This window comes from Macaca nemestrina, chromosome 18 (genome assembly GCF_043159975.1).
Source record: "Macaca nemestrina isolate mMacNem1 chromosome 18, mMacNem.hap1, whole genome shotgun sequence".
NCBI classification, from domain to species: Eukaryota; Metazoa; Chordata; class Mammalia; order Primates; family Cercopithecidae; genus Macaca; species Macaca nemestrina.
In genome coordinates this window covers 28,507,067-28,570,983 of record NC_092142.1, presented here as the reverse complement: position 1 = coordinate 28,570,983, position 63,917 = coordinate 28,507,067, and the positions used below count along the sequence as shown (strand labels likewise).

The 63,917-nt window shown below is 51.3% G+C and overlaps 2 protein-coding genes, 1 long non-coding RNA gene and 1 pseudogene across 8 annotated transcripts; 2 read left to right on the top strand and 2 right to left on the bottom strand.

Annotated features, from left to right (window-relative positions):
• Positions 1 to 18,862: 18,862 nt before the first annotated feature.
• LOC105482926 (uncharacterized) lies at positions 18,863 to 23,069 on the top strand. Its single transcript, XR_987937.2, has 3 exons — positions 18,863 to 19,232; positions 21,548 to 21,669; positions 22,938 to 23,069. It is a non-coding gene; the product is annotated as an uncharacterized lncRNA (long non-coding RNA).
• LOC112426917 (U6 spliceosomal RNA) lies at positions 20,237 to 20,329 on the top strand (annotated as a pseudogene).
• A 1,456-nt stretch (positions 23,070 to 24,525) lies between the features above and the next one.
• LOC105482925 (fibrosin) lies at positions 24,526 to 36,874 on the bottom strand. Of its 4 annotated transcripts, XM_011743401.3 has the most exons (18): positions 35,318 to 36,874; positions 34,853 to 35,032; positions 34,125 to 34,160; positions 34,007 to 34,036; positions 32,883 to 32,931; positions 32,491 to 32,791; positions 30,824 to 31,125; positions 30,420 to 30,625; positions 30,261 to 30,305; positions 29,946 to 30,041; positions 29,646 to 29,714; positions 28,809 to 28,838; positions 28,360 to 28,431; positions 27,916 to 28,033; positions 27,731 to 27,811; positions 26,706 to 26,789; positions 26,367 to 26,574; positions 24,526 to 26,265 (listed from the first exon to the last, which is right to left on the bottom strand). In XM_011743401.3, the coding sequence occupies exons 1-18, from the start codon at positions 35,771 to 35,773 to the stop codon at positions 25,686 to 25,688; spliced, it is 2,943 nt and encodes a 980-aa protein (XP_011741703.2). In that variant the 5' UTR covers positions 35,774 to 36,874; the 3' UTR covers positions 24,526 to 25,685. The 4 variants fall into 4 exon arrangements, with proteins under 4 accessions (XP_011741703.2, XP_070940510.1, XP_011741705.2 ...); XM_071084409.1 differs by lacking the exon at positions 28,809 to 28,838; XM_011743403.3 differs by lacking the exon at positions 34,007 to 34,036.
• A 1,992-nt stretch (positions 36,875 to 38,866) lies between these two features.
• Positions 38,867 to 45,057, bottom strand: LOC105482924 (proline rich 14). 3 transcript variants are annotated; one of them, XM_011743399.3, is made up of 12 exons: positions 44,501 to 45,057; positions 43,653 to 43,724; positions 43,361 to 43,529; positions 42,468 to 42,586; positions 42,207 to 42,396; positions 41,898 to 41,941; positions 40,952 to 41,061; positions 40,059 to 40,647; positions 39,852 to 39,921; positions 39,679 to 39,770; positions 39,333 to 39,404; positions 38,867 to 39,242 (listed from the first exon to the last, which is right to left on the bottom strand). In XM_011743399.3, exons 2-12 carry the CDS (start codon positions 43,673 to 43,675, stop codon positions 38,963 to 38,965), a joined length of 1,758 nt encoding a protein of 585 aa, XP_011741701.2. In that variant the 5' UTR covers positions 43,676 to 43,724; positions 44,501 to 45,057; the 3' UTR covers positions 38,867 to 38,962. The 3 variants fall into 3 exon arrangements, with proteins under 3 accessions (XP_011741701.2, XP_011741700.2, XP_070940512.1); XM_011743398.3 differs by lacking the exon at positions 44,501 to 45,057 and adding an exon at positions 44,183 to 44,350; XM_071084411.1 differs by lacking the exons at positions 43,653 to 43,724; positions 44,501 to 45,057 and adding an exon at positions 42,893 to 43,055 and having other exon boundaries at positions 43,361 to 43,624.
• Positions 45,058 to 63,917: the final 18,860 nt, after the last annotated feature.

Genomic DNA, 63,917 nt, shown 5'->3' with positions numbered 1-63,917 from the left:
GAGGTCAAGAGATTGAAACCATCCTGGCCAACATGGTGAAATCCCGTCTGCTAAAAATACAAGAATTAGCCGGGTGTGGTGGCAGGCACTTGTAGTCCCAGCTACTCGGGAGGCTGAGGCAGGAGAATTGCTTGAACCTGGGAGGCGGAGGTTGCAGTGAGCCAAGATCGCATCGCTGCACTCCAGCCTGGTGACAGAGCGAGACTCCGTTTCCAAAAAAAGGTGAACTCACCATCTGAACCACAAAACTTGCTCCTCCTCCCTCTGCTCTGAGGAGATGGCACCATCCATTCAGTTGCTCAAGCTAGAAATGTAGGCATCACTTTTCCTTTTCCTCATGCCCCACATCCAGACACCAAGTCCTGTGCATTATATCTTAAACATTTCTCCATTCCTTCTGTTTCTCTTCACTCCTGTGAGAGATCCTAAGCCCTTGATGATTTATAACCTGAAGAATGGCTGGTTTGAAACTTCAGCAACACCACCGTGGTCTCCAATAGCTTCCCCGCCCCATTCTTTGACATGGATAGTTGATGTTTCTCAGTCTTATGTAAAGTGCTATGCAAATGAAGCTTCCAGATGAACTTCGTCCTCCAACCTCCTGCTTTCTTCCATCCCAACAGCTGCTCCTAACCCCCCTGGCAAGTCAAAAATCTGGATCTGAAGCAGTCTGTACCACCCTCCTAATGAATCTTTGTGTGGCCAGTCTCTCCTGCCCCACCCTAGTTCCCATGTAGTATCCATTGCAGTGGGAGAATCGGAACAAGCATTTGAGAGCGTGACATAATGTTAGGGACGGGCGAGAGCAATTACATAATAAAGCAGGTAGAGAGGGGCAGGGGAGGGGCTCTTTTAAACCAGGGGATCTCTGGTGAGGTGGCAGTTGGATGGAGACCTGAAGAAGACATCTCCACACAGCAGCCAGAGGAAACTTGTCTCACCGCAGATCAGACAGAGTCGCTCTGCTCCTCCAGGTCCTTTCATGGCTCCCGTGAAACCCCTTTCCGAGGCCCCTGGGCCCTGCGTGATGAGCCCTTGGCAGATTCTCCAGCCTCATCTCTCCCAGTACCCTGCACTCCAGCCACTGCTGTCTCTCTACAGGTTCTTTTCTCTGTTCTGGACTTTCTCACACTTGCTTCTCTCTTTCCTTCCACGCAGTTACAACCTACACATCCTTAGTCCTAGGACAATGTCACTGCCTCCAGAAGCCCTCCCTGCCCTCAGACTACACTGTATCTCCTGTAACAGTCTGTGCTTTTCCTTCCTTCCTTCCTTCCTTCCTTCCTTCCTTCCTTCCTTCCCTTCTTTCTTTTTGCTTCTCTGCACTCTACAAATAATTCCTTGGGTTTAGCTCTGTCTTGCTCACTTCAGTGCATGCCCATCTATGTCCATTGTCTGGGGGAGTGCCACGCACCTCATAAATACCAACACTTTGGGCTTGGTTGATGCCTGCATGTTGCATGATGGCAATAAATCACATGTGCTTTTTTTTTTTTTTTTTTTTTTTTTGAGACAGAGTCTCTCTCCCTCACCCAGTCTGGAGTGCAGTGGTGCGATCTCGGCTTACTACAATCTCCACCTCCCGGGTTTAAGCAATTCCCCTGCCTCAGCCTCCAGGGTAGCTGGGATTACAGGCACACACCACCATGTCCAGCTAATTTGTTTGTTTGTTTGTTTGTATTTTTAGTAGACACAGGGTTTCGCCATCTTGGTCAGGCTGGTCTCAAACTCCCAACCTCAGGTGATCCACTCGCCTCGGCGTCCCAAAGTGCTGGGATTACAGGCGTGAGCCACTGTGCCTGGCTACTATGTGTTAAATTCACTCAAGAAGTATAGTAATGACAAGCACTAAGCACCAACCTGTGTATTTACATGAATGAACTCACTTAATTCTCACAATTATCATATTAAATAGATTGTCGGCCGGGCGTGGTGGCTCACACCTGTAATTCCAGCACTTTGGGAGGCCGAGGTGGGTAGATGACCTGAGGTCCGGAGTTCGAGACCAGCTTGACCAACATGGAGAAACCCCATCTCTACTGATAATACAAAATTAGCTGGGCATGGTGGCACATGCCTGTAATCCCAGCTACTCAGGAGGCTGAGGCAGGAGAATCGCTTGAACATGGGAGGCAGAGGTTGCGGTGGGCCGAGATTGCACCATTGCACTCCAGCCTGGGCAACAAGAGTGAAACTCTGCTTCAAGAAAAAAAAAAAAAGATTACCATCCTCCTTTTATAGATGATAAAAAGGATGGTTAAGTAACGTGTCGCAAGTTACAAGCTGATAAAGAACAGCACAGGGACTGCTGTCAACCCAGAGGGGCTTCACTCATATTTGTGCTTTTTTTTTTTCCCCCCAAGAGATGGTCTCACTCTTTGCCCAGGCTGGAGCTGGAGGGCAGTGGTGGGCATCATAGCTCACTTTAGCATCAAATTCATGGCTCAAGTGATCCTCCTGCCTCAGCCTCCTGAGTAGCTGAGACCATAGGTGCCAGCCACCATGGCTGGCTAACTTGTCTTAAGAGATGAGGTCTCGCCATGCACAGTGGCTCATGCCTGTAATCCCAGCACTTTGGGAGGCCGAGGCAGGTGGAATCACCTGAGGTCAGGAGTTGGAGACCAGCCTGGCCAACATGGTGAAACCCCGCCTCTACTAAAAATACAATAAAATGGCAGACGTGGTGGTTTGTGCCTATAATCCCAGCTACTTGGGAGTCTGAGGCAGGAGAGTCACTTGAACCCAGGAGGCGGAGGTTGCAGTGAGCCAAGATTGCGCCATTGCACTCCAGCCTGGGTGACGAGCAAAACTCCATCTAAAAAAATACATAAATAAAAATAAAAAATACATATAGAGAGAGATGAGGTCTTGCTATGTTGCCCAGGCTAGCCTCAACTCCTGGCCTCAAGCAATCCTCTTGCCTTGGCCTCTTTCAAAGTGTGGGGATTCTAGGCATGAGCCACTGTGCCCAGCTACATTTGTGCTGTTAACTGCTGTGCAGTACAGCTTGTCAAATCCAGGTCTACCATCTGAGTCCATCTACCATGTGCCAGGGATTATTCTCGGCACTGGGGAGATAATGTTGGGAAAACAAACAAGTAAAACACTCAAGGTTTCAGTTTTTATCAAGCTTACATTCTTGGCGGGATAAGACAAAGAACAAACATATAAATAAGTACGAATATAAAATAATGATGGCTGGCTGGGCGTGGTGGCTTACACCTGTAATCCCAGTACTTTGGGAGGCTGAGGTGGGCAGATCACAAGGTCAGGAGTTCGACACCAGCCTGGTGAGTATGATGAAACCCCGTCTCTACTAAAAATACAAAAATTAGCCAGGCATGGTGGCAGGCACCTGTACTCCCAGCTACTCGGGAGGCTGAGGCAGAAGAATCGCTTGAACCCGGGAGGCGGAGGTTGCAGTGAGGCAAGATCATGCCACCTCCACTGCACTGCAGCCTGGGCAACAGAACAAGACTCTGTCTCAAAAAAAAAAAAAAAATTAGGCAGGCATGGTGGCCCCCGCCCGTAGTCCCAGCTACTTGGGAGGCTGAGGCAGGAAAATTGCTTGAATCTGGGGGGTAGAGGTTGCAGTGAGCCCAGATTGTGCCACTGCACTCCAGCCTGGGCGACAGAGCAAGACTCCATCTCAATAAATACATAAAATACATAAAATAAAATAATAATGGCTGATATGTGTTACGAAAAAATAACGTGGGGTGGATGAGCTTGGGTGAGGGGCAGAAGAGGTGCTATTTTAGACAAGATTGTCTGGGAGGGCCTCTCTAGTGTGGTGACATTTAAACAGAGATGCTTTGGGGAAGAGCATCCTAAGCAGAGGTAAATAAGTACAAAGGGGCCAGGCACAGTGGCTCATGCCTGTAATCTCAGCACTTTGGGAGGCTGAAGCAGGTAGATCCCCTGAGATCAGGAGTTCAAGACCAGCCTGGCTAACACGGTAAAAACCCATCTCTACTAAAAATGCAAAAATTTTCTGGGCCTGGTGGCGAGCACCTGTACTCCCAGTTACTAGGGAGGCTGAGGCAGGAGAATCACTTGAACCCAGAAAGCGGAGGTTGCAGTGAGCCATGATCATGCCATTGCACTCCAGCCTGGGTGACAAGAGCAAAACTCTGTCTCATAAAATAATAATAATAATAATAATTGCCAAGTCCCTGAGGCTAGACCCAGCTTATCCTGCCAGGAACCCACCAGGAGACTTCAGGGGAAGGGGAGCACTGGGAGATGCAGTCTGAGAAGAGGATCGGGCCTCTGTCTGGCAGGGCTTTGAAGGCCAAGTTAAGGAGCTTAGATGGAATGTAAAGTGTAGCAGGAAGGCTTTGAGCAGAGGCCGGATACAATGTGCTGACAACGGACTGTTGGGATAAGAGCCTAAGGTGACTGCTGTAGTCTAGATGAAAGGTGATGGAGATTGAAATCTTTAAGTAGAAAGGACATGTGGTGGTAGGGTTGACAAATTTAGCAAATAACTCTTCTGGGGAACCTCTTCGAGGAAACTCCAGAGGGCAGTTGTGGGTGGCTAAGGTCCCAGGAGGGAAGGAGAGGGTAGGGAGATGCTAGAATACCTCTCCCCTCCACAAAGACTGGGAACTTCTCAGAACACAGCCGAGCACTGAGCCTTCATGGATTGAACCCAGCACATCTTAAGCAAACACACAAATCCAAAACACCCCAACCCTACAAGAAGGAAACTGTAACTGTGACACCCAATTCTAGGAAGGGTACTGGCAGCTAGGTGCGCACACTGCTGTTGGAGGGACTGTAAGCGTGCCCAAACTTTTTTATTTGAATTTAAAAATTCAGGCCGGGCGCGGTGGCTCAAGCTTGTAATCCCAGCACTTTGGGAGGCCCAGACGGGCGGATCACGGGGTCAGGAGATCGAGACCATCCTGGCTAACACGGTGAAACCTCGTCTCTACTAAAAAATACAAAAAACTAGCCGGGCGAGGTGTCTGGCGCCTGTAGTCCCAGCTATTCGGGAGGCTGAGGCAGGAGAATGGCGTAAACCCGGGAGGCGGAGCTTGCAGTGACTGCACTCCAGCCTGGGAGACAGAGCAAGACTCCGTCTCAAAAAAAAAATTCTTCGGCCGGGCATGGTGGCTCATGACTGTAATCCCAGCACTTTGGGAGGCCGAGGCGGGTGGATCACGAGATCCAGAGATTGAGACCATCTTGATCAACAAGGTGAAACCCCGTCTCTACTAAAAATACAAAAATTAGCTGGGTGTAGTGGCCTGCGCCTGTAGTCCCAGCTACTCAGGAGGCTGAGGCAGAGAATTGCTTGAACCCTGGAGGCAGAGGCTGCAGTGAGCTGAGATCACGCCACTGCACTACAGTCTGGGCGACAGAGCGAGAGTTCATCTCAAAAAAAAAAAAAAAAAAATTATTGAACCCAGGAAGCTGAGTTTGCAGTGAGCCGAGATTACGCCACTACATTCCATCCTTGGGCAACAGTGAGACTCCACCTCAAAACAAACAAAAAACAAAAACAACAACAACAAAAAAAGGAGAGTATTGGTTGAGGTCACATGACATACAATAAATAAGAAAAGCCTTGATCCATTAAATGACTCACAAAAGAGTGACCATTAAGTACTGTATTCTAAAAGAAAAATTTAAATTTAAATTTAAAAAAAAGGTGTATAGAATAAAGTACTTTCTGTTTTGTGGTCTTGTTAGAAAAAAAAGGAAACAAAAAAAAATTAGCAGAATATGTTTGTTAATTCCTGGAGAGTTTTTGTGTGTTTTGTGTGTTTTGAGTGTTTTGGTGTGTTTTTGTTGTTGTTTGAGACGGAGTTTTGCTGTGTTGCCAGGCTGGAGTGTAGTGGTGCAATCTCAGCTCACTGCAACCTCTGTCTCCTGGATTCAAATGATTCTCCTGCCTCAGCCTCCTGAGTAGCTGGGACTACAGGCACAGGCCACTACACCCAGCTAATTTTTGTATTTTTAGTAGAGATGGGGTTTCACCTTATTGATCAGGATGGTCTCAATCTCTGGACCTCGTGATCCACCCGCCTCAGCCTCCCAAAGTGCTGGGATTACAGGCGTGAGCCACCACACCCAGCCTTGTTTTTTTTGTTGTTTTGTTTTGTTTTGTTTGTTTGTTTGTTTTGTTTCTTTTTGAGACAGAGTCTCACACTGTTGCCCAGGCTGGAGTGCAGTGGCGTGATCTTGGCTCACTGCAACCTCCACCTCCTGGGTTCAAGTGATTCTCCTGCCTCAGCCTCCCGAGTAGCTGAGATTACAGCACCCACCACCACACCCAGCTAATTTTGTATTGTTAGTAGAGATGGAGTTTCACTATGTTGGACACGCTGGTCTTGAATTCCTGACCTCAGGTGATCTGCCTGCCTCAGCCTCCCACAGTGCTGGGATTATAGGCGTGAGCCACTGCGCCCTGCCACAGGCCTGTTTGTTATACTTATTTATTTATTTATTTGAGATGGAGTCTCACTCAGTTGCCCAGGCTGAAGTGCAGTGGCGCCAACTCGGCTCACTGCAAGCTCCGCCTGCCGGGTTCACGCCAGTCTCCTATCTCAGCCTCCCGAGTACCTGGGACTACAGGAGACTGCCGCAATGCCCGGCTAATTTTTGTATTTTTAGTAGAGACGGGGTTCACCGTGTTAGCCAGGATGGGCTCGATCTCCTGACCCCGTGATCCGCCCTCCTCGGCCTCCCAAAGTGCTGGGATTACAGGCGTGAGCCACCGCGCCGGGCCTGTTATACTTTTTTTTTTAACTTAAAAACAACTGGCTGGGAGCAGTGGCTCATGCCTATAATCTCAACACTTTGGGAGGCTGAGGAAAGAGGATTCCTTGAGCCCAGGAGTTCTAGACCAGCAGGTAAAACATAGTGAGACCCTGCCTTTACAAAACAATTAAAAACGTTTTTAAGGTAGAGGTAACACAAATGTTTGCTTTATAGTTACTATTTATTTATTTTTGAGACAGAGTCTCCCTCTGTCCCCCAGGCTAGAGTGCAGTGGCATGACCTTGGCTCACTGCAACTTCTTCCTCCTAGGTTCAAGCGATTCTCCTGCCTCAACTTCCCGAGTAGCTGGGATTACAGGCATGAGCCACCATGCCCGGCTAAATTTTTTTTGTATTTTTAGTAGAGACAGAGTTTCACCATGTTGTCCAGGATGGTGTCGGAACTCGTGACCTCAGGTGATCCGCCTGCCTCAGCCTCCCAAAGCGTTGGCACTATAGGCATGAGCCACAGCACTTGGCTTATAGTTACTTTTTTTTTTTTTTTGAGACAGAGTCTCGCTCTGTTGCCCAGGCTGGAGTGCAGTGGCGCGATCTTCACTCACTGCAAGCTCCGCCTCCCGGGTTCACACCATTCTCCTGCCTCAGCCTCCCAAGTAGCTGGGACTACAGGTGCTCACCACTGCGCCCGGCTAATTTTTGTATTTTTAGTAGAGACGGGGTTTCACCGTGTTAGCCAGGGTCGTCTCGATCTCCTGACATCGTGATCCGCCCATCTCGGCCTCCCAAAGTGCTGGGATTACAGATGTGAGCCACCGCACCCGGACTTTTTTTTTTTTTTTTTTTGAGACGGAGTTTCACTCTTGTTGCCAGGCTGGAATGCAGTGGCGCGATCTCGGCTCACTGCAACCTCTGTCTCCTGGGTTCAAGCAATTCTCCTGCCTCAGCCTTTCAAGTAGCTGGTATTACATGTGCCCACCACAATGACCAGCTAATTTTTTGTATTTTTAGTAGGGACGGGATTTCACCATGTTGGCCAGGCTGGTCTTGAACTCCCAACCTCAGGTGATCCACCCACTTTGGCCTCCCAAAATGCTGGGATTACAGACGTGGGCCACCGCGCCCGGCCATCTGGTTACTTTTTTTAAAAAATGCATGTATTTTATACACTCTGCTGGTGTGTTATAGTTTACAGTTTTTTTCAGTGTGTGTGTGTGACGGAGTTTCGCTGTTATCGCCCAGGCTGGAGTTCAGTAGCATGATCTTGGCTCACTGCAACTGCCGCATCCTGGGATCAAGCAATTATCCTGCCTCAGCCTCCCGAGTAGCTGGGATTATAGGAGTGGGCCACCACTCCCAGCTAATTTTTGTATTTTTAGTAGAGACGGGGTTTCGTTATTTTGGCCAGGCTGGTCTCGAACTCCTGATCTCAAGTGATCTGCCTGCCTGGGCCTCCCAAAGTGCTGGGATTACAGGTGTGAGTCACTGCGCCCGAACCAGGGATATATTTTATAATTAAAAGCTTTTTTTTTTTTTAACAGGATTATAGGTAGAGGGGGAAGAAAGGACAAAAAAAGAACTTAAAAAGTAAACTGTCCAGGCACGGTGAGGTACACCTGTAATCCCAGCATTTTGGGAGGCCTGAGGCGGGTAGATCATCTGAGGTCAGAAGTTTGAGACCAGCCTGACCAACATGGAGTAACCCCATCTCTACTAAAAATACAAAATTGGCCAGGCGTGGTGGCACATGCCTGTAATCCCAGATACTCAGGAGGCTGAGGCAGGAGAATCGCTTGAACCCGGGAGATGGAGGTTGCGGTGAGCCAAGAACAGCCACTGTACTGCAGCCTGGGCAACAAGAGCAAAACTCTGTCTCAATAAACAAACAAACAAACAAACTGGGCCAGATGCGTTGGCTCACGCCTGTAATCCAACACTTTGGGAGGTTGAGGCAGGCGGATCACGAGGTCAGAAGTTCCAGACCAGCCTGGACAAATGGTGAAACCCCGCCTCTACTGAAAATACAAAAAATTCGCCAGGCATGATGGCATGCGCCTGTAGTCCCAGCTACTCAGGAGGCTGAGGCAGGATAATTGCTCGAACCTAGGAGGTGGAGGTTGCAGTGAGCCAAGATGGCACCACTGCACTCTAACCTGGGCGACAGAGCGAGACTTCGTCTCAAACAAAAACAAAAACAAAAAACTGCAATAGTTAGGGATTGTTTGATTCAGTTGTGCTGTAACTGTAAATGGCATATGTGCAACCTTTAGAAAGAAAGGATGATGAGCCAGGCCCAGTGGCTCATGTCTGTAATCCCAGCACTTTGGGAGGCTGAGGCGGGCAGATCACCTGAGGTCAGGAGTTCGAGACCAGTCTGGCCAACATAGTGAAACCCCTTCTCTACTAAAAATACCAAAAAATTAGTCAGGTATGATGGTGTGTGCCTGTATTCCCAGCTGCTCCGGAGGCTGAGGTGGGAGAATCACTTGAACCTGGGAGGTGGAGGTTGCAGTGAGGCGGGATTGCGCCACTGCACTCCTGCCTGGGCGACAGAGCAAGACTCCATCTCAAAGTAAATAAATAAATAAATAAATAAATAAATAAATAAATAAATAAAATGTAAAAAAATAAAATAAAAGATATAATGGTGTATGTAATCCTCTAGCTGTTTCTTTTTTACACTCAATATTGTATTGACAAAAGTCATTCATACTTTTATGTGTGCCTGTGGTTCATTGAAATTTCACTCTTTTATAATATTTTATTTTGTCATGGTACCCCATTGTATTTATCCATTCTCCTGTTGAAGGGCATTTTGGTTTCTTTATGGGTGTTTCTGCCATATGTTGACTGCAGTCATGAATATTCACGTACATGTCTCCTGGGACACTTGAGCAAGACTTGCTCCTGGATATTTGCCCAAACATGGAACTGCTGGGTTTTAAGGCATGTAAATGTTCAATTTGACAAGAGAATGATAATTTTTGGCTGGACGTGGTGGCTCAGGCCTGTAATCCCAGCATTTGGGAAGCTGAGGTGGATCACTTGAGGCCAAGAGTTCAAGACTAGTCTGGGCAACATGGTGAAATCCCGTCTCCACCAAAAAATACAAAAGTTAGCCAGGTGTGGTGGCATGCGCCTTTAGTCCCCAGCTACTTGGGAGGCTGAGGCAGAGGTTGCAGTGAACCGAAATCGCACCATTGTACTCCAGCTTGGGGGACAGAACAAGACTCCGTCTCAAAGAAAAGAAAAAGATAGGCCGGGCGCGGTGGCTCTCGCCTGTAATCTCAGCACTTTGGGAGGCCAAGACGGGTGGATCACGAGGTCAGGAGATCGAGACCATCCTGGCTAACACGGTGAAACCCCGTCTCTACTAAAAAATACAAAAAACTAGCCGGGCGAGGTGGCAGGCGCCTGTAGTCCCAGCTACTCGGGAGGCTGAGGCAGGAGCATGGCGTGAACCCGGGAGGCGGAGCTTGCAGTGAGCTGAGATCCGGCCACTGCACTCCAGCCTGGGCGACAGAGCGAGACTCCGTCTCAAAAAAAAAAAAAAAAAAAAAAAAGAAAAAAAAAAGATAATCTTCAAAATGGCTGTACAGATACATATTCCTCCCAGCAATGTACAGAAGATCTGTTGATCAATACTTGGTGTTATCTGACTTCTTAATTTTTGCCATATACTGGTTATAAAATAGTATCTTATTATGATCTGTATATTTCTTTGATCACTAATGATGTGAGCATCTCTTCATAAGCTTTTTAGCCATGTTTCTTCCTTGTTGAAATTCATGTTCAAGTCTTGTATCCATTTTTCTACTAGCTTATTTTCATTTATTGATTTTGTTATTTGAGACAGGGTTTTGCTCTGTTGCCCAGGCTAGAGTACAGTGGCATGACATAGTTCACTGAAGCCTTGAACTCCTGGCTAAAGTGATCCTCCCTCCTCAGCCTCCTGAGTAGCTGAGACTACAGGTGCGCACCACCACACCTGACTAATTTTTTTCTTTCAGTAGAGACAGAGTCTTACTATGTTGCACAGGCTGGCTTTACTGATTTTTACAAGGCCTTTAGATTATCTCAGTATATATTTTTGAATGGCTATATATGTTTACATATATCTTCTTCAAGTTTGTAGCTTATACTTTCATTCATTTTAGTATAGTTTCATTCATTACTATTTCCTTTTATAGTTAGCCTTTTGTGTTTTGAGTTTTCATTACTGCCAATGTCAGAAATAAATTATCTTACTTTTCTCCTAAAAGTTTTTGTTTTGCTTTTGATAATTAAGTCCTTATATCTTGAGTTGACTTTTGTATATAGTGTGGGTCACTGATATTTTTCACTGATTTTTTTTCTTTTGGAGACAGAGTCTTGCTCTGTTGCCTAGGCTAGAGTGCCGTGGCACGAACTCGGCTCACTGCAACCTCTGCCTCCCAGGTTCAAGTGATTCTCCTGCCTCAGCCTCCCAAGTAGCTGGGATTACAGGCGCCCTCCACGGTGCCTTGCTAATTTTTAGTAAAGACAGGGTTTCGCGCCGGGCGCGGTGGCTCAAGCCTGTAATCCCAGCACTTTGGGAGGCCGAGGCGGGTGGATCACGAGGTCAGGAGATCGAGACTATCCTGGCTAACATGGTGAAACCCCGTCTCTACTAAAAATACAAAAAAACTAGCCGGGCGTGGTGGCGGGCGCCTGTAGTCTCAGCTACTTGGGAAGGCTGAGGCGGGAGAATGGCGTGAACCCGGGAGGCGGAGCTTGCAGTGAGCCGAGATCACGCCACTGCACTCCAGCCTGGGAGACACAGCGAGACTCCGTCTCAAAAAAAAAAAAAAAAAAAAAAAGGCCGGGCGCGGTGGCTCAAGCCTGTAATCCCAGTACTTTGGGAGGCCGAGACGGGCGGATCACAAAGTCAGGAGATCGAGACCATCCTGGCTAACATGGTGAAACCCCGTCTCTACTAAAAATACAAAAAAACTAGCCGGGCGAGGTGGCGGGCGTCTGTAGTCCCAGCTACTCGGGAGGCTGAGGCAGGAGAATGGCGTAAACCCGGGAGGCGGAGCTTGCAGTGAGCTGAGATCCGGCCACTGCACTCCAGCCTGGACGACAGAGCGAGACTCCGTCTCAAAAAAAAAAAAAGAAAAAAAAAAAAAAAAAAGACAGGGTTTCGCTATCTTGACCTGGCTGGTCTCGAACTCCTGACCTTGTGATCCAACTGCCTCGGCCTCCCAAAGTGCTGGGATTACAGGCATGAGCCACCGTGCCCAGCAGGTCACTGATTTAATTTCATCTTCTCCCATATGGATGACCTTTCTTTCCACCTCCATTTTTTTTTTAAAACAGTCTTGCTCTGTCACCCAGACTGGAGTGCAGTGACATGATCTCGGCTCACTGCAACGTCCGCCTCCTGGATTCAAGCAATTCTCCTGCCTCAGCCTCCCGAGTATCTGGGATTACAGGCATGTGCCACCACGTCCAGATAATTTTTGCATTTTTAGTAGAGATGGGGTTTCACCATATTGGCCAGGCTGGCCTCAAACTGCTGACCTAAGGTGATCTGCGGGCCTTGGTCTCCCAAAGTGCTGGGATTACACGCATGAGCCACCACGCCCAGCCCACCTCCATTTATTGATGAGCACCTCCTTCGATCTGGCATACCACCCTGTCATTATCAAAGTTTCATATATTCATGAGTTAATTTTGGTGACTTCCTACCCCTAGCAACACTACCTCATCTTTTTTGCCACAGCTCTATAATAATTCAGGTAGAGCAAATCTCCTCTCCCTTTTTCTTCAAGAGTATCTTTCTGTTCTGAGCCCTTCCTATACTTTTTTGTTTGTTTGTTTGTTTGTTTTTTGAGACGGAGTCTCGCTCTGTCGCGCAGGCTGGAGTGCAATGGAGTGATTTCAGCTCACTGAAACCTCCGCCTTCTGGGTTCAAGCAATTCTCCTGCCTCAGCCTCCCAAGTAGCTGGGACTACAGGCATGTGCCACCATGCCCGGCTAATTTTTTGTGTTTTTAGTAGAGATGGGGTTTCACCGTGTTAGCCAGGATGGTCTCGATCTCCTAATCTTGTGATCTACCCACCTTGGCCTCCCAAAGTGCTGGGATTACAGGCATGAGCCACCGCGCCCGGCCTCCTATGCATATTTTTTAATTGGCTTGGCAAGTTTCATGAAAATCCCCGTTGTGATTTTTGTTAGCATTGCATTGCCTTGTATGGAACAAATTGAAGAAAATTGACATCTTTACCATATTGAGTCTTCCTATCCATGAATACAAGATATCGATATCTACTAATTAATAATAATTATTGAAGACTATTTCAGATCTACACATTGTGGTCAACCTCACAGGATTTATTTAATCAATCTCCTACTTTGAACACTTGAGTTGTTTACGTTCTCTGCCTCTAGAAACAATATTTCATTTTATTTTATTTTATTTTATTTTATTTTTATTTTTATTTTTTTTTTGAGACAGAGTCTCACTCTGCCGCCCAGGCTGGAGTGCAGTGGCGTGATCTTGGCTCACTGCAAGCTCTGCCTGCCAGGTTCACGCCATTCTCCTGTCTCAGCCTCCCGAGTAGCTGGGACTACAGGCGCCCGCCACCTCGCCCGGCTAGTTTTTTTGTATTTTTTTAGTAGAGACGGGGTTTCACCGTGTCAGCCAGGATGGTCTCGATCTCCTGACCTCGTGATCCGCCCGTCTCGGCCTCCCAAAGTGCTGGGATTACAGGCTTGAGCCACCGCGCCCGGCCTCATTTTATTTTTTATTTTATTTTATACATATATTTCGAGACGGAGTCTCGCTCTGTCGCCCAGACAGAAGGTAGTTTGAGGTATGGGGGAAGCCTGTTCAGCTATCCAGAAGCTCACTGAACTTGTCCTTTTGGGTCTTTTCTCTTTATTTATTTGTTTTTTTCCTCTCCCGAGATGAAGTCTCACTCAAACCTCCTCCTCCTCCTCCTCCTCCTCCTTGTCCTTTTGGGTCTTTTCTCCCCCTCCTCCTCCTCCTCCTCCTCTTCCTCCTCTCCTTTTCTTCTTCTTCTTTTTTTTTTTTTTTTCTCCTGAGACGAAGTCTAGCTCTGTCACCCAGGCTGGAGTGCAGTGGCGTGATCTCGGCTCACTGCAACCTCCACCTACCTAGTTCAAGTGATTTTCCCGCCTCAGCCTCCTGAGGTAGCTGGGACTACAGGCACACGCCAGCACACAAGGCTAATTTTTGTATTTTTAGTAGAGATGAGGTGACACCATGTTTGCCTGGCTGGTCTCAAACTCCTGACCTCAGGTGATCCTCCTACCTTGGCCGCCCAAAGTGCTGGGATTACAGGTGTGAGCCACCGCTCCTGGCCTTCTTTCTATCTTTCTGTTCTGTTTTTTGAGGCAGGATCTCGCTGTGTCACCCAGGCTGGAGTGCAGTAGCATGATCATGGTTCACTGGAGCCTTGAACTCTTGGGACAAGCGATCCTCCCACCTCAGCCTCCTGAGTAGCTGGGACTAAAGGCGTGTGCCACCACACTTGCCTACTTTTTTGTAGAGATGAGGTCTCCCTATGTTGCCCAGGCTGGTCTGGAACTCTGGGGCTCAAACAATCCTCCCACCTAGGCCTCCCAGTTTGCTGGGATTACAGGTGTGAGCCATGAATTTCTTGAGTTTTTATGGAAGCTTCACAGCATCAGCATTCCTGCCCTCAGGGTGTAGGGTGGGACCCTTTTCTGGGAGAGTTTTTTTTTTTTTTTTTTTTTTTTTTTTGAGACGGAGTCTCGCTCTGTCGCCCAGGCTGGAGTGCAGTGGCGCGATCTCGGCTCACTGCAAGCTCCGCCTCCTGGGTTTACGCCATTCTCCTGCCTCAGCCTCCTGAGTAGCTGGGACTACAGGCACCCGCCACCGCGCCCGGCTAATTTTTTGTATTTTTAGTAGAGACGGGGTTTCACCGTGGTCTCGATCTCCTGACCTTGTGATCCGCCCGCCTCGGCCTCCCAAAGTGCTGGGATTACAGGCGTGAGCCACCGCTCCTGGCCTCTGGGAGAGTTTTAAAACCCATAATCAGAAAGGCAGGAGTAGATTAGAGTCTTGCCTTGGGGCAGGTGAAGGTGAAAAGAGGGCTGGAGAGAGACTCTTGTTTCCTGAGGCCTAACACACCCACATCGTAACAAAAGACTGTAATAAGGGATACAGAAGTCAGGAGCCAGGAATCATGGATGAAAACCAGTATATATCATAACAGCATGTACCCTTGTAGTGTGTATCTTCACGCGTAAGGAAACACTGTAAGGTTTTTTTTCTTTTTCTCTAAATATCTCTCCAGGCGAGGTGCGGTAGCTCACGCCTGTAATCCCAGCATTTTGGGAGGCCGAGGTGGGTGGACCACTTGAGTACAGGAGTTCCAGACCAGTCTGGCCAACATGGTTAAACCCCATCTCTACTAAAAATAAAAAATCGACCGGACGTGGTGGCTCACGTCTGTAGTCCCAGCACTTTGGGAGGCTGAGGCAGGCAGATCACGAGGTCAGGAGATCGAGACCATCCTGGCTAACACAGTGAAACCCCATCTCTACTAAAAATACAAAAAATTAGCCGGGTGTGGTGGTGGGCGCCTGTAGTCCCAGCTACTCGGGAGGCTGAGGCAGGAGACTAGCGTGAACCCGGGAGGCAGAGCTTGCAGTGAGCCAAGATCGCACCACTGCACTCCAGCCTGGGTGACAGAGAAAGACTGTCTCAAAAAATAAATAAATAAATAAATAAATAAATAATAATAATTAATTAGCTGGGCATAGTGGTCCACACTGTAATCCCAGTTACTTGGGAGGTTGAGACAGGAGAATCACTTGAACTCGGGAAGCGGAGGCTGAGGTGAGCCACGATCATGCCACTGCACTCCAGCCTGGGTGACAGAGCAAGACTGCGTCTCAAAAAATAAATAAATATAATTAAAATTAAAATTAATTAATTAACTAAAAATAAATAAATAATATGAAAATTAGCTGGGTGTGGTGGCAGGCACCTGTAATCCCAGCTACTCCAGAGGCTGAGGCAGGATAATCACTTGAACCCAGGAGACGGAGGTTGCAGTGAGCCGAGATCACGCCGCTGCACTCCAGCCTGGGTGACAGCAAGACCCTGTGTCAAATAAATAAAATAAAATAAAATATAAAAGTATCTCTCCACCAGGCATAGAGGCTGACTCCTGTAATCCCATCACTTTGGGAGTCCAAAGTGGAAGAATTGCTTGAGGCCAGGAGTTCAAGACTAGCCTGGGCACTGTAGTGAGACCCTGTCTCTATTTTAAAAATACTTATACATATATATTTAGATATCTGTCTATTGCTTGCCTAACTAGCCTGTTCTGCACCTAGCACAATGGCTCTAGGCATCCTGTCTTTTTAAAATTTATTTTTTATTTTTTGAGATGGGATCTTGCTCTGTTGCCCAGGCTGGAGTACAGTGGCAAGATCTCAGCTCACTGCAACCTCCTCCTCCTGGGTGCAAGCAATTCTCCTGCCTCAGCCTCCACAGTAGCTGGGTTTACAGGCGTGCACCTACTGCGTAGCCATGCCCGGCTAATTTTTGTATTTTTAGTAGAGACTGGGTTTCACTGGGTTTCACCATGTTGGCCAGGCTGGTCTCAAACTCCCGATCTTAGATGATCCACCCGCCTCAGCCTCAGAAAGTGATGGGATTACAGGCATGAGCCACCACGCCAGGCCAGCATCCTCAGTATTGATTCCACACATTATTCCTCCCTCCTGTCTTCCCCCAGGAAACTGAAAGTGGCTCTGTGATGCCAGAATTAAGGATCAGAATCTAGGGGAGTCTCCTACACTTCTGAAGTAGGAGTGAGATGGGGAGGGTTGAGGTAAAATGATTTCCTTAGATAAGAAAAATTGCCTTGTTTCTATTAAGTGCCAAGCTCTTCATACACATTTCACCGAAGCCCCAAGAGGTCAGCCTCATTACTTCCCTGTTTTCCTGCATTAACTTGAAACACAGTGACCTCAAGTAACAGGCCCCAGTTCACACAGCCCTTAGGGCCCTCGCCTGGATTCCAATCTTCAGGCTTTGGGAAATGTTTATTGACAAGTAGAGCTGGGTGTGAGTGTTATCAGTAAGCACTTGTTAACTGATTTCTCTCCTTTCAAAGTTCTAAACATTTCCATTATACTTCTAAGGGCTCATTGTTTTGTTAATAAAACAAAAGTCAACACTCATTTGCATCACCGAGAGCGCCTCCTCCTTATTCCCAGTGGGGTTTAGTGAGCAGAAGCTGGTTTTGGGTAAAGAGTTAGGGACTAGAAGATCTCCCCTGATGTGGGCGCCTAACAGAGCTTGACATCTAGTTCTATACATGTTAGTGGTATTATTATTCAGAGTATTTACATAAGAATCACCCTGATAGCTACTGTTTTGTGGACCTCAGTGCTGTGGGAGGCTTTTTCATTTGCAGCAGCTTTTACTCATCACTGCCCAGTGGAGTCCAAGGCTCTTTCCCTTTGTGATAGGTGTGCTTCACTCTCAGGCTCCAAGAGTTTAGGCAACTAGCCTAACATCACAAAGCAAACGGTTAGCAAAGTGTGGGTTTAGGGGCCAGGCGCGGTGGCTTGAGCCATTCATAAGTCTTACCCATCACTGCCCACCACCTTGGGGCCTAACAAAGTACCCATTACGGGCTGGGCGTGGTGGCTCACACCTGTAATTTCAGCACTTTGGGAGATTGAGGCGGATAGATCACCTGAGGTCAGGAGTTAAAGACCAGCCTGGCCAATATGGTGAAACCCTGTCTCTATTAAAAATACAAAAATTAGCTGGGCATGGTGGTGCACACCTGTAATCCCAGCTACTTGGGAGACTGAGGCAGGAGAACCATTTGAGCCCGGGAGACAGAGGTTACGGTGAGCCAAGATCACTCCACTGCACTCCAGCCTGGGCGACAGAGTGGGGAAATTGAGTGAGGCTGGAACTGTGCAGGAATCTGTTAGGCAGACGAAAGAGCATTGTGAGGTCCTCAAGGTGGGCATGTGCTGGGTGAGCTGGAGGCCCTATCAGGAGGCCAGAGGGGCTGGAACAGAGTGAGTGAGAGGGCGAGGGCTGGGAGAGGGGGCCTGGGAGGTAGGCAGGAACCAGATTGTGTTGGGCTTTGCAGGTCTTTGTAAGGACTTGGCTTCTACTGTGAGTGAGATGCTAGCCATTGCAGAATTTGTTTATTTTGGCTGTACTTTTTTCCTTCCTTCTTTCCTTCCTTCCTTCCTTCCTTCTTTCTTTCTTTCTTTCTTTCTTTTTTTTTTTTTTTTTTTTGTTGTTGTTGTTGAGACAGAGTCTTGCTCTGTCGCCCAGGCTGGAGTGCAGTGTGCGCCATCTTGACTCACTGCAACTTTCACCTCCTGGGTTCAAGCGGTTCTTCTGCCTCAGCCTCCAGAGTAGCTGGGACTACAGGCGCACACCACCACACCCAGCTAATTTTTGTATTTTTGTTTTTTAGTAGAGACGGGGGTTTCACCATATTGGCCAGGCTGGTCTGGAACTCCTGGCCTTGTGATCTGCTCTTCTCAGTCTCCCAAAGTGTTGGGATTATAGGCGTAAGCCATTGCGCCTGGCCACTTTTTTCCTTTTTTGGGGAGTTTTGAAAGCAGAGGAAGACATCACCTCACTTAGGTTTTTTGTTTTTGTTTTTGTTTTGAGATGGAGTCTAGCTCTTGTCGCCTAGGATGGAGCGCAGTGGTGCGATTTCAGTGCTCACTGCAAGCTCCGCCTCCCGGGTTCACACCATTCTCCTGCCTCAGCCTCCCGAGTAGCTGGGACTATAGGTGCCCACCACCACGCCTGGCTAATTTTTTGTAATTTTAGTAGAGACGGGGTTTCACCGTTTTGGCCAGGATGGTCTCAATCTCCTGACCTCGTGATCCACCCACCTCAGCCTTCCAAAGTGCTGGGATTACAGGCGTGAGCCACCGCGCCCGGCCTGACTTAGGTTTTAAAAGGACCACACAACTGCAAGGTCTGTGAATTGAGATATCACAACTCCCATGTTACGGGGACATTTCCTATCATTAGCCTGTTCTAACTGGAATATTTAGGGGCCTACCCTGCTTGAAGGAAATCTGATGTGCAAAAATCCGGATAGGACTAACTTTCCCCGAGGGACTGGCGGTCATTGCAAATTGCTCAGTGTAGCAGAGGTAATGTGGTGATCCCAAGCCTCTGGGCCCCACTTTCTTTCCATTGGAAGGACTCATTGCCCCAAAGCCCATCAGCTGCAGCTCCACAGGGGCCTTCTGCTTGCACAGGCACACACAGCCATAAAAAATGGGTGTTTCTGAATGTCTCCAGGATTAGATAATGGCAATGGTTGTACAACCCATCAGCTGCACCTCCAAGAGCGCCTTCTGCTGACACATGCACACGTGGCCATAAAAAAATGGGTGTTTCTGAATGGCTCCAGAATTAGATAATGGCAATGCTTGTACGACTTCGTGAATATACGAAAACCACCAAATGGCACACTTTAAAAGGTACGTTTTATGATATGTGAATTTTATCTCAGCAATAATAATAAAATAATAAAAATACTCCCAGAAATCCTGTTTGTCATAACACAAATGCTGGAAACAACCTAAATGTCTATCCACAGAGATCTGTGTTGTTTTTGGTTTTGTTTTTGAGACGAAGTCTCACTCTGTTGCCCAGGCTGGAGTGCAGTGGCACGATCTCAGCTCACGGCAACCTCTACCTCCCATTTTCAAGCGACCCATGCATCAGCCTCCCAAGTAGCTGGGATCACAGATGTGCACCACCATGCCCGGCTAATTTTTATATTGTTGTAGAGTTGGGGTTTCGTCATGTTGACCAGACTGGTCTTAAATTCCTGATCTCGGGTAATCCGCCTGCCTCGGCCTCCCAAAGTGCTGGGATTACAGGCGTGAGCCACAGCATCTGGCCATGTGTTTGGTTTTGTTTTTACATAAAGACGGGTCTTGAACTCCTGAACTCAAGCGATCCTCCTACCTCAGTTACTGAAGTGCTGGGATTAGAGGCAGGAGCCAATGTGCTCAGCTCCCATCTCTACTTTTAAATAACAAACATGTATATGTATAACTTTCATCTTCCTTTCTCTCTCTCTCTCTCTCTCTCTCTCTCTCTCTCTCTCTCTTTCTTGACAAGGTCTTGCTCTGTCGCCCAGGCTGGAGGGCAGTGGTGCCATCATTGCTCACTGTAGCCTCAACTTCCTGCTTCCTGGTCTCAAGTGATCTTCTTGCCCCAGTCTCCCAAGTAGCTGGGACTACAGGTGCGGGCCGACACATCCTAATTTTTGTATTTTTCATAGAGACAGGGTTTTACCATGTTGCTCAGACTGGTCTCGAACTCCGGGCTCAAGCAATACGCCTGCCTCGGCCTGAGTGAAGAAGGGACTGCGGGGTTTCACTGTGTTGCCCAGGCTGGTCTCGAGCTCCTGCACTCTCAGGAAATCCACTCACCTTGGCCTCCCAAAGTGCTAGGATTACAGGCATGGGCCACCGCGCCCGGCCACATATGCTAAAACATTATACAGAGGTTAGCATGGCCCCTGAGCAAGGATGACATGCAAATTCATGAAGCTTTCCATATTTTTGTGATTACACAATTGCATGTCTGTATCAAAATGTCTTGCAACACATAAATATATACACTTTCTATGTACCCAGAAAAATTAAAAATGATTTTTTTTTCTTTTGAGACGGAGTCTGGCTCTGTTGCCCAGGTTAGAGTGAAATGGCCGATTCTGGCTCACTGCAAACTCCACCTTCCAGTTTCAAGTGATTCTCCTGCCTCAGCCTCCCAAGTAGCTGGGATTACAGGTGCACACCACCACACCTGGCTAATTTTTGTATTTTTATTATAATAGAGACAGGGTTTCACCATGTTGGCCAGGCTGATCTTGAACTCCTGACTTCAGGTGATCTGCCCACTTCAGCCTCCCAAAGTGCCGAGATTACAGGCATGAGACATCACGCCCAGCCCTTGGAATTCTTTGTCATTAGCTTCTGTAATTGTCCTCTTTCATAGTCCAATGTAAGCTCCAGGATGGCTGGGGTTTGTTTTGTGTACCTCTGTATCACCGGCCAGATGAAGTCAACAGTGGTTAAAAGAATCAAGGGCAGCTCAGAAACTATATCAAGTGAGGGAAGAGGGAGGTTTCTGACTTGAGTGCTGATGACACAGAAATGGAAACCTGGGGGAAGCAGGGCATCAGATCTCGAAGATGACTTAATTTCTGGGATATCTGAGGTGCTTGGGGAGAGATCTAGGAGAGGTGGGATAGGCATGTCTAGAAAATATTTAACTGTGCAGGGCGTGGTGGCTCATGCCTGTAATCGCGGCATTTTGGGGGGCTGAGGCGGGTGGATCACCTGAGGTCAGGAGTTCGAGACCAGGCTGGCCAACATTTAGTGTGACCCATCTCTACTAAAAACACAAAAAATTAGCCGAGCATGGTGGTGCATGCCTGTAATCCCAGCTACTTGCAAGGCTGAGACAGGAGAATGGCTTGAATCCGGGAGGTGGACGTTGCAGGGACATGAGATTGCGTCATTGCACTCTAGCCTGGGCAACCGAGCAAGACTGTCTCAAAAAAAAAAAAAAAAAAGAGAAAGAAAATATCCTGAGAGTCACTCTCAAATGCCTATAGGGGTCAGAGAGGTAGCCTGAATAGTGACTGTGGTGTACTCCAAGACAACAGAGTAGAGGGAACAGTGGCAATCTGGTGAGAATATGCCCCATCTCAAAGGAAAGAAAGGAAAGCCATGGGAGTAAGCAGGTCTAGTGACCATAGATTTTTGGATTTTTCAAGGGAAGCTGAAAACAAGGACTTCCATGTGAAATCTTGTCTGCAGGCCAACTTTCACCTTCTGGTCACCTGTTTCTGACTTCTGTTGGAGCAATCTAGGCTTGAGCCTTCCCTAGACGTCCTGGGTATGTGTGGTGGTGGCAGGGAATGCTGGCTGCATTATTTCCTAAGGCAACAGGTACACTTATGGGCCAGGCACAGTGGCTCACACCTGTAATCCCAGCACTTTCGGAGGCTGAGGCAGGAGGATTGCTTGGGGCCAGGAGTTTGAGACCAGCCTGGGCAACAAGGCAAGAACCCTGTCTCTATAAAAATTTAAAACTAGCCAAGTGCGGTGGCACAGGCTTGTAGTTCCAGCTACTCAGGAGGCTGAGGCAGGAGGATCATTTGGGAATAGGAGTTGGAGGCTGAAGTGATCTGTGATCGCACCACTGCACTCCAGCCTGGTCAACAGAACGAGATTGCCTCAAAAGCAAAACAAATCTGGGTATGGTAGATCACACCTGTAATCCCAGGACTTTGGGAGGCCCAGGGGGTAGATGGCTTGAGTCCAGGAGTTTGAGACCAGCCTGGGCAACATGACAAAATCCTGTTTCTGCAAAAAGTACAAAAATTAGCTGGACGTGGTGGTGCATGCCTATAGTCCCAGCTACTCAGGAGGCTGAGGCGGGAGGACTGTTTGAGCCCAGAGATGGAGGTTGCAGTGAGCTGAAATCATACTACTACACTCTAGCCTGGGCGATAGAGTGAGACCCTGTTTCAAAAAAGAAAAAAAGCAGGCATACTTAGAATAAGACCATGCAGTTAATTCTATAGGAGCTCAGGTAGGCGCCAGCTGGGGCAGCCCACCTTAGTAGTGACTTGCTTTTTTTTTTTTCTTTTTTTTTCTTTTTTTTTTTTTAAGACAGAGAGAGTCTCGCCCTGTCAGCCAGGCTGGAGTGCAGTGGCACGATCTCAGCTCACTGCAACCTCCACCTCCCGGATTCAAGTGATTCTCCTGCTCAGCCTCCTGAATAGCTGGGATTACAGGAGTCAGCCACCATGCCCAGCTTTTTGTATTTTGTAGTAGAGATGGGCTTTCACCATGTTGACCAGGCTGATCTTGAACTCCTGACCTCAGGGATGCACCTACCTCAGCCTCCCAAAGTTCTGGGATTACAGGCGTGAACCACCACGCATGCCCTTACTTCGTGTTTGTGTCACATTTTGTTAAATCTCACATTATCTTGAACTTTTCCATTATTGTATCTGTTACAATGATCTGTGATCTTTGACGTTACTATCGTAATTGCTTCGGGGTGCCACAAACAGTGCCGATGTAAGAGGGCGAACTCAATGAACAAGTGTGTGTTGACTGTTCTCTCTCTCTCTGCTTGGGCCTCCCTCTTCTCAGAGACAATATTCAAACTAGGCCAATTAATAACCCTACAATAATGGCCTCTAAGTGTTCAAGCGAAAGGAAGAGTCAATCAAGGAGGCAAAGTTCCTTGTTGTCAAGAAACTGCTGTCACCCCAGCCTTCAGCGACCACCACCTCAATCAGTCAGCAGCCATCACCAATGAGGCAAGACCCTCCACCAGCAAAAAGATTACGACTTGCAAAAGCTCAGATGATTGTTACCATTTAAAAAATTAAAGTATGTCCCTGTTTTCATAGACATAACACTATTGCTCACTTAGACTGCAGTATTGTGGAACAGGAACTTTTTTTCTTTCCTTTTTTTTTTTTTTGAGACGGAGTCTCACTCTGTCACCCAGGCTGGAGTGCAGTGGCGCGATCTCAACTCACTGCAACCTCCACCTCCTGGGTTCAAGTGATTCTCCTGCTTCAGCCTCCTGAGTAGCTGGGACTACAGGCTCACACCACCACGCTTGGCTAATTTTTGTATTTTTGGTGGAGACGGGTTTTCACCATGTTGGCCAGAATGGTCTCGATCTCCTGACCACATTCACCTTAGCCTCCCAAAGTGCTGGGATTACAGGCGTGAGCCACCACGCCCAGTCAGAACCATAACGTTTACATGCACCAGGAAATGAAAAAATTCATGTGCCTCACTTTGTTGCAGTGGCCTGTAATAGCTAGAAAAAGAACTGGAGGAATTTCCCTGACAATTAACAGTGGTTGCCAGGTGTGGTGGCTCACGCCTGTAATCCCAGCACTTTGTGAGGCTGAGGCGGGCAGATCACCTGAGGTTGGGAGTTCGAGACCAGCCTGACCAACATGGAGAAATCCCACTTCTACTAAAAAAAAAAAAATACAAAATTAGCCGGGCATGGTGGCACATGCCTATAATCCCAGCTACTTGGGAGGCTAAGGTAGGAGAATCGCTTGAACCCAGGAGGCAGAGGTTGCGGTGAGCCAAGATCACACCATTGCACTCCAGCCTGGGCAACAAGAACGAAACTCTGTCTCAAAAAAACAAAACAAAACAAAACAGTAGTTATCCTCAAGAGGTGGCAAGAAGTGGGATGATGGGGGCACTTTCCCTCTGTGCTCTGTACTTGTGTGTTTGAATGGTTTTATATGACTATGTATTACTTCACAAGAAACAGAAAAATTTTAAATTATAGATCTTTTTTAACATACTCTGCCTGTGCAGACATGTGCGGGGAAACACATAGGACCTGAAGAATACACACAGAATGATTGACAGTGGTTACCTGGGGGAAGGGGATGGGGCTTGGGAAGGTTGGCAGGTGAAAGAGAAATTTAATGTTTTGCTCAGTGTCTCTTGCTGGGTGGCTTGAGTCCTACATATACTATGTATTCCTGGTTATAGAAAAATAATGTGAAAAACTTCAGTGCCCAACCCTTGAACCCATCCCTCCAGAAGTGGCAGACCAACTCACCCAGGCGGATGGGAGGGAGGAAAACCTTGGCAGGATATGCACAGTACTGTCCTAATCCCTTCCTTACCCCAGGACCCACACACCCCACCCTGGTTCAACCCACCCCACACACACTCAAAGAGGAGCCAGGGGTCTCATTGTAACACTCATTTTTATATAAATATCCGCAAGTCATGTTACAGAATAAGCCCCACCGGGGAAAAAAGTCAACGTTAGGGTTTTGTTAGATTGACCCCTGCCTTCTAGGTTGGGCCCCAGCCTGGAGGCGCCTGCTGCTTTGGGAAGGCTGGGGTTGCTGCCGTGAGGCTGCCGAAGAAGCTGCCTGTGTCGCCCACCCCTGGGCCGACCCCCTTCTTTGGTGTGTGGTACATGGTGACCTTCTCTGGCCACCCTTAGCCTGGGGCAGGGTTTTGGAGAACAGGGTTCAGGGAAGCAGGGCCCAGGAGTCCTGGGGGCACTTGGAAATGGGGTAAGGGGGACTGAGCCATTAAGAAGTGGTGGAGTCTGAGATTTAGAGGCTGAGCCTTTGAGGGTGGGGGCAGAGTGAATGGGAACATGTTGGGGGAACCAGGGCTGTAAGCCAAGCAGGAAGCTTCTGCCCTTCCCTCCAGCCCAGGTCCCCAGGTCCCGCCCCCTGTTGGTCATCTCCTGCTGGCCCCACCTTCCCAGGGAGAAGCCTGACTGTCCCTTCCCGGCTCTTCCCCCTGCAATCTCCCTTCCCCACAGAGAGGCCAGAGGCTAGGAACACAGCACCAGTCTGAGGATTTAATTAACCAGGAAGGGGACTGTTGGGAGGGGCACCCCTGTAAAAATGTACAAAAGGTCTTGGGGCTATGTGAAAGGGGTGATAAATATGTACATGGAACCCCCCTTCCTTAAGCCCCTCCTCCTCCAGCCCTCGGAGGGCATGAGGACTTGGGTGGTAGGTGAAGGGGAGGGGGCACTTTGGCCTCTGGCTTAGTGAGCCCTTGGGGAGACAGGCCCAGGGCCTAGAGGCCCTTAGAGGGGCAAAGGTGCACCTCAGGAGGCCCCATGGCCCCCGAGATGAGCCACACTCCCATGCACACACCCCTCTCCCTCTCTAGAGGCTGACCTCTGCTCTCCCAGTGACCCTACACTCCATGTGATGCTTGGTCTCGTGGGGGTTGAGGCTTCTGTTCCCAGGTTCCATGACCTCAGAGGTGGCTGGTGAGGTTATGACCTTTGCCCTCCAGCCCTGGCTTAAAACCTCAGCCCTAGGACCTGGTTAAAGGAACGGGAGATGGAGCTTCGCCCCGACCCCTCCCCTCCCCTCACCTGTCAGCCCGAGCTGGGCCGGGGCCCCTAGGTGGGGAACTGGGCCGGGGGGCGGGCACAAGCGGAGGTGGTGCCCCCAAAAGGGCTCCTGGTGGGGTCTTGCTGAGAAGGTGAGGGGTGCCTGGGGCCGCAGCAGGTGGCGGTGGAGGAGCCAAGCGGCTGTAGAGCAAGGGGTGAGCAGGTTCCAGACCGTAGAGGCGGGCAGCGGCCACGGCCCCGGGTCCAGTTAGCTCCTCACCCGCCTCATAGAAGCGGGGTGGCCTTGCCAGGCGTGGGGGTGCTGCCAACCAGGTTGGCTCCAGGAAGCCAGCACAGCGATCTGGTGGGCTAGGGCCCAGAAATGGGGGTGGCCGGGGCCTCTCAAACAGCAGGTGAAGGCCCTGGGGCCCAGTGGCTGCTGCGGCGGCAGCGGCGGCGGCGGCGGCAGCAGCAGCGGCGGCGGCAGCGGCAGCCTCCTCCTTCCTCTCTTCCTTTACCCGCACGGATTCCTTGGTTGGCCGAGGCCCCTCCTCGCCAGCCCGGGCCTTGGGAGTAGCAGGAGAAACTCGGAGCTGGGGCCGTGAGAAGGGGAGGTCCCTGGAGGGCAGGAGTGGGGAGAGAATGAAGTTCTCCAGAGGCAGCAGAGGCTGAGAGTGGGGCAGGGGCAGGGGCAGGGGCAGGGTGGGCGGGAGGCACACCTGTCCTTCTCCTCCTTGGTAATGGAGGGCTCCCTCCGCTCCACAGGCCGCTCCTTGTCTGAGCCTGGAGTCCGGGCGGCCTCAGGGGGCCGGACCCAGGCAGGAAAGGCCAGAGGACTGCGGTGCAGGCGGCCCCATGGGTCCGGCGGGGAGGCGAAAGCTGGTGGGGCCCCTGGGCTTTCTTTCTGGGCAAAGACGGCGCCGGAGTCTGGGCAGAGGGTGAAGCAAAGAGTGACAGGGGCCAGGAGTGGGAGGCCCCATTCAGGCCTCCTCCCAGACCCCGGTCTGAACTGTCACCCCGCGGCCGCAGTCCCCCAACCCCACCGCACCCACACTCACTGAATGTGGGGCTGCCCAGGCCTCCAAAGGCCCCGTTGGAGAGGGCAGCCAAAGAGGCGAAGCTTGTGGGACGCCCAAAGGGATCTGTGGGAGGAAAGGGGGGTGGTCAGAGCACTGGGCAGCCGGTGCTGAGCAGGCACCAGGCCTGGCTGGGCAGAGGCAGGACCGGTGCCTGGAGTCCTCAGCTGCCTGCTTTCAGCAGCCCTGTGCTGAGCACTTCCTTGGGCCAGGAAGGTATTGAGCTTTGACAAGCACCCTGTCGGTTAACTTCACAAAAAGCCCAAGAGGTGGTTAGGATCATGCCCACTTGAAGATGATGAAACAGGCTCAGAGAGGTGAAATGACTTGCCTGGGGTCATCTAGCTAGGGAGTGGTACCAACCCAGGGCTTCCTTGACATGAAGTCATGCTCTTCTCCCCGACTCCCCAACACCAGCCGCCTGGACCCATCGCAGCAGATCTCCGCTCTGCAGCAAGCCACTCGCCTGAAGACCTTTTTGGCTTCCCCGCAGCCTGACATGCAGGGCCCTTCCCGACCTGACCCTAACTTCATGCATGCGTCACACAGTCAGACAGAACAACTAACCTATCCCGCCACTAGAATGTCACCATGTCCCCAGCCAGGAACACCCTTCTTCAAGCCACCAGGCTCAACTCCTCCTTGTCTACCCAAACCCAGGTGAAACCTCCCCAAGAAGCCCGCCAAGATCCTAGGAGTCAGTGGCCATGTTCTCCCCTGGGCCAGCACGGCCTCCCCACCTTCCCCTCCCAGGTGGTGTACTGCCCCTGCCACTGGCTACTGGGAGACAGGGCTCCAGCTGGCAGAGATTGAAGTCGCCCTGCTCTTCCCTACTTATTTTACAGATGAGGAAATCAAGGCTCAGAGGGGGTAGAGTAACCTGCCCAAGGTCACTAAGCAAGTGGAACCAGGTCTATCCCGCATTCCACCTGCCTGCTGGGTCTGATTTCCATCTCCTGGAAGTCAGGGACAAAGCCTAGGTTGCCCAACACGCCCTTGGCTCTTACCAATGTGGGTGCTGGGGCTCAGGAAGGGTCCATGGGCCCCGGGAGCTGCCGTGAAAGGGTTGGCTGCAGCGTGGACGGCACCTGGGGCAGAGAGGTGGGAGATTCTGATGAGGCTGAGTGGGCACAAGCTGGGCCTTGGGCTACAGACAGGGAACCTCAGGCCCAAGGGGGCTGGCCAGACTCACCAGTCGCAGTGAAGAGGGAGGCCGGGTGGGAGAGCTCCTGCCCAGGGGGCAGGGCCCCATAGGGCCCCGGAAGGCAGGGCAGGAGGTCGTTCCGAAAGTCAAGCTTGTGGGAGTCACCCTGTGTGCGACACAGGGAGAGGGGCAGTACATGAGGAGCCGGTCTGGTCCCCCTCTTGCTCTCCCACGCGTGGTTCCCCTCCAAAGGCTGGCTGGCACCCAGATGGAGCTTGGATGCCTATCTTCTGCCTCTCTTGGAGCCTTCTCTGAGCAGCCTGCTAATGAGCCAGAGAACTAAGGTGCCAGCCATGGAACTGTTCAGCAGTGATGGGGGACAGAAGATGTTTCTGGCCAAGATTCTACTGAGCTCTGTTGAGGGCCAATGCCCAGAGCTCAGTCCTCCCCTGACTCTGAGACCCACTCTCCCCAGCCCTCCGGCCCCAGTACCTTCATTTTCTCCTGGTGTCTCAGGATCATGTAAGCCACACGCACGTGCATGGCACACCACTTCCCTGGTTTCTGCCGCCCCAGAAGGATGACCAAAGGGAAAGGGAAGGAAAGAACGTTCACTCATCATCCACTCCAGGCCTAGCTCTGGGCCCAGCCTCGCCACAAAACATCCCTACTCATTGTTCCTACAACCAAGGGATGACTAGGTTCATTTTACAGCCTAGGAAACTGAGGCTCAGAGAGATCAACTGCCTTGCCCAAGGTCCCATGGCCAGTTCCATCTGAGCCCAGGTCTGCGACTTGAAAGCCCTCACTCTCTGCTGTTCCACATCCGGCTGCCTCCATGTTTTGGGCTTCTCACTTATTCCCAAGCAAGACCCCCCTTAACCAAACACCCTAACACCGGCCCCCAGCCTCATGCAGCCTGAGATCCTCACACAACTCACCCTCAAAGGTTGCCGGAAATGGTCGGGGATCTGGGGATGGCAATGGAGAGATGGGAGGCGACTCAGACCCGAGTCTGGGCCAGGTGCCTCACATCTCCACAGCATTCACTCACCCCCCACATGCCTGAGACACTGGGACTCCCTCAAACCCTTCCTGCTCAGGCCCAAACTCCTTTCCCCATCTCTCCCACTCTAGGCATCTCTCCTCCAGCACAAGGTTTCTGAACCAAGCCCCAGGGAGGTGCCCTGCTGGGAGGCTGCGGGTGGTGAGGGGCAGTCAGGACAGGTTTCTCAGAGAAGCTATCCTATTACCAACTTTAGAGTATAGCGGTCTGTTTAAGATTTCTTTAAGAAAAATGCCTTTGAAGGAAGTTGGAAAACCTCTGGCCTAGTCCTTCCTGTAGGAAACTGGTCCTGTGCGTTTCACAATGCTCCTGCAGCCCTGGGGTCTACGCTGCTGCAAGTGCTAAGGGGAGGGAGGGAGGCTCTGGCTCTCCTCACTTCACCAAGGGGCAGCTTATCTTTTGTTTTCCGAACAGCGCTTCCTAGTATGATATCATTTGGAAAAAAAGTGTTTTGTGACTTTATTAAAAAGTTTGAAAACCACTACAAAAACCACTGTCCTAATCATCTTATTCCTGGAACAAGCTCATAAAACTCTCATTCCTCATGCCTGGGAAAGCCAGTTACTTACAGAAATTCCCTCTATGAGACACCCAGGAACACCCCTGATTGTGAATTCAAGGGAGGAATCAGTAGTTCACTCTCCTCAAGTCAGTTCTGTTCTCCCCGCAACACACCTTCCAGCTCCCCCAGGACCTGCCCTGGCCCCCTCACCTGTGTCCCCTTCTGGGAGAGCCCGCTCGGCACCGGCCCCAGTCGTGGTGGCAGCTCAGGGTTCGTGCTCTGGGAAAGGGGAGTGGAGGGATGAGAGAGGAGAGCTGGCACCGAGCACAAAGGGGTCCAGAACCAAGCTGGGACACGGGGCAGGGAGGGATCATGGCTTTGGAGAAACCTGGGTGCAGCAGGGCAGGAGGATGGGCACGGCTTTGGGGAATGCGAGGAGGGTGCTTGGACACGGCGTGTCTGGGTATGTCAAGATGGGAGGAAGTGGTGGTGTCTGGATTGGGAGCTCACCTTGGGCTGGAAGGCCCCCTGCAGGGAGCCAAAGGAGACAGCCGGCGGGAGGCCCGGAGGCAGCCCGGGCACTGCGGGAGGGAAGGCCGTGTACGGCTGTGGAGAGAAGGGGACTAGTCCAGGTGGGGGTGGAGGCGCAGCCCAAGTCCAGCCTGCCCGTCAGTCCACGGGTCTCCACCGTAAAGCCCCCCAGGGAGCTCTCCCAGGCTCAAGGCTCTTGCTTTTGTACTGAAGACTGGACCCCAGCAGTCAGGGTCACACGCATGGATGCATCCACGCCCACACCACACACCCCACACACACACGCACACTCACATTATGTCGGAAAAGGCCTTCCATCTTTCCTGGATATTTCTCAAACTAGGGGAGAGAAGGGAAGAGTAAGCTGCCAGCCAGGGACCCGGGCCTTCCCCCGGAAGCCATGCCCTCCCCTGAGGCCTCCGAGCCTCATCACCGGCCCAATGAGGAGCTCACCATGTGGGGGCCGTGGGGTGGCAGCAGGCCTGGGGGATAAGGGGTGAAGTGCTGGTGGGTGTGCTGGTGGGTGTGCTGGTGCTGGTGGTTGTGCTGGTGGAACTGGAAGGCCAGGGGCCGGGCCGAGCCCCCTGCCCCCACCACCTCAGGGCCACCCTGGGCATTCAGGTAGCGAGAGTTCAGGTCCTGGCCGATCAGGTCCTGCTCTGTGGGAGGGGACGGGAGAAGGCTTTAATGCTGTCGCCACATCAGCCTCCTTGGGCCCAGGTGACTGCCTTCCCTCTGGCCTCAAGCCACTCCCTCCTCAAGCCCTGCTGTCTGCTGAGGCCGAGGTGCCCCAAAGCCAACTGGGCCCGAGCCCGGGGCCATGGCCCCCCACCCCCCGGCCAGGACCCCAAACTCACCAGAAAGGGCGTTAGCGGCTGAGGCCCCAGGGTGCCCTGGCACCTGCAGCAGGGGTGGGGGTGGGGGCAGGGTGGGGCCAGGGGAGAACAAGGAGGGGTGGTGGGGTGGTGGGGGGGGCCGCAGCCCGGGAGGGGGAAAGCTGTGGGTAGACAGAGGCAGGGGCAGTGAGGGCGTTGGGGGCCGGTGGGTGAGCTGCGCGGACGAGGAGGAGGCAGATGAGGAGGAGGAGGACGAAGAGGATGATGAGGGGGGAGGCTGAGCCACGGGAGGGGCCGGGGCCTTGGGGGGCGGCCGTGAAGAGCTGGGGAGAGAAGTGGGGAGATGAGTGAGGGGTTGGGAGGTGCCAGCTCTGACGGGCGGGGGTCAGAAGCCTGGGTGATACTGTGACCCTGGTTCTCCAACATGGGAGGTGGCAGAACCTGGCCCCAGGACCCCCCTCCCCCAGGGAATCCATTCTCAGACTGAGGTGCCTCCCACACCCAGCAACCCCCACTTCTCCCTGTCTAGGTCTCTGCATCCACACAGCTGCCTCTGCCATCTCTGGCCAGATGACTTTCCCTTTCTGACTCAACCACGGCACAGAACAGATCATTCATGTTGACGCTTAATTAGAACAAGCCACCTGGGGTCCCCCACCCTACAACAGTGGAAGCAGCACCACACGGGCCTGGCCTGGGAGTCAGGAGACCTGAATTCTAGGCCCATCTTGCCATGAATGCCTGGGGTGACCTTGAGCAAGTCACTGCTCCTCTCTGAGCCTTAGTTTTCTCAATAACAACAACGATGACAATGACGGTGACAAAAATAATAGAGCATCAATAATGAGTGTCAATAGTTCTTACCCTGTGGCGAGCACCTGCTTTAAAAGCTAATCCAAGTCTCCAACACTCCACGCCACCTTCCCCACTGCTGCCCAGCAGAGTAACCATCTCAACTGCATCATTGGCTTCTTTTAACAACTCAACTCAATTTCTTTTTTTTTTTTTTTTTTTTTTTACTTAGCCTCCCCCTAAACACGTATGAAATCAAGGGGCTGAGGGATGATACTTAACTTTCTAAAGCTCAAAAAAGCTAACTCATGACTTTTTTTTAAAGTTTACTCACATAAAACCTGAAATCATCCCATATGTTACTGACACTGAATGTACACGCTTTGGGAAACACTGCATTCACTCGTAGTTAATCCTCACAACAGCTTTAAGATGAAAATAGTATGATTATTCCATTTGACAGAAGGAGGAAATCGAGGCTCAGAGGGGTTAAGTGACTTGTCAAAAATCACACAGCCAGGAAGCGTCAGAGCAAGAATTTGAATCTGGGTCTGACACCAAAGCCAGCGCTCTTAACCATCATGTCAGCATTTCCCAAAGTATGTTCCAAAGAACACTATTCCGAGCAGACTTGCCTGCCTGAAAAAGCCCTCTCACCAGCAAATACAACTGGGAAACAGCACAGCCTGGATTCCCCGGCAGGGGAATGTGTAACGGACTCAAGTCAGTCCTGCGTTCATCTCTTTCTATTTGTTTTTCTCAAAGTTTTCAGCCTCAGAATCCTTTTTCAAGTCATACCCCACAGGTACCATCCTGTGTCCCTGCCACAGAAAGCAAGGGTTGGCACCAAATTGACCAGGCCCTTCCAGACTGCATCAATCCCCCAGACCACTCACCTGCCAGTACTGAGGTCCAGGCTGCTGCCATAGGGAGAAGTGCGGAGGCCGAAGGGCGAGACCCGAAGCTGCAGCTGGGGCTGGGGTGGGGGTGGCAGACTGGGGGTGGCCGGCAGGGGTGCAGGGGGTGAGACAGGAGGCCGAGGGACCGGTGGAGGCGGTGGTTCCTTTGGGGGGAAAGGCACTAGCAGCGGGTCGGGCCCCGGGGGCTGTTCTTGGCTCCGCTCCAGGCCCGACACTTTAGGGACCACGGAGAGTTTTGCTTCACAGTTCCCATTGAAGGCGCCGTGGGGGCCCGAGGCTGTGGGGCAGGATGGCAGACATGCTCAGTTGAGGCTCATGCTCACCCCACTTCCCTCCCGTGCCTCCAGGCCCCAGACCTTGGGACCAACCTTTGCTGGTTGAGACAGTAAAGGATGGGTCGAGGTCATCATCGGAGACCTGGGGAAGAAGGGCAAGGGATAGGGTTAGGTTGTGGGCAGGCCAGGCCTCCATCCAGGAAGGCCAAATAGCCTCTGGAGGCTGCTAGGAACTGGCGGTAGTAGCAAGTCTGTTCCTTCAGTTTAGCTGAGATCCATCAAAGACTGGGCTCTAGCAGGGCTGAGCTTGGAGAAAGAGCAGAGTGGAGCAGCTGAGCCCAAGAATCCGATAGGCCAGGAGGACTAAATAGAGACAGCGTTGAAGCAGCAGAGAAGCAGGCAAACCAAACCAAAACGTCAGAGGTCACTAGCTGCTGGCCCACAGGCCTCCCTGACTTACAGATACATTTGGGCCACTTAAAACTTTTAGTAAAAGTTTTAAACCAACTGTAGATATTTAAGAATCCGGAGATTCCTCATTAAAACTCAGGCTTGCAGATTCCCTCAAGAATGGGCCCCCTGTTCTTGTAGCAACAGTCAGCCTAAACTAGACAAAGATGGATGAAGCAAATGGACAAGAACCCACTGGTTCACCACAGTCCTATCCAATCAACTTTTGAAACGAAAACAAGACACACATCAGGGAATGCAAATTGAGTTACTTACATGGGCCCAATGGCTACAGCATTCATTTCTAGGACATATTATCTCACAACAAGCAAATCACCCCTAAGGATAAACTCAAATACACCTTCATAAGCTGAGTCCCTACAGTGACTACAATGGTTTCTGCTCAGACTTGAATCGACATCTGCATTCTAAGAAGAGGCTGATGACCAGCAGAAGGCCCATCTCAGTGCCACAGCCACTCTGGGTTTCCGTGGAGAACCAGAAGTAGCTCGAGGGCTTTGGAAAGAATAGTATGCTAAAGCATGGACCCTCCATTCCTTGGTCAGCTAGCCCTAGTCACCAAAAGAAAAAATGACGCCATTTACCCTCCCAATCCACCCCCCTTCCTCCCAAAAACCTAATCCTGACTCAACCTAAGCCATGTTTCCCACTCAAGGGAAGGCTGTCTGCTGCACGTAGAAGGCCTTTATGCTGCAGTCCCTTTTACAAGCAGTGACACTGCCCACCCAAGCTCTAGCCCCACTCACCCTCTCGTCCAGATCACTTTCCGCGTCACACTGGGGAGAAGGAAAGACAGAGGTGTCACGAGAGGGAAGAGGCCCAGGGTGGAGTGGGGAGGGGCCAGGACAGGTGGATAGCACTTACTATGTATCCAGCTTCCAGAGAGTGACGGGAGGACGCCTGAGGAAGACCAGAGTCCAGAGGTGAGGGAGGCGGCTGCTGAGGCGGCTGGGAAAGTCGCAGCTCCCAGCAGGGCGCTCACGGGCCTCCAGGATCTACTCTCAGCCTCTCCTTCCAGTTGCTTCTCCCGCCACTGCCCACCCGGGTCCCAGAGCTTTCGCCATTTCCTAAATATGCCGGGTCCTCAAGTCTTCGTGCTCTTGCCCAAAACAACTTTTCCCCATCTCTTTTCTTAGCAAACTTCTGACTATACTTCAGGACCTGACTAAGACATCCTAGGGGGCTTTCCCCAACCACAACTCTCCTCCCATCCCCCAGGCAGCACAAGCGGCTTCCTCATGTGGGTTTCTGTAGCATCTCTCCCCATCTTTGCTTTCTGTAGCTTCTCAAGTTTAGGTCTAGGTGTTTGCTTCCTATTTCTTTCCTATTTATGACCCAACTAAGTTCCTTTGATGCCTCTCTGAATTATCAAAACGTTTGAAGTAGACACAGAACCAGGCAAAAGTAGGTGCACCTAACTGTAGAAAGGCCTTCGTCAGACCCAGATGAGAGTGAGGGCTCAAATTTTCCCTGCTTGCCTCTTTGCCCTTAGAGACTGGGGTCACTGTTTACAAGGGACAGTGGCGTTGCTGACGAAAAACGGGGCTGTGGGAAATACATTCTGCCTAAAGAGTTTTAAAGGACAAGCTCACCTCTTTTCTTCTCCGCTTATTGGGCCATTTTCTGCCCCGATCCCCAGGGGGCCGGCCAGGCTCCCGATCAGAGCTGTCCCCTGGCTCCCCGGTGGCCCCACTGGAGCCCCCCCTCTTCCGCTTCCCAGAATGCTTCAGCCGATGTTCCAGTCGCTCTGGGGGCTGAAGAGATGCATCCTTCTGTGGAGAAGGATGTGGGGCTGAGGTGGATGGAAAAGGGCAAGCTCCCGACCCCTCTAGGGGTGACCAAGCTGCCTAAGTACCCCTCAGGCCGGGAAACCGGGTCCCCAGAGACAAGCTCTACCTCCTCCCACCCCAGGGCGGGGCAGAGGCCTGGCCAGAGGAGCCGGTTGCTCTGGTTTGGGGTGCCAGCATTCCCCCCTCAACTCCACCCACTCGGGGCACTGCACCCTCCTTGCTGCCCCTCGGAAACCCCCAAAGCCCCCCAGGCCCATTAGGCCCCACCTGCAAGGCCTCGAGGGTGGCGAAGCTGGCGATGGCGAAGCCATCGATCAAGTCCTCCTCCTCCTCTTCCTCCTCCTCAGGCTCCTCCTCGGCTTCTCCGTCGTCTGCGCCCCCCTCCTCCTCCTCCTCCTCCTCCTCCCCGCGGCTGCCCGAGCCGGCAGGCCGCTTCCGAGCTCGGGGTCGCGGGGGTCGAGGTCTCGGACGGGGCCGCCGGCGTCTCGGGCCCCCGGGCCGCTCTCCAGACGAAGCTGACGACCAAGGCCTGGCAGGCGGCGGAGGCGACGACGAGGACGAGGAGCCGCGCGGGGCAGCCAACAGGGCCCGGGGCGCGTCGCCGCCTGGACCTCGGCGGCGCCGCTGCTCCCGGTCTCGGTCTCGGCGCGAGCAGCGCCGCCGCCGCCGCTCCCCCTCCGCTGCCCAGCCCGGGCCCGGGGCCGCGGCCGCTGCCGTCTCCATGGCGACCGCCCTCAGCGCCGCATCCGGAGGCTGCGGGGCCCGAAGCGGCCTGTCCGCAGGCCCGGGGTCGCAGGCGCGGCGCTGGCGGCTACACAGGGACGAGAGGGCCACGGCTTCCCCTTTAAAGCCGGATCTGCTGGCCCCAAGCTTGCCCCAAGGCCACGGCCCGGGAAGCCGGCGCCGCCCCCGGGGCGACAAGCCCGAGGGCCCCCCCTGCGGGCTCGGCGGGGCCGCGACGGCGAAAACGGGGCGGCCGTCCCTTTAAGGCGAGGCCTCAAGTTGTCCAGCCCCTGGCCCCTTTAAGACGACCCGACAGTGTCCGGCGGTCTAGTGCGGTGGCCGCCCCCTGCCAGGGGTCGAGGCAAGTCTCCCCGAGGAAGAGGAAGGGCCACCCCTTTAAAAGGGGCAGAAAGCTCGCCCGAAACGCAGACCTCCCCTTTAAAAGTGTCTCAAGTCCTCCGGCTCAAAGAGGCCACCCCTTTAAGGAGGCCAGGGTCCTTCAAACAGCAGGCCGTCCCTTTAAGGGCTCGGAGTTAGTTTCTAGTCCTCCACAAGCGGCCACTTCCCCTTTAAGTTGAATTTAAAAGACTTCTTGGGTGTGGGGGAGGAGGTAAATAAAAACCCCACTCGCCCCAGTTCTGCCAACGGCACAGTTCTCAATTTGTCAGCGTCTATTCGGCGGCTTCCCCTTTAAGGCTGGCGTTGGAGTGCGCCGAGTTCAGTGGCCACCCCTTTAAGGAGATTTAAAGGGGCCTCCTCCGGGCCCAGCTCCTCCAGCCTCCGCCTCCGGTCGCCATGAAAGGCGCGAGGCGGGGCGAGGCCGCGGGGCCAGCCCTCCAAAGCCCCGGATGTGAGGCAACGGTGACGGGTACAGCTCCTCTGTCCGCCGACATAAAAGTCTCTTCCTCCTTTCCTCCGTCTCTGTCCGACTTGGGCCTTAAGGAATCCGGAACGGCCGATGGGCAGCGGGGGACCTCCAGCGCAAACTCCTGTTGTCTCCTTTGGAGTCTTGGGGCGCTTCTCTGCCAGGACTTCCCTGCCCCTCCTCCCTCTTCCTACTCAGCCTACACCTCCTTCCTCTCTTGGCCTCCTCCCACTCTCCGCCCCCTTCCCCTCACCCCCTCCACGGGCGCAGTCGCTGATAGGTTGAGAGGGCTACGTCAAGGCGAGGGGCGGAGCCAAACCCGAGGGAGTGGGTGCATGTAACCGCCCTCAAATCTTGGATTGGGTTACGTCAGATTGGCTCCGCCCTTCCCCCAGTCTTGTGACTCGACTGGTTAGAAGTAGGTGTTTGGGGAGGTTCCCGCAGGGCCCCGCCTCTTCCTGCTGTTAGTTTATTGGCCAGTCTCCTGATGGCGTCGAGGCGAGGGGCGGAGACGCCGGGCCTGAGGCGTTGGGGGCGGTTGGCCGCTGGGGGGCGCGCGGATGCGAGAGATTCTGTTCCACAGCCAGTTAAGTCATCGCCGCCTTTCCGCCGCTCAGCGCGGCCCGCAGACAGCCTGGCGTCTTGCGCACGCGCGTGGCGGCGCCGCCGCCGCCCGGCTGGCGGCTGGCTGGTTGTTCCGCGGTGCGGGGTGGCTCGAGCGGCCGCGTGCTGTGCCTGCGCTGGCCGCACTAACAGGCAGCCGTGTCCCTTCCAGGCGAGGCTGCTGGCAGCGGTCCCCGAGCTCTAGCAATTCGAAAACACTTTGCACTTGCATGAGCGCTTCTCCGCGTTAGTGACTGCGTTTAGTAATAATTCCACGAGGGAGATGCTGTCAGCCCACTTTACTGGGACAGAGGAAAGCGCGCACAAACGGGCTGGTAGTCTCCTAGCCACGTCTGTGTTCAGCCACTGCCCTGTGATGCCTCTCACCTATGAAAGATGCACCCCACTGCTCAATGTGACTGGCATAAAAAAAAAGACAGAGGAAGCCATTTCTGGCCTCCGGTTGCCCAGGTTACCGTTTTGAAAGTGGACAGCGCGCTGACATGCCTGCCTTGCTTCCTCATCCACAAAATGACTAATTCCCTGTCGCAGGGACATGTGCAGGTCAAACACCTATGACAGTCGTCGTGAGTGCTTCATTATGGCCCATTACCCTTAGCTCTTTTTGTTTTGTTTTTTGGGGGGGACAGTCTGGCTGTGTCCCCCAAGCTGGAGTGCAGTGGTGCAATCTCAGATCATTGCATCCTCCACCTCTCGGGTTCAAGTGATTCTCCTGGCTCAGCCTCCTGAGTAGCTGGGATTACAGGTATGTACCAAGACGCCCAACTAATTTTTATATTTTTAGTGGAGACGGGGGTTTCACCATGTTGGCCAGGCTGGTCTCGAACTCCTAGCCTCTTGTGATCCACCTGCCTCAGCCTCCCAAAGTGCTGGGATTACAGGTGTGAGTCACCGCACCTGGCCTGCCTTAGCTCTTGAATCCAGCAGCAGGTCCTGACCTGCATGTTAGTAGGAATTCAGGGCCATCTTGATCTTCAAGGCCTTGACCCACTATAGGCTTTTCAGTCTCTATATAAATGAATTGGGTGAACCCAGACCAGGGTCTAGGGTCACAGTATCATCTGATACTGCTTCAGAAGTGTCCCTCCACACAGGAGAATCCTCTAATCAAGAAAATATCTCTAGGCTGGGCATGGTGGCTCATGCCTGTAATCCCAGCACTTAGGGAGGCCAAAGCGAGTGGATCACCTGAGGTCAGAAGTTCGAGACCAGCCTGGCCAACATGGTGAAGCCCTGTTTCTACTAAAAATACAAAAATTAGTGGGTGTGGTGGTGCATGCCTGTAGTCCCAGCTACTTGGGAGGCTGAGGCAGGAGAATTGCTTGAATGCCGGAGACAGAGGTTGCAGTGAGTCAAGATCGTGCCATTGTACTCCAGTACTCCAGCCTGGGTGACAAGAGTGAAACTCCATTCCTACCTATCTATCTATCTATCTATCTATCTCTCTCTCTCTCTCTCTCAAGTGACCACTCCACCCCCTCCCTGTACTCTATACCCAACGCCTGTCACCATCTCTGGCACCAGTCCCAGTTCCCAGACCTTTGGGGGTCAACGTAGAAACATCAGCCAAATCAATCTTAAACTCAGCTAGAGATACAAAAGAATCAGAAACATATCGAAAACTTTACTAGAAATATAGAGAAAAAAAAAACTGCATGGGAGATTTCCCATCCCTTAAGAATGGATGACAGATAGGGCACCTAGGTCCAGTGGGGCTGCTCCCCATCTACTGTTTCTTCCTCTAGGAGCAAGGCGTCTAGCTCCTCCAGCCGCTGCTGGAGCAGGGGGCCCACATCAGGGCTGGGGGCCACATGGGGAGGAACAGTCCTGCCTCCTGCAGCCCGGACCCCACGGGATGGCCGTCGTGATCGAGGAAGGCTGCTGTCCCGAAATTCCACAGCCCGCCGGAGCTTCCTTGAGCTGGTGAAAATCAGAGTCCCATTGCGCTCCCGGGGTTCCTCGAAGATGGTCTCAAAGGTCCTGGACGAGGCAGGGAGAGGAGCTGGTTATCAGCATGCCCCATAGCTCCAGACTTCCCTCTGCCACCCTCAAGCCTTCCAAGTGTCTCACCTCCTGGTTGTGGGTGACTGGTAATTCTTGTTGGTGTAAATTTCTTCCAAGCTGAACTCCTTCTTGTTCAACCTGTAAGCAAAGAGCAGAGGCCACTGAGAAACCTTGGGCCAGTGGGGCCTGAAGGGACAGGTAAGGCCTGGTCTGTATTTCAGTTTCTGGGACATGTCAGGGCCAGGAGTGCTACATATGGCAGACAGGCAATTTTGAGCACAAACCATGCCCACGCCCAGTTGAATCCTTCAGACTGGACTGTGCTCCCTGAGGGGAGACAAAGCTATACTTCAGGGGACATGAGCCTGCATCTGTGTGGCCAAGACGGATCAATGCCCAATGATCCCCTCACCTGATTGGTCGAGGCAGTCCCATTGGTGTAAGGTTTAGCTGAGGACGGGCTGGTGTTCTGCGTATTCTGAATCGAGAAACCTTTCCTATGGTCTGCAAAAATGGGGCAGAGGGTGAAAGAGTGACATGGGCTCAGGCCCCCACTAGTCTCTTCTACCCAATCTGAATGCCTACCTTGGTCTCAGGGTCTGAAAGCACCTGGTCCTTTGAGGCTCTTGGCTCCTTCCCTTTGGTTGAACCCAACCTGCCAAGAAGGTCAAGGCTCAGGGACAAACAGGATTCACTGCATTATCCCCCGTCTCCTGCCCGCTGGATACTCAGGGAAGGAGGCTGGGACCAGGCTGCGGCTAGGCTTCGAGGGGGGTTTTTTGAGAGCACTACCTGGGTTCTGCTGGTTCGGAGAAGGAGGAAGTGGATGCCGTGGACGAGCAAGATGTGGCGAGAGAAGGGGAGGCTCCCATTCCTCCGAGAGGGAAGACCTCTTTCCGGAGACAGGGCCGAGGGGGTGGCGGGGCTCGGGCCATTTCCCCACCACCCACAGTGTGCCGCCGCGGCCGTGGCCGGCTTGGTTGGGGTGGAGCAGGTGGCCAGGTGCAGGTACCTGGGCCAGGGGGCCCCAGATCAGGGCAGGAGTAGCTTCGGCCCAGAGAGGGCTTAAGAAGAGGTGCTGGGGTATTGTGGTCCTGAGCCCGCCACTGGCGGATGGGGGGTCGGGGGCTGACAGACGCAGTGCCCTCAGCAGCCCCAGACTGCTCAGCCTCTGAGATGGCGATCTTCAACTCCAGCTTCATTGGGGGGGACGGGGGCGGGGGCTGTGGGGTTTTGTTGGGTGTGAGGAAGATGTCAGCAAAGCTCTCCAGCTTGGAGCGGACGGAACGGAAGAGCGGGGCCAAGCCCCAGGGACTGAGGCGGGGGCGTAAAAGGCTGGACGGTGGTGGGGTGGATGGGAGCTCCAGAGCAGGATCTGGGGCTGAGGAAAGGAGAGGTCACAGGTGGATATTCCTTGGCTGCAGTGTCTCAGCCCCTCCTCAGTAGCCTCAGCCCCTCCCTGCATGCTCAACTTTGTGCACAGAGGAATTAGCCCACCCCTAAAACACTAAGTTCTGCATTTAAGAATTGAGCTTCAAGTCTCTGACATCATCATCCCATCTTCATATACCATGCCCTGCCCTGGGAGGGTAAGCCCTATCCCCACCTCTGTACCTGACACTTCCAAGCTCAACTAGGATGTTCTAGACCCCCAAGTCTCATCTGATCTCTACCCAAGTCCTTACCTGGTGGTGGGCTCTCTGGAGGGTCTGCAGGCAGAGCAGATGGCTGGAATGGGGGTTCTCGGTCCCCGGGTGGAGGTGTTGGCTGGTGAACTATCTTCATGGGCTCAGCTCTGGGGTGAAGGGCAAAGTAAAGGCTAGGGGAACTTCCAGGTATCCCACCTGAGCCAGCAACTCCCCTATCCCTTAAGGCTTCTTCTTCTTCTTCTTTTTTTTTTTGAGACAGAGCCTTGCTCTGTGGCCCAGGCTGGAGTGCAGGGGCAGAATCTCAGCTCACTGCAGCCTTGAACTCCATCCCGGGCTCAGGCAATCCTCCCACCTCAGCCTCCCAAGTGGCTAGAACTACAGGCAAGGACCACCACATCCAACTAATTTAAAACAATATTTTGTCTGAGCTTGGTGGCTCACACCTGTAAATCCTAGCACTTTGGGAGACCAAGGCGGGTGGATCACCCAAGGTCAGGAGTTCAAGACTAGCCTGGCCAACATGGTGAAACCTCGTCTCTACTAAAAATACAAAAATTAGCCAGGCATGGTGGTGGATGCCTGTAATCCCAGCTACTGGGGAGGCTGAGGCAGGAGAATCACTTGAACCCAGGAGGCGGAGGTTGCAGTGAGCCGAGATCACACCATTGCACTCCAGCCTGGGCAACAGAGCAAAAACTCCGTCTCAAAAATAAACAAATAAATAAACAAAACAATGTTTTTGTAGAGATATGGCCTCACTGTGTTGCCCAGGCTGGCCTCAAACTTCTGGGCTCAAGCGATTCTCCTGCCTCGGCCTCCCAAAGTGCTGGCATTACAGGCGTGAGTGTGCCTGGCCCCTTAAGACTTTTTAAGATGTCACAAGGAAGGATTGGATCAATCAGTCCCGATGCCCCTAGCTCTGGCTACCTGGATGATGGCTGTTGCCTGGATCCTTTGATAATCCCTACTCCAGCTCTCTCACCTTTGTGCTGGGATGATGAAGTTGGGGGTCTCATCAATGAAGCCCTGGATAAAAATAGGGGAATGTTTGTGGGGAGGCAGGGAAGCCTCCTTAGTGCCCCACATCCTGACTCTTTCAGTTCCCAGATACCTGCTTGGGTTCATGCCAAAGAGGTTTTTATATAGTCTTTGTTCAGGTAGTGCCTGCCACCTAAAATGCCACTCTCCTCACCCCAAGAAAAATCCACCTAAGACTCAGGCCTCCCACCCTTCTTCTATCCCTGCTGGAACCCAGTAGAACCCTTGATATCCGTACCCTCAGTTCCCATACCTCAGCTGGGGGTCTAGGACTGGCAATGTCTTCCAGCATCACCACCAGGGTGGGCTGGGGGGCCTGGTCCACCTTTTGTGAAGGGCCCTCCTCTGGGCCAGGGGTTGTTCTTGATCGCCGCCTCAGGGTGGAAGAGGTCCGGTGGACGCGGCTCAAGGGCTCGCGACACAAACACAGAGGATCAGGAGGCCTAGGGAGGGAACGGGAAGATTAGAAGGGCTCAGCTGGGCCCTTGGTTTACCCCCATCCTGCCATGCTCACCTGGCCTTCGAGGACCACCCGGCCTGCCGGGGTGGCGAGGCAGGAGGCTGCATGTGGACAGGATCCTGACGGCTGTGGTGCTGTGGGATGGAGGTCTCCTTTGAGGGTACCACGGGGCCCTGGAAGAGAAAGAGGTGTCAAGAGCAAGGTGATGGAATGAGGCTGGATGGGACAAGGTCTCCCTGTGCCTAACAGTGCCCTGAGCCACAAACATAACAGAGATTAGGGCTAGAATTCACTCGGATCCCCAGAGAAGAGATGAATTGGACTGAATTAGGGGCCAGATATTAAGAGTCCTAAACTGCAGGTGTGGGACCTGGGTAATCTCACCCACGCTGTTTAGGGAAACAGACAGGGTGAGCTAGGGTGGGTCACTGCCTTTTTTGGGCCACAGTTTTTCTTATCTGTGCAGTGGAGTCAAAGACCTCAGCCTGCTTCCTAAGGAGGCTGGGCTGGGAAGAAAGCAGAAGAGTTTCAGCCCGGCGCCGTGGCTCACGCCTGTAATCCCAGTACTTTGGGAGGCAGAGATGGGAAGATCACTTGATGCCAGTTTGAGACCAGCTTGTGCAACATAGCAAGACCCTGTCTCTACAGGAAAAAAAAAAAAAAAAAAAGATAGAAAAAAAAAGGAAAAAAAAAAAAAGAAGAGTTTCTCAGAGTTACAGGGATGTGGTTCCATCCCAAAAAGGTTGGTGGGGGGAACGGGCACTGCCCAATTCTAGGTTGGAGTAAGTGGGAGCCAAGCAGGACTCTAGCATGAGGGAGGCTGCCTGAGGGATGGGTACAACAATGATGGATTTGGACTTCAGTTATCCTCAGTAGCGATCTGGCCCGAGTTTGGTAGTGAGGAAAGTCAGGGGAGAATAGAGGGTCTCTCGGTTCAGGGGACTCACCATGTGAACAGCCATGATATCTTCCAGCACCACGGCCAGGACCCGCCGAGAGGCCTTTTCCAGGGGAGAAGGGGCCCCCGGGGGCTGCAGCCTCGGCCGTTTCGGGCTCCTGGCTCCCCATAATGCTCGAGTCAGAGGCTGGCGGCACAGACGCGCCTGGCTAGGCGGGCTGGAGGGTGAAAGAAGCAGAGGACGGTCGCCCGAACCTGTCGCTGGCTCTGTAGTTTCCCGGCACGGCCGCCAGGATCCCCATCTCCCGGGGTCAAGACAGGCGGGCCGTGTGCGCTCTCACCTGGGGTCCCCGGGCAAGTCCATGGGAGACGCGGCGGCTCCAGGGGGTCCCTGGGGAATCCCAGGCTGCGGCCTGGGGTAAGGGGGGAGCGGGGGAGCGGGGGGTGAGGGTTGGCCCCTTCCCTGGGGCTCCGCCCTTCATGGTCCGCCCGCGGCTCCCCGTAGCCCAGCGGCCGCAGCCCTGGGGCGCGAAAGGGCGCCCCCGGTCGGTCGCCCGGAGCGGGTGTCCTCCCGCTGCCACTGCCTCGATCAGCGGATCACTCGCGCCCTGCCTGGCACCTGCCGCCAGAACCCAGAATGCAGCGGCCCCAGTTCTCCCGCGGCCCGAGCCTCCTGAGGCCTTTGTCCCTGCAGATTGTGCTCCGGGATCCACGGGGATCCCGGTCCTGGGAGGCTATTTCCGCTGGATCCCTCTGTGATCCTCCTCCTCTCACAGCGAGTGGCCGAGGACTCCAAAGCAATACTCCACACATCGACGACCCTCCCTCCCACCAGATCCCCTAGACTGGATCCCTGAGGAAAGAATCCTACAGCGCGGTTCCGCCAATCAGACGCCGGGCGAGGCTTCTCCTTCCCCTGTGAGCTTCGGCGCCGCAAAGCTCCTATCAGACAGGGGCGGCCCGAGCTGGAGCATCTTCGAACTCAGCCTAGATCCCCAGGGATCCACTGTCAAGCAGATACCCCCTTCACTCCAATCCCGGGAGGTCCCGCCCACAAACGCCCCCTCCCTCCTTGCGTCCCCGCCCAGCGGTCTCCCCCGGCCCAAGACCAGATGGTTCAGAAGTTTCCTTCCCCGCCCCACCCCCGCCCTCTCCAGCCACTCCTTGCCCTCCCCAAAGCGTTGCTCACCGCCGCCTCCCGTGGATCCCGGGTCTTCCGCAGCTCCCACCTCCGGCTCCTTTAAAACCAAGCTTACCCAAGGCTGCCCAACCGCCGATGGCCTTCTTATCGGGGCCTCTGGACACCGCCCAATCGCCGGTCCCCGTCTTCCGGGGTGGTGAAAAACTAAGTGAAGCCACCTGGCGGCCATCATCCCTAGGGGCAGGAAGCCAAACTGAGTGGCGCCGCCATGATGGTTGAGGGCAGATGTCTTAGTCCTCGTTGAACCATGGTGGACTGGGTGGCGTCATCTTTTGAGGGCCACATACAATGCCAGGTTTCTTGATATGTTGAGGCAACCGATTGAAGCTAGAGTGCCGCCACGTTTTTTAAGGGCATCTTCCGGTTCTTTGGTTCTTAGACCAATAAACGTCGACTGAGTGCTAACGATATGAGAAATTCCCAATTTCCTAGAGTGGCCTCGTTTGAGGAAGGTTCCGGCACCTTCCTGCGTTCCTAAATTGGGTTCCCACAACCCAGGGTCCGAGTTTAGGAGTGGGTGGCGGAGGCCCTGACTCCGAATATCCGGGATCAAAGACGGGCTGGTGCGGCCTGTGGCTCCGTTGCTGGCGCCTTGTCCTGGAGATATGGGGCCGAGCCGAAGTGGGGAGGAGACTGGGGGCGCTGAGCTTGACTTCCCCTGAGTATTGTCTACGGTACTTCTTTCCGGAGGAGTGGGGGTGCCCGCGGTCCGCGCAGAGGGCTATAGGACAGGGGCGTCTTTGCAGGAGGCCAAGAATATAGCTTGGCTTGCTCGTGGGGCCCGGCTCTCAGGAACCACTCTCTCAAAAGGGGCCTTCATGATGGGGGAGGTGTAAATAGTTCTGAGGAGTAAGGGATCAGGGTGAGACGCTGTTGCTTGGAGGAGCTGCGTCATGGACCGTTTACCGGGAGCTGGGCTATTGGTGGGGAGGAAGTGGGCATGTAGTGGCTTCTTGTAGCACTATGAAGGTGACCTGACCGCTTAACCAAAGCCCGTGTCTGTGCTAGTTCTCCTTCCCCAGATTCCCTGATCCAAACCAGTCCTTCTTTTCTTTTTTATTTATTTTATTTTTTTTTTTATTTGAGGCAGGGTCTTGCTTTTTTGCCCAGGCTGGTCTTGAACACCTGGGCTCAAGTAGTCCTCCCGCCTCAGCGTCCCAAAGTGCTGGGATTACAGGCGTGAGCGCTCAGCCCCAGTCCTTATCTTGTTTTCTTAACAGAACGAGAGACCCTGAAGCCTAGAATCCTGGGTCCGAGATAAGGTGCAGAGGTGCTTCCTGGTCTAGGTGTCATAATTCTTTCTCAGGGGATTGAGTGAAGAAAGTGATAAAACAGGGCCGGGTGTGTGCTGGCTCACACCTGTTATCCCAGCACTTTGGGAGGCAGAGGATAGCGGATCACTTCAGGCCAGGAGTTCAAGACCAGCCTGGGCCACATGGCAAGACCCCATCTCTACAAAAACAAAAAACAAAAAATAAGCCGAGCATGGTGGCGTAAGCCTGTAGTCCCAGCTACTCAGGAGGCTGAGGTGGGAGGCTCTCTTAAGCCTGGGAGCTCGCAGCTGCAGTGAGCTATGATCACGCCACTGCACTCTAGGCTGGGCGACAGAGACCCTGTCTCAAAACAGACAGACAAGGGATGATATGGAAAGAGCATAATCGGGAAATGGAAATGAAATGGAAAGAGCTTATATGGGAAATGGAGGCTCCCCAGCTCTGTCCCTAAGGACTCAGGCAGGGAGACGTTCTTCCAGGACTACAGCATCTCTGGAACAGGAGATCCACTGGGCCCTCTGGAGACGCATTCAGAGTTCTGGTGGGAGCAGGCCATGGGTCTTCCACGTAGAGGCGTTCTCTCTCCCTCTGGATCAGGCCTGGCAGTCTGGTGCCTGAAGAGGTACAGTGATGTTTCATTCAGCTGTGAGTGCTTGGAGATTCTTCCAACCTTGCCAAATTAGGAGCTAAGCCCCACAAGTGCTTTTCAGGCCCCAGGGCAGGAAAAACCTTCAAAAGCAGAGCAGGCCTAACCTGAGTTTTTAGGTATTTTTTATTTGTTTGTTTTTGAGATTATCTGTCACCCAGGCTGGAGTACAGTGGCGCCATCTCAGCTTACTGCAACCTCCGCCTCCTGGGTTCAAGTGATTCTCGTGCCTCAGCCTCCCAAGTACCTGAGACTATAGGCGCTAACCACCATGGCTGGCTAGTTTTTTGTATTTTAAGTAGAGACGAGGTTTCGCCATGTTGGCCAGGCTGGTCTCGAACTCCTGGCCTCAAGTGATCGGCCTGCCTTGGCCTCCCAAAGTGCTGAGATTACAGGCATGAACCACCACGCCGAACCCTAATCTGAGTTTTGATTCTCTAGGTCTCTTGAAGTCAGTGACACCAAGGGCAAAAGATGTAGTCCAAAGAAAAGCCCTGGACCTGAGTATTTGGTAGGAAGAGCCCACCAGTGTGACCCTAACTTGGAGTGCTAGAATTCATCAAATGGAAATGTAAGGTAGACTGTGGCAGTCTTGGCCCTTAGCCTAGGCCAGCAAATGTGAGTCCTCATGGTCTTGCAGTCTCACCTCTGCTCTTTTTGTGACTTTCCATTTCAACAACTTCTACTTTGCCCACTCCCTACACAGGTGGTGGACATACTGTGGGGTGTACCCCAGTGTATGCTGCTGATGCAGTAGCAAGAGGGCCCCACACAGACTCCAGTGGGGCTGCTGGTGTGGCCGTTGGTGCACTTTGGTGTGTCATTCAGAAACCCAGGGTCCGTTTCGACTGTGGGTGGCCCATCTTTCTTTTTTCCTTTCTTAGACAAGGTCTTGGTCTGTCACCCAGGCTGGAGTACAGTGGTGCGATCATGGCTTACTGCAGCCTTGACCTCCTGGGCTCAAGTGATCCTCCCACCTCAGCCTCCCAAGTAGCTGGTATCACAGGTGTGCACTGCCACACTCAGCTAATTTTTTTATTTTTATTTTTTTGAGACAGAGTCTTTTTTTTTTTTTTTTTTTTTTTTTTTTTGAGACGGAGTTTCGCTCTGTTTCCCAGGCTGGAGTGCAGTGGTGCAATCTCAACTCACTGCAACCTCTTTCTCCCAGGTTCAAGCGATTCTCCTGCCTCAGCCTCCCGAGTAGCTGGGATTACAGGCATGCACCACCATGCCCAGCTAATTTTTGTATTTTTAGTAGTGACAGGATTTCGCCATGTTGGTCAGCCTGGTCTTGAACCCCTGAACTCAGGGGATCTGTCCGCCTTGGCCTCCCAAAGTGCCGGGATTACAGGCATGAGCCACCGTGCTCTGCCAGTGAGAGAGAGAGAGAGAGAGATATATATATATGTGTATATTTTTAATTTTTAGTATAGACAAGGTCTTGTTTTTTTTTTTTTTTTTTTTTTTTTGAGACGGAGTCTCGCTCTGTCGCCCAGGCTGGAGTGCAGTGGCGCGATCTCGGCTCACTGCAAGCTCCGCCTCCCGGGTTTACGCCATTCTCCTGCCTCAGCCTCCCGAGTAGCTGGGACTACAGGTGCCCGCCACCTCGCCCGGCTAGTTTTTTGTATTTTTTAGTAGAGATGGGGTTTCACTGTGTTAGCCAGGATGGCATCGATCTCCTGACCTCATGATCCGCCCGTCTCAGCCTCCCAAAGTGCTGGGATTACAGGCTTGAGCCACCGCGCCCGGCCGACAAGGTCTTGTTATGTTGCCCAGGCTGGTCTCAATCTCCTGGGCTCAAGAGATCCTTCTGCCTCAGCATCCCAAAGTGCTGGGATTACAGGCATGAGCCACCATGCCTGCCATCCTGAGAGTTTGGAGTTTATGTCACTGCATTTATATTCCTGTGTGCAAGATTATCACTGGGTCTGCTGCTTTCCTCAGCTTCAGTCCCTCTCCACCCTGAAGTACTTGGTTCAGCCAACTTTCAGCACATTCCTGCCAGTTTAACTCTCCTGATGAGGAGCTTTCTAGACTTCCCCCAGGGGCTCCTCTACTTTGGCCAGCTACCTCAGGTCGCTACATTTTTTTTTTTTTTTTTTTGAGAGAGAATCTTGTTCTGTCATCCAGGCTGGAGTGCAGTGGCTCAATTTCAGCTCACTGGAACCTCTGCCTCCCAAATTCAAGCGATTCTCATGCATCAGCCTCCCAGGTAGCTGGGACTACAGGCACATGCCTCCACACCTGGCTAATTTTTTTTTTTTTTTTTTTTTTTTTTGGAGACCGCTTCTGGCTCTGTTGCCCACGCTGGAGTGCAGTGGCGAGATCTCGGCTCACTGCAAGCTCCGCCTCCCGGGTTCGCGCCATTCTCCTGCCTCAGCCTCCCTAGTAACGGACTACAGGTGCCCGCCACCATGCCTGGCTACTTTTTTGTATTTTTAGTAGAGATGGGGTTTCACCGTGTTAGCCAGGATGGTCTCGGTCTCCTGACCTCGTGATCCGCTGGCCTCGGCCTCCCAAAGTGCTGGAATTACAGGCGTGAGCCATCGCGCCTGGCATTTTTTTTGTATTTTTTTTTAAATGGAGTCTCGCTCTGTCGCCCAGGCTGGAGTGTGGTGGCGCAGTCTCAGCTCACTGCAACCTCTGCCTCCTGGGTTCAAGCGATTCTTCTGCCTCAGCCTCCCAAGCAGCTAGGACTACAGGTGCCCGCCACCACACCCAGCTAATTTTTGTATTTTTAGTAGCGATGGGGTTTCACCATATTGGCCAGGATGGTCATCTCTTGACCTTGTGATCCGCCCACCTCGGCCTCCCAAAGCGCTGGGATTACAGGCGTGAGCCACCGTGCCCGGCCTATTTTTTGTATTTTTAGTAGAGACAGGATTTTACCATGTTGGCTAGGCTAGTCTCAAACTCCTGGCCTCAACTGATCTGCCGGCCTCAGCCTCCCAAAGTGTTAGGATTACACGTGTGAGCCACTGCTCCGACCTAAATTTTTTTTGTAAGTGTTTATTTTTAGAGATGGGGTCTTGCTTTGTTACCCAGGCTGGAGTGCTGTGGTGTGATCATAGCTCACTCACTGCATCCTCAAACTTCTGGCCTCAAGCCATCCTTCCACCTCAGCCTTCCAAAGTGCTGGAATTACAGGCATGAACCACAGTGCCCGGCCAGTTTTTAAATTTTGTTTTGTTTTGGTTTTTTGATCTGAGAAAACTAATCTAGTCCATAGTCCACCTCCTCTTTCCTAGTGTTGAGAGCCACCTGCCACCAATTCTGTCATTGCACCCTTTATTTGGTGGAGCAGTGGTAGGCAGGGGTCAGGTTTGGAGGAGCTGAGTGGTAAAATTATAGGGCTGAGGTGGGGAGTTCCAGAAGGGAGAAGGGAGGATTGGAGGGCAAAGATGAGGTGAGCGGCCTATTAAAATCTGAAACAGTGTGTCACTGTACCACTTATCAATTTATTATCTTCAGCTCCAAATTCATTTTTTCCTGCTCTGTGAAAATGGGTCTGGACCCTTTAAATATATCTTTTTTAATTATTTTTTTTTTTCCAGCCAGCATCATGCTAAGTTTTGTCAATAGATGGCTGGAGAGACATTGCAGGAAGAAAGGGTTTTGCTTCCTGGTTCGGCAAACCCTCTTGGGAGGCTCCTGCAGCACAAGTGGGTTCCCAGCTCCCCGCTTCTGCAGGGCAGGGTGGCCAGCAGAACCCCAGGGTCAGCAGCTCTCCCAGGTGCCCTCTGGACGGTTTTGCAGTGGAGTCCCTCTGCAGAGACACCTGCCTATGAACAGCTTTCCCTGGCACCCAAGAGGGTGGATTTCCAGCAATTTCCACCAGACTGGCACTCCAGCGACTTCTGTACTTCTGTGCCCTCTCCAAAAACTTCTGGATCTCAGGAAGGAAGGAGGCTTTTTCTTTTTCTTTTCTTTTCTTTTCTTTTTTTTTTTTTTTGCGAGACAGGGTCTCATTCTGTCATCCAGACTGGAGTGCAGTGGCCCGATCTCAGCTCACCACATCCTCCGTCTCCCAGGCTCAAGCAATTCTGCCTTAGTCTCCCAAGTAACTGGGATTATGGGCCACCACACCCGGCTAATTTTTGTATTTTTAGTAGAGACAGGGTTTCACCATTTTGACCAGGCTGGTCTCGAAGTCCTGACCTCAAATGATCCACCCGCTATGGCCTCCCAAAGTGCTGGGATTACAGGCATGAGCCAGGAGGCTCTTTCTTGTATGCCCTGTTTCAGCCTGACAGGAGTCATGGCTGCTCCTTGTATTAGGTTGGTGCAAAAATAATTGTGGTTTTGGTCATTAAAAGTAATGGCAAAACCGCGATTACTTTTGTGCCAACCTAATATCTGCTCTTCTTGCATTTTTTTTTCCTTAGAATTCTGTTTACTACTTATTATCTGTAGTGGGCAGAATTTTGTCTCCCCACCTCCCCCGACCCCACCAAAGATATTTTCTTTTTTTCTTTTTTTTTTGAGACAGAGTCTTGCTCTGTCTCCCAGGCTGGAGTGCAGTGGCCGGATCTCAGCTCACTGCAAGCTCCGCCTCCCGGGTTTATGCCATTCTCCTGCCTCAGCCTCCCGAGTAGCTGGGACTAAAGGTGCCACCACCTCACTCGGCTAGTTTTTTTTGTATTTTTTAGTAGAGACGGGGTTTCACCGTGTTAGCCAGGATGGTCTTGATCTCCTGACCTCGTGATCCGCCCGTCTCGGCCTCCCAAAGTGCTGGGATTACAGGCTTGAGCCACCATGCCCAGCCCAAAGATATTTTCAAATCTTGAACCTTTCACTTCCACTGAATGTGACCTTTGTTGTTGTTGTTGTTGCTGTTGTTGTTTGACACAGAATCTTGCTCTGTTATGCAGGCAGCAGTGCAGTGGATGGATCTTGGCTCACTGCAGCCCTGGCCCCCTGGGTTCAAGCAGTCCTCCTGCCTCAGCCTCCTGAGTAGCTGGGACCTACAGTCACATACCTCCACACTCTGCTAATTTTTATTTTTATTTATTTATTTATTTTGAGATGGAATCTCACTCTGTCACCAGGCTGGAGTGCAATGGCACGACCTTGCCTCACTGCAACCTCCACCTCCCGGGTTCAAGTGATTCTCCTGTCTCAGCCTCCCAAGTAGCTGGGACTACAGGCACATACCACCATGCCCAGCTAATTTTTGTATTTTTAGTAGAGACGGGGTTTCACTATGTTGACCAGGATGGTCTCAATCTCTTGACCTCGTGACCCACCTGCTTTGGCCTCCCAAAGTAATTTTTAATTTCTTTTTTTTTTTAGTATAGACGAGGTCTCACTAAAGCCCAGGCTGGTCTTGAACTCCTGAGCTCAAGCAATGCTCCCGCCTTGGCCTCCCAAAGTGCTGGGATTACAGGCATGATCCACCACACCCAGCCATGACCTTATTAGGAAATAGAGTCTGCAGATGTAATCAAGATCATACTGGATTAGGATGGGCCGTAATATAATGACTGGTGTCCCTGCAAGAAGAGGGAAATTTGGACACAGACACATAGAAAGGAGAATGTTATGTGAAGACAAGCACAGACGCACACGGGGAGAATGCCATGTAGCAACAGAGGCAGGGATTGGAGTGTGGCGTCTGCAAGCCAAGGAATGCCAAAGATTTCCGGCAGCCACCAAAAGCTAGGAAGAGGCAAGGAAGGATTCTTGCCAGGCAGGGTGGCTCCCATCTGTCATCCCAGCACTTTGGGAGGCTGAGGCAGGAGGATCACTTGAAGCAAAGAGTTTGAGACCAGCCTGGGCAACAAAGCAAGACCCCATCTTTACAATAAAATAAAATAGCTGGGCATGGTGGTGGTGGGAGAATCGCTTGAGCTCAGGAGTTCGAGGCTGCAGTGAGCTATGACTGTACCATTGCATTCCAGTCTGGGAGATGGGGTGAGACTGAGCCCTCTTGAATGAATCTGTGGTAATTTGTTATGTCAGTTCTAGAAAAATAATACACAATCTAAATCTTCATTTCCCTAATCCTCTGTTATTGTGATTTTTTTTTTTTAATTGAGATGGAGTCTCACTCTGTTGCCCAGGCTGGAGTGCAGTGGCACAATCTCAGCTCACTGCAACCTCTGCCTCCCGGATTCAACAGATTCTCCTGCCTCAGCCTCCCAAGTAGCTGGGACTACAGGTGCCTGCCACCACACCCGGCTAAGTTTTTGTATTTTTAGTAGAGATGGTTTTCCACCATGTTAGCCAGGATGGTCTCAATCTTCTGACCTCGTGATTTGCCCACCTCGGCCTCCCAAAGCGCTGGGAATGCAGGCATGAGCCACCGTGCCTGGCTATTGTTGATTTTCTAAAAATATTAAACCTTTCCTTGTTCAAATTACCATATGTTTTCTCTGTCTTGATTTGACCCAGACTTAATCATCACCAACAAATATAGGTACTAGTGTTTCAGCATTAAATAAAATGGAATATCTGAATTTTGAAAGTACCCACTTGCAATTACTGTGCAGATATTTTAGAGGATGGGCCATTTGCAGGAGAGGTGCAAAGTCTGCTTTGCAGACATAATCCTTAAAGTCGTTTTGAATGCTGCTGTCACAGCTGAAAAAAAAAATAGAAAATGAGCATGCATGGTGCCTGTGAGGACAGATGGCTCAGATGAAGAGGAAGTTGGGCTGGGCAGCTGCCAGCTTGTCTAAAGGTGATTCCTGGCATCCTATACTTTCATGTGGAGGCCAGATCTAGGCAACATTCAGAAAGCGAGTCCAGCCGGGGATGGTGGCCTGCACCTGGAGTCCCAGCTACTCCAGAGGCTGAGGCAGGAGGATCGTTTGAGCCCAGTAGGTCAAGGCTGCAATGAGCTGTTTATGGAGCCACTGCACTCCAGCCTGGGCAACAGAACAAGACCCTGTCTCTAAAAAATAAAAATAAAAAATTTCCAGATAGAGGTGTCTGGAAATCAATACTCACGGCTAGGGTGGCAATGTTGGGGCAGGGAGGTCTAAGAGACAAAAAACAGAATCACACCACTGTGACCTTTTCTCTAGAGAAAGAGCAAGGCCTAAACATGGGACATTGAGGGTTTTTTTTGGGGGGGGGCAGGAGGGCTCTAAATATGGGCTGAGGTGTCTATTTATTTGTTCAGTACATTTGTTGAACTCCAGCCATGAGCCAGACACAAAAACACTGTGGTGGACAAGACAGTGAGAGTCCTTGTCTTCAGAGACAATGAAATAGACCAACATAATGAGATAAATGCTCAACTCAACTTACATACAGGTTCCCAAAAGGGCACATTGCAGAGCTACAGGAGAATGCCTCCCAGAGAAGATGATGAACAATGTAACTTCAAGGAAAGGGAGTCGGGAAGGAAGGGAAGGAAGACTGTGCGTCCATCATCACTGCACATGCAGAGACCCAGGGGCAGAAATTGAGGAGAATGTAGATAATTTGGTTGTCAGTCCATCAGAGCTAACACATGCCTTTTTTTTTTTTTTTTTTTTGTTGTTGAGACGGAGTCTCGCTCTGTCGCCCGGGCTGGAGTGCAGTGGCCGGATCTCAGCTCACTGCAAGCTCCGCCTCCCGGGTTTACGCCATTCTCCTCCCTCAGCCTCCCGTGTAGCTGGGACTACAGGCGCCCGCCACCTCGCCCAGCTAATTTTTTGTATTTTTAGTAGAGACGGGGTTTCACCGTGTTAGCCAGGATGGTCTCGATCTCCTGACCTCGTGATCCGCCCGTCTCGGCCTCCCAAAGTGCTAGGATTACAGGCTTGAGCCACCGCGCCCGGCCTTTTTTTTTTTTCCTTGAGACAGAGTCTGGCTCGGTCACCCAGGCTGGGTGCATTGGCGTGATCATGGCTCACTGCAGCCTTGACCTCCCATGCTCAAGCGATCCTGCCACCTCAGCCTCCCAAGTAGCTAACACCACAGGCACATGCCACCGTACCCAGGTGTGTGGTGAAAGTACCCACTTGCAATTACTGTGAAAGAAACAACTTTTGGGCTGGGTGCGGTGACTTACGCCTGTAATGCTAACACTTTGGGAGGCCGAGGTGGGCAGATCACTTGAGGTCAGGAGTTTGAGACCAGCCTGGCCAACATGGCAAAACCCTGTCTCTAACAAAAATACAAAAAATCAGTCCAGTGTGGTGGCTCGAGCCTGTAATCCTAGCTACTTGGGAGGCTGAGGCAGGAGAATGCTTGAACCTGGGAGGCAGAGGTTGCAGCGAGCTGAGATCATGTGACTGCACTGCAGTCTGCCCGAAAAAGCAAGACTGTGTCTTTAAAAAAAAAAAAAAAAAGAATTTTTGTAGCGTTGGTGGTGGTCTCACTATGTTGCCCAGGCTGGTCTTGAACTCCTGGGCTCGAGTTATCCTCCTACCTCAGCCTCCTAAAGCTCCAGGATTACAGGTGTGAGCCACTGGGCCTGGCCACACATGTCTTTTTTTTTTAAAAAAAAAGGTTTTTTGTTGGTTTGTTTTGTTTTTTCTTTTTTGAGATGGAGTCTCACTCTGTCACCAGGCTGGAGTGCAGTGGCACGATCTCGGCTCACTGCAACCTCTGCCTCCCAGATTCAAGCGATTTCTCTACCTCAACCTCCCAAGTAGCTGGGACTACAGGCACTTGCCACCACACCTGGCTAATTTTTTGTATTTTAGTAGAGACAAGGTTTCACCACGTTGTCCAGGCTGGTCTCAATCTCCTGACCTCGTGGTCCACCCGCCTTGGCCTCCCAAAGTGCTGGGATTATAGGTGTGAGCCACTGTGCCCGGCCAAAAAAAAAAAAAAAAAAAAAAACGTTTTGAACACTCCTTTTACTCTGATGAAATAAATGAATAGATAAATAAAACATCTATAATACTACTTTTAAAAGTCAATATAGGCTGGACACATTGGCCCATGCCTGTAATCCCAGCACTTTGGAAGGCCAAGGCATCCCGATCACCTGAAGATGGGAGTTTGAGGCCAGCCTGGCCAACATGGCAAAACTGCGTCTCTACTAAAAATACAAAAATTAGCTGGGCATGGTGGCGTGCACCCGTAATCCCAGCTACTCAGGAGGCTAAGGTGTGAGAATCCCTTGAACCAGGGAGGCAGAGGTTGCAGTGAGCCAAGATTGTGCTGCTGTACTCCAGCCTAGACTCTGTCTCAAAAATAAATAAATACATATTACAGGCCGGATGCGGTGGCTCACGCCTGTAATCCCAGCATTTTGGGAAGCCGAGACGGGTGGATCACCTGAGGTCGGGAGTTCGAGACCAGCCTGACCAACAAGGAGAAACCCTGTCTCTAATGAAAATACAAAATTAGCCGGGTGTTGTGGCACATGCCTGTAATCCCAGCTACTCGGGAGGCTGAGGCAGGAGAATCACTTGAACCTGGGAGGTGGAGGTTGCAGTGAGCTGAGATGGCGCCATTGCACTCCAGCCTGAGCAACAAGACCAGAACTCCATCTCAATAAATAAATAAATAAGTAAAAATAAAATAAAATAAATAAATGTTACAACTATATGGTGAGCATGGTGGCTCACAACTGTAGTCCCAGCTACTTGGGAGGCTGTGGTGGGAGGATTGTTTGAGGCTAGGCGTTCAAGACTCCCATCTCTACCAGAAAATAAAAGAAGAAAAATAAATTGAACTAGTGGTTACTCTTGTGGTAGGGTAGTAACTTGGAGGGACATGAGGAGCCTTTAGGATGCTATAAAATGTTAGGTTTTGCTTTATAGAGACAGGGTCTCTGCTGGAGAGAAGTAGAGTTTAAAAAAAAAAAAGGAGGCAGGGTCTTGCTCAGTTGCCCAGGATGGAGTGCAGTGTTGTGATCGTGGCTCACTGCAACCTTGAACTCCTGAGCTCAGGCAATCCTCCCACCTCAGCCTCCTAAGTAGCTGGGACTACAGGGGTGAACCCCCATGCTCGGCTATATATAAATATATATAATATATTTTAAAAATATAATATATAAATATATATTACATATGAATATTTATATATATATATATTTTAGAGAGGGGGTCTCACTATGTTGTCCAGGCTCCTCTCAAACGCCAGGCCTCACCCAATCCTCCCCAGCCTCAGCTCCCAAAGTGCTGGGATTATAGTCATGAGCCACCAGGCCCAGCCAATGTTTCGGTTTATTGATATGGGTACTGGTTATGTGGGTGTCTTTACTTTGTGACAATGCATTGAGCCTACACTTAGGATTTGTGCACTTTTCTGTATTACATTATTCTTTAAAAAATTTTTTAAATACAGCTGAGAGCAGTGGCTCACACCTATAATCCCAGCACTTTGGGAGGCTGAGGCAGGCAGACTGCTTGAGTTCAGGAATTTGAGATCAGCCTGGGCAATGGGGCATAACCCCATCTCTAAAAAAAAAAAAAACAAAATAAATTAGCCAGGAATGGTGGTGTGAGCCTGTAGTCCCAGCAACTCCGGAGGCTGAGGTGGGAGGATGGCTTAAGCCCAGGAGGCAGAGGTTGCAGTGAGCTGAGATACCATGACTGCAATCTGGCCTGGGCAAGAGCCAGAACCTGTCTCAAAAAAAAAAAAAAAAATATATATATATATATATATATATATATATATATATATAGTCACAGGTGAGTGGTGTTGGAGATTCAAATTCCAAAAGTGTGGCCATCTGTGTCATGATTTTGCAAAATGACAATTCTTAATAATGTTCCAGACAAAACAAAATACAATCTGCTCAATTTATACGTGTCTGCCTTCCCAGAAAAGTCAGGATTAAAACCATGCTTATATGTTCGTGTTTATATAAAAAATGAATTTTGATTTTCAGTTATTAACCTGTTCTAATGTACATGGATGGCCATGGGGCATTCTTAAAATGATGGAGGACGAGGGACAGTTTTTCACTGAATGAGACTGTCTGGCACTGTGTAGGACACAACTGATCCCCATGGGTTAACCCATTAATGCCAGAGGTCCACCATCACTCACTGTGACCAAAACACCCCCTCCTAAAAATTCACAAAACAACCCCTAAGGGGTGGCACTGCCCCTGAGGAGAGCCACTGCTTTCAGGCCACGGAATTAGAGTACAAGGTTCAGCATCTGAGGAGGTATCTGCATGGATTGGGAGATGAAAGGATTATTCAGGGCTCAGGGAAGCTCAGCTTAACTGGAAACAAAAGGTAGTGGGGAAAAAATGGGGACTGCCTAGCTTTGCAGTGCTTGACTCCATAAAGATTTAATAAATCAACAAGTGAGCGAATGAGTGCTGTAGGAAATAAGAAACTATTCACCTTTTAAATTAAATTAATTTTTTTTTTTTTTTTTTTTAAGAGTCTCGTTCTGTCGCCCAGGCTGGAATGTAATGTCATGATCTTGGCTCACTGCAACCTCCACCTCCTGGGTTCAAGCGATTCTCCTGCCTCAGCCTCCCGAGTAGCCAGGATTACAGGCGCACACCACCATGCCCAGCTAATTTTTGTATTTTTAGTAGAGACAGGTTTCATCATGTTGGCCAGGCTGGTCTCGAACTCCTGACCTCAAGTGATCCACCCGCCTCACCTCCCAAAGTGCTGGGATTATAGGCATGACCACCGCGTCCAGCCCTAATTTTTATTTTAAGAGACAGGGTCTTGCTCTGTTGCTCAGGCTGGAGTGCAGTGGCGCAGGCATGGCTCACTGCAGCCTCCAGCTCCTGGGCTCAAGCTATCCTCCTGCCTCAGCCTCCTGAGTAGCCAGGACTACAGGCACGTACTGCCATGCTTAGCTAAATTTTTATGTTTTAATTTTTTGTAGAGACAGGGTCTTGTTTTGTTACCCAGGTTATCTTGATCTCTTGGACCCCAGCAGTCCTACCACCTCAGCCTCCCAAAGTGCTGGTATTATAGGCATGAGCACCTGACTCTGTTTTCTTGTTTTATTTATTTATTTATTTATTTTGAGACAAGTGTCACTCTGTTGCCTAGGCTGGAGTGCAGGGGCACAATCTCACCTCATTGCAACCTCTGCCTCCCAGGCTCAAGAGATCCTCCCACCTCCACCTCCCAAGTAACTGGGACTACAAGTGCACACCACCATGCTAGGACAATTTTTTTTTTTTTTTTTTTTTTGAGATGGAGTCTTGCTCTGTAGCCCAGGCTGGAGTGCAGTGGTGCGCTCTTGGCTCACTGCAGCCTCTGTTTCCTGGGTTCAACCAATTCTTCTACCTCAGTCTCCTGAGTAGCTGGAATTACAGGCACCCGCCACCACACCCAGAGAATTTTTTCTTTTCTTTTCTTTTCTTTTTTTTTGAGACAGAATCTCACTCTGTTGCCCAGGCTGGAGTGCAGTGGCATGATCTTGGCTCACTGCAACCTCCGCCTCCCAGATTCAAACAATTCTGTGCCTCAGCCTCCCAAGCAGCTGGGATTACAGGTGGCTGCCACCATGCCCAGCTAATTTTTGTATTTTTAGTAGAGACGGGGTTTCACCATATTGGTCAGGCTGGTCTTGAACTCCTGACCTCGTGATCCACCTGCCTTTGCCTCCCAAAGTGCTGGGATTACAGGCTTAAGCCACTGCGCCCAGCCGCTAGGACAATTTTTTAATTAATTTTTTTTTTTTTTGAGATGGAGTCTTGCTCTGTCACCCAGGCTGGAGTGCAGTGGTGTGATCTCAGCTCACTGCACCCTCTGCCTCCCGGGTTCCAGCAATTCTCCTGCCTCAGCCTCCTGGGTAGCTGGGATTATAGGCACCTGCCACCACATCTGGCTAATTTTTTTTTGTACAGACTGGGTTTCACCATGTTGACCAGGCTGCTCTCAAACTCCTGTCCTCAGGTGATCCTCCTGCCTCAGCCTCCCAAAGTGCTGGGATTACTGGCGTGAGCCACCGTGCCAGGCAATTTTATTTTATTTATTTATTTTGTTGTTGTTGTTGTTGTTGAGTTTTGCTCTTGTCACCCAGGCTGGAGTGCAGTAGTGCCATCTCAACTCACTGCAACCTCCACCTCCCAGGTTCAAGTGATACTCCTGCCTCAGCCTCCCCAGTAGCTGGGATTACAGGTGCCCACCACCATGCCCGGCTAATTTTTGTATTTTTAGTAGAGATGGAGTTTCACCACGTTGGCCAGGCTGGTCTGGAACTCCTGACCTCAGGTGATCTGCCTTCCTCGGCCTCCCAAAGTGTTGGGATTACAGGCGTGGGCCACCGTTCCTGGCCTCAGAATGAACTTTTTTTTTTTTTTTTTTTTTTTTGAGACGGAGTCTCGCTCTGTCGTCCAGGCTAGAGTGCAGTGGCCGGATCTCAGCTCACTGCAAGCTCCGCCTCCTGGGTTTACGCCATTCTCCTGCCTCAGCCTCCCAAGTAGCTGGGACTACAGGCGCCCGCCACCTCGCCCGGCTAGCTTTTTGTATTTTTTAGTAGAGATGGTGTTTCACCGTGTTAGCCAGGATGGTCTTGATCTCCTGACCTCGTGATCCGCCCGTCTCGGCCTCCCAAAGTGCTGGGATTACAGGCTTGAGCCACCGCGCCCGGCCAGAATGAACATTTTTAAATAAAATAACTGATTTATCTTAATCTACTAGTACATAATGGACTATCAGGACTGGAAGGGAAAAGCCATGAAAAGGAAGGACTCAGATAACGCCCATGTTTTGGGACATTAGGTCTAATATTGCTAGTAACAGGAGGGAAGTCTAATTGAATAGTCAAAGTTTCTAGGAAAAATAAATTCATGACTTGACAATCATGTGAAAATATTTAGCAGCCATTTAGATGTGTCGGCCTAGAAGGAGGTTACTCAACCTCAGAGCGATTAATATTTTGGACCAGATAATTCTAGTGAAAAGCTGTCCTGTGCATTGTAGGATGTAGTATTAATAGCAGCATCCCTAGCCTCTACCCACTAGATGTCAGTAGCACCTACGTCCCCTCCCTGTCTCTCTGACCATTTGTGACAACCAAAAATGTCTCCAGATATTGCCAAATGTCCCCTAGGGACAATCACCCCTAGTTGGGAATCACTGGCCTACACAATATTGAAACCAAGGCAAAGAGGGTGGAGGCTTAAACCTTGGGGAAATATACTTTTGATTTTGATTTTTTTTTTTTTTTTGAGATGGAGTTTCACTCTTGTTGCCCAGGCTGGAATGCAATGCCGCAATCTTGGCTCACTGCAACCTCCATCTCCCGGGTTCAAGTGATTCTCTTGCCTCAGCCTCCTGAGTAACTGGGATTACAGGCGGATGCCACCACGCCCAGCTTTTTTTTTTTTTTTTTTTTTTTTTTTTTTTAAGAGTTTCACTCTTGTTCCCCAGGGTGGAGTGCAATGGCACGATTTCAGCTCACTACAACCTTCGCCTCCCTGGTTTAAGCAATTCTCCTGCCTCAGCCTCCTGAGTAGCTGGGATTACAGGCACCTGCCACCACACCCAGCTAATTTTTTTGTATTTAGTAGAGAAGGGGTTTCACCATTTTGGCTAGGCTGGTCTCCAACTCCTGACCTCAGGTGATCCACCCACCTCAGCCTCCCAAAGTGCTGAATTACAGACATGAGCCATGGCACCTGGCCAGAAATGTACTTTTTTGTTTTTTTGACACTGAGTCTCACTCTATTGCCCAGGCTGGAGTGCAGTGGTGTGATCTCAGCTTGCTGCAACCTCTGCCTCCTGGGTTCAAGCTATTCTTGTGCCTCAGCCACCTGAGTAGCTGGGATTACAGGTGCACACCACCACACCCAGCTAATTTTTTTTTTTTTTTTTTGAGACGGAGTCTTGCTCTGTCACCCAGGCTGGAATGCAGTGGCGCGATCTCCGCTCACTGCAAGCTCTGCCTCCGGGGTTCATGCCATTCTCCTACCTCAGCTTCCCTAGTAACTGGGACTACAGGCGCCTGCCACCATGCCCAGCTAATTTTTTGTAATTTTAGTAGAGACGGGATTTCACCATGTTAGCCAGGATGGTCTCGATCTCCTGATCTCGTGATCTGCCCGCCTTGGCCTCCCAAAGTGCTGGGATTACAGGCGTGAACCACCGCACCTGGCCTAATTTTTGATTTTTAGTAGAGATGGAGTTTCATCATGTTGGCCAGGCTGGTCTTGAAGTCCTGACCTCAAGAGATAGGCCCACCTCGGACTCCCAACGTGCTGGGATTACAGGCGTGAGCCACCATGCCTGGCCAGAAACGTACTTTGAAAATGAAGGGTGGCCGGGTGTGGTGGCTCACGCCTGTAACCCCAGCACTTTGGGAGGCTGAGGCATGAAGATTGTTTGAAACAAGGAGTTCGAGACCAGACTCGGCAACACAGTGAGGCCCGGTTTCTGGGATTTCAGGCATGAGTCACCACATAAGGCCTTCATCTACTTATTACCTCTGTATATTTTCCATGGTTTCCCATCTTTTACCTCTTTCATTACTACTGCATTTGTTTAGATTCTATCATCCTTGAAGGTCCAGCAGCAACAGCAGCCCCACCCATGCGTTGAAGCCTTCTGAGGTCTTTCCTTCTTCTGAGCTTCTTTTTTGGCATCTTTTACTGTCCCTTCTGCCTTCCAATTGTGCCACCTCCAGCCTGGCCAACATGGTGAAATGCCGTCTCTGCTAAACATACAAATACAGGCACACGCCTGTAATCCCAGCTACTCAGAAGGCCGAGGCAGGAGAATTGCTTGAGCTCCAGGAGGCGGAGGCTGTAGTAAGCCTAAATCATGCCACTGCACTCTAGCTTGGATGATAGACATTCTGTCTCTAAATAAATAAATAAATAAATAAGCAGGGCACAGTGGTTCATACCTGTACTCCCAGCACTTTGGGAGACTGAGGTGGGTGGATCAGCTGAGGTCAAGAGTTCGAGACTAGCCCGGCCAACATGGTGAAACCCTGTCTCTACTAAAAATACAAAAATTGGCCGGGCGCGGTGGCTCAAGCCTGTAATCCCAGCACTTTGGGAGGCCGAGACGGGCAGATCACGAGGTCAGGAGATCGAGAGCATCCTGGCTAACACAGTGAAACCCCATCTCTACTAAAAATACAAAAAATTAGCCGGGGGTGGTGGTGGGCACCTGTAGTCCCAGCTACTCGGGACTCTGAGGCAGAAGAATGGTGTGAAGCCGGGCGCGGTGGCTCAAGCCTGTAATCCCAGCACTTTGGGAGGCCGAGATGGGCGGATCACAAGGTCAGGAGATCGAGACCATCCTGGCTAACCCGGTGAAACCCCGTCTCTACTAAAAAATACAAAAAACTAGCCGGGCGAGGTGGTGGGCGCCTGTAGTCCCAGCTACTCGGGAGGCTGAGGCAGGAGAATGGCGTGAACCCGGGAGGCAGAGCTTGCAGTGAGCTGAGATCCGGCCACTGCACTCCAGCCTGGGCGACACAGCGAGACTCCGTCTCAAAAAAAAAAAAAAAAAGAAGAATGGTGTGAACCCAGGAGGCAGAGCTTGCAGTGAGCTGAGACCACGCTACTGCACTCCAGCCTGGGCAACAGAGCGTGACTCCGTCTCAAAAAAAAAAAAAAAAAAAAAAAAAAAAGCAAAAATTAGTCAAGCGGGGTAGCACGCGCCTGTAATCCCAGCTACACAGGAAGCTGAGGCAGGAGAATTGCTTGAACCCAGGAGGCAGAGGTTGCAGTGAGCTGAGATCGCACCATTGCACTCCAGCCTGGGCAACAGAGCCAGACTCCATCTCAAAACAAACAAACAAACAAACAAACAAAATGCTGCTCACCTCAAAGGACTGGATGAGGCAATTTTTTTTTTTTTTTTTTTGAGTCAGTTTTGCTCTTGTTGCCCAGGCTGGAGTGTAATGGTGCAATCTCGGCTCACTGCAACCTCCGCCTCCTGGGTTCACGCCACTCTCCTGCCTCAGCCTCCCGGGTAAAGTGGGATTACAGGCATGCGCCACCATGCCCGGCTAATTTTGTATTTTTACTAGAGACGGAGTTTCACCATGTTGGTCAGGCTGGTCTTGAACTCCTGACCTCAGGTGATCTGCCCGCCTCAGCCTCCCAAAGTGCTGGGATTACAGGCCTGAGCCACCGTGCCCTGCCTGGATGGGGATAGTTTTGTAAACTATAGAGTGCCCCCAATTTTTGGTAAAGTTACAAAGAACTTTCACACAGTTTGAAAGTTTTATGGAGTTAGAACACATATATCACAAATACACCTATTTGAAGTGTACAATTCAATTTTTGTGCTAGCATCAAAATTTTAGTGCACTTTCATGACCACAAAAAGAAACTGCATATTCATTAGCATTCACTCCCCATTCCCCCAGTCCTTCTTTTCCCTGGGCCACAGCGTCTGGCCAATTAAACTGATTTTTGTGCTAGCGTGGCCACAATCAGTATTAGTACATTTTCATCACCCCAGAAAGAAACTCCATATTTATTAGTATTCACTCCCCTTCCCGAGTACTTCTATAGATTTGTGTATTCTGGATAGTTCATATTTTATAAACACACCTTAACACATTTTTACTTGACTTCCAGGAGGATTTTTCTTTTCTCTCTCTCTCTCTTTTTTTTTTTTTTTTTGAGATGGAATTTCGCTCTTATTGC

Excerpts from the sequence above, each read along its gene's own strand:
- LOC105482924 (XM_011743399.3), bottom strand. The coding sequence starts at position 43,675 with ATGGACTTGCCCGGGGACCCCAG. Across the intron at positions 41,062-41,897 it reads TTCATCATCCCAGCACAAAG|AGCTGAGCCCATGAAGATAG; the intron begins GTGAGAGAGCTG and ends CCTTCACCCCAG. Across the intron at positions 39,405-39,678 it reads GGACTGCCTCGACCAATCAG|GTTGAACAAGAAGGAGTTCA; the intron begins GTGAGGGGATCA and ends CTTTGCTTACAG.
- LOC105482925 (XM_011743401.3), bottom strand. The coding sequence starts at position 35,773 with ATGGAGACGGCAGCGGCCGCGGCCCCGGGCCCGGGCTGGGCAGCGGAG. Across the intron at positions 28,034-28,359 it reads GACACCAGGAGAAAATGAAG|GGTGACTCCCACAAGCTTGA; the intron begins GTACTGGGGCCG and ends TGTCGCACACAG. Across the intron at positions 26,266-26,366 it reads ACCAAGGAGGAGAAGGACAG|GGACCTCCCCTTCTCACGGC; the intron begins GTGTGCCTCCCG and ends CCTGCCCTCCAG.